Source organism: Lycium barbarum, chromosome 3, assembly GCF_019175385.1.
Source record: "Lycium barbarum isolate Lr01 chromosome 3, ASM1917538v2, whole genome shotgun sequence".
Taxonomy (NCBI): Eukaryota; Viridiplantae; Streptophyta; class Magnoliopsida; order Solanales; family Solanaceae; genus Lycium; species Lycium barbarum.
This window is the reverse complement of record NC_083339.1, coordinates 13,109,923-13,182,011: the sequence shown is the minus strand read 5'-3', so window position 1 is coordinate 13,182,011 and position 72,089 is coordinate 13,109,923. Positions and strand designations below refer to the sequence as shown.

Below are 72,089 nucleotides of genomic sequence, written 5' to 3'. Positions count from 1 at the left end.
AAACACATTCTAACATTAACAACTTCTTTCTACAAACTTCGACGACGTTCCATTTATGTTCAATTCACAATTGCTCACATATTCAAGTAATAATCCGAAACCATTCATATAATATTCAAGAACATTTCAACAACCCGCACAACATTTCAAACGGCCTAACCAACACATACACTACCCGAATTCTTTCAAATCCGACACAACAACCACAATACATTCTCTTCTTCCAAATTCATGAACTCTACCAACAATTCACACACTAACAACATTATTTTCCATAAGTGCAAGAACACTATATTCAATTCACATTAACTTCTAAAACAATTTTCCAACAATTACAACTTGAACTAGAATTATTAAACTTCCGTTTCTCATCACAGATTCCATTACAACAATGACCAAAATACTAAATAAAATTAGCTCGTCATCCCTACACACTACAACACATATACACGGCCACACACACTACACATCCATATTTTCACAAACGATTACAACTTCATTTTCAACCATTAAATCCTCATTTTACATCATAGAATCCACAACACAACAACAATCAAATTACTAAATAAAATCAATTCATTTGTTCTACACAATACATCTATATTCGGCCACAACATCAACCCACACGGCTACCACATAGCATCCACACTTTCATGAATTTCATCAATTTCTTCACTCTACCACATATACAAACCACCCACAACATATAAAAGGGGATGAAACCTTACCTTTTTCCTTAACTCCACAACTTGGCTTGGGTTGGTCCTTGTAAGAATGAGTGGTTTTCTTGCTTCAACAACTATCCCATGTTAATGAGGACCTTTGAATTAGTAGAAATGCTAGGAGAAAATATTTTTTTGAATCAAAATTGGATGCCTCTCTTTCTCTTGCTCATGGCCGAATAGGCCCCTTATGGTTTCCTCTCCAAGGTTCTTGAAAATTCTAAGGATGTAAATGAAAATATGACTACTTAGTCATCTTATATGCACATGTGTAATTAATTGGGTTGGGCCAAGCCCACCCCAAGTGCACGGCCAACATGGCCCTTTTTATTCAAGCCCACTTCTTTTCTCTCTTTTTTTTTTGTTTATAATTCATGAAAATTATTTTCTTAATTTCCAAATTTGCCCTTAGCCTTCCACAATATTTCCATGAACTCTTTTGTGAATTTTCCTTTTTACCCTTAGCCTTTCTCAATATTTCCATACCAATAGTACTCACAAATAATATTCACAACAACTTGCACACTAAAATAGTTTTGGAAAATGGTCTCGCCTTCAACGTACCACGACTACCTCGAAGTATCCAAACGTACAAAGTACGGGCTATAACATCCTCCCCCCTTTAGAACATTCGTCCTCGAATGTTCAACTGATCGTATGGGGTGTCATAATACTTCGGGAGGGTTCCTTCTTATAGTTGTCTTTTCTTTATGCTCATTCCTTATCCTTTACCCTATTTCCTTTATAATCAAACTCCTCGGTCTTTGCATGATTCCTCATTCCGTGTCATAGGTTTTTCTAATCCATTGTGTCAACTTATTATCCTTGTCCTTCCCAGGTCAATGGTTCATATAATTCCATAGCGTATACTCTCACGCTCCGTATAATTAATTGTCCATAAACTATTCTCTAGCATCCGATGAACTCTTTTATTTCCTTCACAGGCGCTGCGTTCTTTCTTTCTTTTCAAAAATTTCCAGATTACCAATCGTTGATACTTTTGTTATAATAGCCGTTGTCATCCGAAATATCCTTTGAGTCCTATCATTTTCTCCATTATTCTTTGTAAACTTAGCTTGTAACCCTTTTCCTATTCTTTTTACAATTCTTTAAAACACATCGCTGCATACGTAGGTACGGCGCAAATTTGCCCAATATGAGGGATTCAAATCATAGCATAAACATATCATAATCCAAGTTGGCATGAAGTATTCTCTTAAAGTGTCGTCCATCCTTCTCATTCATGTCGATCTCATGGTACCCTCATTGTCAATCCGTTTCTACTTTTTCCATGTATCTTTTTGTTGTGCCGACATGTTTCGAACTCTGGTCCCGAGCTAATAAATTTCCTCCTTTGAACTTGAGGCCCAATATAATGTGTTCTCCCCCCCCCCCCCTTTTTAAGGGGTTCCCTATACATCACAATCTTCGAGTACTCTCGTCTTTGATTATACTTCATTCATCGCCTTTCTTTCCAACTCTACGCATAAGATATCAAAAACTTCTTACCATAAGTTTTTCTTTCGTTTTGCGCCTATATCATCATTCTTATCAATATTTCCATATTCTTCCATCCACTATTAATCCTTTCACTAGTTTAGCTTACTTACTCGATAGTCTTCTTAACTACGCGCTTGTATTGCAGCTGTGTATCCATATTTTTCGAACGTCCCGCTACTTTTGCTCTTAGCATAGAATTCTTACAGTTTACACTCTCTCGGGGGTTTCACTTACTCAGGTTTCTTACCTTTCTCCTTTTTCTAACATTTGATCTCCTTAGCTTCCCTGTACTCACTTTCTTCCTTTTCCAAACATCGTTGTATTAGAACTTTCCAGTCTTAACCTGTAGTGAAAATAGTAGCAACTTACCTTATAACACTGGTACCATTTATTTTTGTTGTCACTTGAACTATGGTATCCTTACTTAATTAGTGCCTTCCTTTCCGTAGCGCCGGTTGCTGGAACTCGCATGTCCAGCGATACAATCACATATGAGATATCATACGCATTCATATATATGTATATATATATATATAGTTACTATCGACTAGCCCACAAAATACTTCGAAACGCTATTCAAGCCTATCCAAATTCCAGAACTGTAATGCACTTTCTTTCTCTTCACCGATCTAGTCGGTCTCGTCCTACGCGACCTCTCGTGGCTTCCAACCATCCCATATACTCTAACTTCCCTTTAGGTTACTCTAGCTTTTCAGTTGTCTCTTACGTCTAAATCTTTAGGATTTGTTGCACACTTCCCAGGGGGTCACCCATCCTAAGATTTCCCCCACCTTAGCACGCTTAACCTCGAAACTTTGGTGGGATCTGGTGCCTTAATGCTGATATAATCGCGCCCACGTTCTCGCATGACCTTTATTACATGATCTAGAGCAAATTGAAGTCTTACAAATTCCAAGACATTTTCATAACACGTTCTTCCCTTTACAATTACTATTTTACCCTTTTCAATTCCCAATATTCACCTCCCACCTGTGTGTATGACTACCTTTTGTTCTAAATTCATGAAAATTATTTTCCTAATTTCCAAATTTGCCCTTAGCCTTTAACAATATTTCCATGAACTCTTTTGTGAATTTCCCTTTTTATCCTTAGCCTTTCTCAATATTTCCATACCAATAGTACTCACAAATAATATTCACAACAACTTGCACACTAAAATAGTTTTGGAAAATGGTCTCGCCTTCAACGTACCACGACTACCTCGAAGTATCCAAACGTACAAAGTACGGGCTATAACAAAGACAAAGTCATGAAATCATAAAAGATCTGACAGCTGAAGAAGGCAATTGCAATGCCCTTCTTGACAAAGGAATTGCCAAACTTTGACTTATTGCGAATACAAGTACATGATAGAGGCCAATAATGAATGACTGGAGGGGCAAGAGTGCTTATCTCTGTTATATTCTTCCATTCTAAACTATACTATCAAGCCTGAATTATTTTGCTTGTTCAATTATGTGCTTTTTGCATACATTAATTCTGCAGGATAAAGAATCCCTGATTAACTCAAGAATTTGATAATTCTTTTATTTTACACAGGACATGAACTATAACATCAGGATACAAGGTTGATATCTTGGACATTTCTCAATAAAATATTTCAAGTTTTGAAATCTGGAAAGAAGAAAAAGGTTCAGAATATTCCATCATAAGCTACTCTAATTTACCAGAAGTACATAATCCACAAAAATTACTTATATTTACCAGGCTCTATGCATCAATATTCCTCCAACAAATTCTGTCAAACTCATCATGAATCATCGGCCACCAGAGAGAAAGGAGTTTGTTACAGATGTAGAGCCAGAATGTGCATTATCCGGCTTGACAAAATCACTAAAACCTCTGTGATTGTCAAATATTAAGCCAGCTGATGAAATTCCGAGTGCTGATAAATCTGGCAAGGCCACAACACCATCCAAGAACAACAATATTTGTCGCATGGTTGGCCTAAACGAGGGCTCTGAATGAGAGCAGAACAAGCCTAGCTTTAAGACCAACTCCACTTGCCCCGGAACAAAATCAATGAATATGTTTATATCAGCAGCCTCAAGAATATCACCCCTATTCCAGCACGAGAACACCCAATCGACCAAAATCAGATCATCACTGTCTTTCTCGTTGTATGGGCCTCCTACCACAGACAACTTCAAGCAGAAAAGCCCCAAAGGAAAATACATCACTACTTGGTGTTGCCCTTCCATTTCTAGTATGCTCTGGTGCAAGGTAACCAAGAGTACCAGCTACACAAGTAGATTGAGGATCAGTCCCATGCCGATATAGCCTCGCGAGTCCAAAGTCTCCTAACTGTTAGGATTTGAATCCCAAATCCGACCTTTGTAAGCAGGTTCCCAGGAAAGATTGGAGAGTCACAGCTGGACCACTTAAATACCAACCTCCTTAGACAGAACCTACTTACGCCGTGATGTAAGCGAAGAATAAATAGCACACACAGATTTATAGTGGTTCACCCAATGTGAGAGCTACGTCCACGTTGCTGCTGCAGATCTTATTAAAGAAGAAATATTACAAGTGTTTACAACACTCAACCTCACAACCCCAATCCCAATTACACTCAAGAATGTTTTTACTAAAAAATTCTCTCAAAGACTTCTCTTATTTAATCCTTTCACTAAGAGTATTTCTCTTAGATTTTTTCTCTCTTTGGGATGTGTTGTCTTCTTCAATTTTTGGTGTAACTAGCAAATGAGAAAGCTTCCCTATTTATAGGTATGAGATGAACCTATTGATGTCATTAGTGACTCAAGCAAGCACTTGACAATTTTCCAAAGACAAGGAAGATGTTTTCTTCCTCAAAACAAGGGAGATGTTTTCTTCCTTAAAATGAGGGAGGTGTTTTCTTCCTTAATATGAGGGAGGTGTTTTCTTCCTCAAAATAAGGGGATGGACCCAACAAATCTCCCACTTGAAGACTAATTTTAATTTGTCTTCACACTTTGATCGATGCAGCAGCTCTTTCCTAGTTTCATACTTCGTGCAGGCCAACTGAAACTGAGCATTGCTTCAGTTTGTCTATCGTCACTGCCTTTGTCAGCATGTCTGCTGGATTCTGACTCCCTGCGATCTTCTCAAGCACTAATGTTTCATCTTCCAAAGCTGATCTAATGAAATGGTACCGGAGTTGTATGTGCTTCGTTCGAGCATGGTAGACCGGGTTCTTTGCCAAATGAATGGCACTTTGGCTATCACAATATAGCACACTTCCCTCGTGGTCCTGATCCAATTCCCGCAGAAAAGATTGTAGCCACATCATTTCCTTTGTGGCCTCCGTCACAGCAACGTACTCAGCCTCACAACTAGAGAGAGCTACTATCTTTTGCAACTTGGAAACCCAAGAGATTGCAGTACCTCCGAAGGTGTAAACATACCTGGATGTGCTCTTTCTGCTATCAACATCACCACCGTTGTCAGCATCAACATACCCTTGCAATCCTGTTTCTGATTTTCAGAAATACAGAGCTGAACTCGAGCTGCCTTTCAGATATCTAAATTTCCACTTCACAGCCTCCCAGTGTTGCTTTCCCGGATTGCTCATAAATCGGCTGACAACTCCCACTGCATGTGCAATGTCTGGCCTTGTACATATCATTGCATACATAAGACTACCGATTGCATATGCATAAGGTATCTTGTCCATCTGCTTCTTCTCATCCTCGGTTTTCGACGACTGATCCTTTGACAACCGAAAGTGTCCAGCCAAGGTAGTGCTTACTGTCTTGGCATCATGCATGTTGAACCTTTTGATAACTTTCCTCACATATTCTTCTTGTGAGAGTTTGATGCCCTCCTTGCTTTGGTCGATTCTCATCCCAAGGATTTGCTTTACAGCTCCCAAATCCTTCATTGCAAACTCTTCCGATAACCCTTTTTTCAACCGATCAATCTCCTGTAGGTTTGCTCCTACGATTAGCATGTCGTCGACATAGAGTAGAAGTATCATGTACGAGTCTTCAAATTTCTTGAAGTAACAGCAGTGATCTGCCTCGCACCTTGAAAAATCAGCTTTCTTCATAAGGTTGTCAAACTTTAAATACCACTGTCTTGGAGCCTGTTTTAGTCCGTACAGACTCTTTTGAAGTTTGCACACCAGATTCTCCTTTCCTTTGACTTTGAATCCCTCCGGCTGTCGCATGTAGATTTCCTCGTCTAGATCACCGTGAAGAAATGCAGTTTTCACGTCCATCTGTTGCAGATGTAGATTTTCCTTTGCTACCAGTCCAAGAACAGTTCTGATAGTCACCATCTTGACTACGGGAGAGAAGATCTCCGTATAGTCGATGCCTTCTTTCTGTTGAAATCCCTTTGCAACCAACCTTGCTTTATAACGCTTGCTTCCATTGGGTTCTTCCTTTATTCGATAAACCCATTTGTTTTGCAATGCCCTCTTATCCTTTGGCAACTCGGCTAACTCCCATGTATGATTTGCCAATAGTGAATCTATCTCATCTTTCATTGCCAGCTCCTACTTAGTCGATTCATCGACTTGCATTGCTTCTTCATAACATTCCGGCTCCCCTCTATCAGTGAGTAGAATGTAGTTGAGGGATGGAGAGTACCTGTGAATCGGCTTCCTGATCCTGGATGATCTACGCAGTTCTGTGATTGGCGTTTGTTTATTTGTTTTAGAATCAGCACCTTCTCGGATTGTTTGTTCCTCTGCCTCGGCTGTACCTGGCTGCGGCTCAGGTGTCGGGAAGTCCCTCAAATCGACTATTTCTGATTCCTTGTAATTTTTTTGCAACTTGTCTTTGTACAGTACCTCTTCGTTGAAGACAACATTCCTGCTTCGGATGATCTTCCGATTTTGTTCATCCCAAAATCGGTAACCAAGCTCGGTGTCACCATAGCCAATAAAGTAACACTTCTTTGATTTTGGATTAAGCTTGCTTCTAGCCGTATCATTCATTATGAACATATGATAAGCAGTCGAACACTTTCAGAAATAAAAGATTTACCTTCTTGCCACTCCAGACTTCTTTTGGAATTCTGAAATCCAAGGGAACTGACGGTCCTCGGTTAATTAAGAAAGCTGCGGTATTGACTGCATCTGCCCAGAATGTCTTGGGCAGTCCAGAGTGTATTCTCATACTCCGAGCACGCTCGTTCAACGTTCGGTTCATTATTTCGGCTATTCCATTTTGTTGCGGCGTTCCAGGAATAGTCTTCATCATCTTGATCCCATTATCGTCACAGTACCATTTGAAATCACCATCGGTGTATTCTTCGCCGTTGTCGGACCTCAAACACTTCAAATTGAGGTTTGTTTCATTCTCGACCATGGCTTTCCATCTTTTGAATACACTAAACACATCGGATTTATTTTTCATAAAGTAAACCCATACTTTCCTGGTTGAATCATCAATGAAGGTCACGTAGTAGTGTGATCCTCCAAGAGAGGGGACAGTGGTAGGTCCCCACACGTCTGTGTGCACCAATTCTAGCTTCTCGACCTTCAACTCTCTGTCTGCATTTGAGAAGCTTACTCGCTTTTGTTTTCCGAGAATGCAGCTCTCACACGTATGAAGGTCCACCGTCTTCAGCTCCAGAATTAAGCCATTTGTCACCAACAGCTTCATCCCTTTCTGGCTGATATGCCCCAGCCGACAATGCCACAAATCTGTCTTCTTTGTGTTGTCAACCACAGCAACAGTATCACGACAACTAGTCGTCATGTAAAGAGTGTCAATCTTATTTCCTCGGCCAACTACCATAGCACCTTTCGCCACCTTCCAAGACCCATTACCAAAGTTGAGATCATATCCCTCATCATCAAGCTGACCTACTGAGATCAGGTTTCGCATCAGCTTTGGAACATGTCTAACTTTTGTAATCTTCCACGAGGATCCATTTGTCATCTTCAAATTAATGTCTCCCGTGCCAACAACGTCTAGCGGCTCTCCATCGGCTAAATAAACTTTGCCGAGATTCCCAACCACGTAGTTTGTCATTATATCATGGTGTGGGGTGGTATGAAAGGACGCTCCTGAGTCAAGCACCCAAGAGTCTATCGGGCTGTCAACCGATAGCAACAACGCATCGCCAATGTCTTCCGTAGCAGCGTTGATTCCAGCCCCCTTGTTGTCCTCCTTCTTTGGCGCCCTGCAGTTCTTCTTGAGGTGACCTGGTTTTCCACAGTTCCAACACTCAAGTGTTCGTCCTGGTCTGGATTGACCCCTGCCATTCCTTGACTTCGATCTGCCCCTATTTCGGTTGTAGTTTCTGTCATAATTTCTGCTTCTGTTTTCAACATTAAAAGCAGAACTCGTTAATGCCTCTCCAGAATCTTTCCTGCGCACCTCCTCAGCAAGGATACGATCCCTAACATCGTTGAACTTTAGTTTGTCACTGCCGACAGAATTACTAACTGCTGCTCTCATTGGCTCCCAGCTATTTGGTAGGGATGCCAACAAGATTAGAGCTTGCACTTCATCATCGAAATCAATTTTTACCGATGACAATTGGTTTACAATGGTATTGAATTCATTTACGTGTGCAGCAACATGAGCATTTTTTATCATCTTTAGATGAAATAGTTTCTTCATGAGAAATACCTTATTATTTGCCGAAGGTTTCTCATACATGTCAGACAATACCTTCATCATATCTGCGGTGGTCTTCTCCTTTGCCACGTTGTGAGCAACGTTCTTCGATAGCGTCAGCCGAATGACACCCAGAACTTGTCTGTCGAGGAGATCCCAATCTGCTTGCTTCATCTCCTCTGGTTTCAGACTCAGAGGTTCATGAAGCTTTCTGCCATATAAATAATCTTCAATTTGCATTCTCCAGAACCCAAAATCTGTACCATCGAATTTACCGATGCCGTGCGTCGTACCATCTTCGCCTCCCATCGTTTCTAAATCACAACACAACCTGTTGCTCTGATACCAGTTGTTAGGATTTGAATCCCAAATCCGACCTTTGTAAGCAGGTTCCCAGGAAAGATTGGAGGGTCACAGCTGGACCACTTAAATACCAACCTCCTTAGACAGAACCTACTTACGCCGTGATGTAAGTGAATAATAAATAGCACACAAAGATTTATAGTGGTTCACCCTCAATGTGAGAGCTACGTCCACGTTACTGCTGCAGATCTTATTAAAGAAGAAATATTACAAGTGTTTACAACACTCAACCTCACAACCCCAATCCCAATTACACTCAAGATTTTTTTACAAAAAAAAAAAAATCTCTTACTTAGGCCTTTTACTAAGAGTATTTCTCTTAGATTTTTTCTCTCTTTGGGATGTGTTGTCTTCTTCAATTTTTGGTGTATCTAGCAAATGAGAAAGCTTCCCTATTTATAGGTATGAGATGAACCTATTGATGTCATTAGTGACTCAAGCAAGCACTTGACAATTTTCCAAAGACAAGGAAGATGTTTTCTTCCTCAAAACAAGGGAGATGTTTTCTTCCTTAAAATGAGGGAGGTGTTTTCTTCCTCAAAATAAGGGGATGGACCCAACACTAACCTACCATTTAGTTCACCATCCAACATGGCATTGCTGGTCTTAATATCTCTATGTACCATTATGTGGTCACATTCTTCGTGTAGGAAAAATAGTCCGGAAGCTACACCTCTAATAACTCTGAATCTTTGGTTCCAATCAAGGGTGAATTTTGGTTGGTCGTATATATACTTGTCTAGACTTCCATTAGACATGTATTCATAAACCAAAAGTAACTCCCCTTTTCGCCTGCAATAACCCAAAAGTGGTACAACATTCCTGTGTTGTATACGACCTATGCTTACAATCTCCGAAACAAATTCCTTCATCCCTTGTCTTGATTCATGGGATATCTTCTTGACAGCTATCTCAAGTTGGGTGATAGGAATTACTCCTTTGTAAACTTTACCAAATCCTCCAGCTCCCAATAGCTCCTTTTCTCTGAATCCCTTAGTGGCAGTGTACAAATCTTTATACTTGAACCTTTGTAGTCTATACTCGCATTCCCAATCTTCAAGAAGTTCTTCATACTTCTTCCTTCTTACATAATAAACCACCACTGATGTTGCTACAACAAGTGAAACCAAAGAGATCAACGGCAAGCCAATCGTTACAAATCTTGATGTCCCTTTGCGCCGATGTTGAGAGAGTAGAGAGAGTTCTCGAGCTTCCCCATTTGTCCTGAAGCTCCATCCCAAGATGTAATGATGTGTTGGGACTGAACCAGTTGATGATGAAAAGCCAACATACATGGTCTGATGAAGAATTGGTGAAAGATCATATTTCAAAGTCAAAAGTGACCCAACTGGTTTTCCCACATGTAATGGAGCTAATGTTACATTAATTTGCTTAGTGTTGCCATCATAATCAACCCAAACTTGCATTGGCTGGCCACTACTTAGAGTCAAGTTCTGAAACAAGCCAGTACCATCAAAATAACTTGCTGGATGAGATGCTACAGACCTCAATCCATTTATATCAATTCCAACATGATTGTCATTGATATCACCAAAATCCTCACTATAGATTGTATCAAGCTCAACTCCCACAACATGGTTTGATTTATTCCGATTATTGGCTGAGTTAAAAAGGCAAAGATAGTGATTTGCTACAGCTCCCCGAATTCCTCTCTGTGGCGCGATAACGAAAACCAGTCCGTGACCACTCAAATATCCATAATCAGACTTTATGGCGAACACAAAGGTTGTGGAGAAAGAAAATGCAGAATCATTAGGTGAATTCTTGAAATAAATTTTATCTTGATAGAAAGCATGGCCCTGATCCTGTGTTGTAGAATTTGTTAAATCCAAAAGGCCATTAGATGTGAGCTCAGCTACGCCATCCAAGCTAAGAATCCCTGATGGGAATTGACTGTAAGTGAATCCATCAGCTGCTGCAAAACCAACTAAGAAGAGAACCACTAGTATAACAAGGTTGCAGAACATTGCCAATTTCTTGATTGGGATAATATTTTGACCAAATGCAGCTTTGTTCTGCTGTTTACTATAAGACAATGCTTTTAATGCCATCTACTGTAATAAATAAAGGAGTCCTCCTCCGCAGTGGCGGATGCAACTCCTAGGGTCCGTTTGGCCATTTTTCACTTTTTCTCGGAGTATGTTTTCACTTTTTTTGGAAATCAACGTTTGGTCATGAAAATTCCAAATACAACTTGAAGTTGTATTTGGAATTTAAAAAACACCAAAAACTTGTTTTCACTTTGTTCACTTTCAATACATTCAAACAACCAAATATTCTTTGCAAAAACTATAACCAAACACAACTTCATCCTCAACTCCAACTTCAACTCTAACTCCAAAATACCAAATAAAATGAAAAATATATGGTTTTCATGGCCAAACGCCTACTTAGTATTTGAACCCAATATTTTCGATACAGTGCATTTATATACATGTGTATGTGAAAACTCATTAAAATATACGTAATAAATATGAAATTTGTAACCATTTTAAAAGTACAATGAGCTCAGTATTAAAATCATTATAACTCGGCCCTTTGATAGGAAGTAGAAGCGTTATACTATTTGCATGGAATCCTATATAAATTACATACATTGTTTGGTTGTTTATTTCGACTGCATAACACTCAATAGTATTTGTACCATGTTTGATTGGTTTTTCCTTTTCCAAATAAATAATACATGTATAAGTTATGCAGAAATTAATGTGGAATAGAATGAGCAATAGGAATGGGGGGTTTTTCCGATTTCCCGCTCGATTCATGTACCAGCATTGAGATCGATTAATCCGGATTCATGCAGGAAAGTCACACTTTGATAGTAAAGCATGTTGGAAATAGAACCATGTGTTGGACGAGAAAGACCTTTCTTTATGATACTACGTGAAATCTTGTTAGATCATGCCTTAGAAAATTAATAATAAGATATATGTATTATCTTGTTCATGTATTAGGAATGAAGACAAAAATTGGATTAGATTAAAGTAAAATTACTAAACTAGGTACATGCCAGAACAAAAGAATCTATAAATATCTATGCAATTTATAATTTTATGAATGCAAGTTGAGTGAAGTAACGAATAATCATTTCCTCACTTATCTTCAAAGAAAATTTGAGTAATTTGAGAGTGCTTCTCCTTCCCAGATTTTTTGGTATCAGAGTTGAGTCAGGTTGTTTTGAGCAGGGGCGAATTTGTGTGTAAATTTTGGATCACGTGAACACATGGTCACCCGACTAATCTCGATATATTATGTGTATAATTCTGAAAATATATCTAATAATAATTAAGTGAACACATGGTCATAATAGGTTGAGTGGAGCACTGGTCAAAGGTTATCTTTGTGTTCTAAAGGTCACAGGTTCAATCGCCAACTCGGGCAGCTTTTTAATTTTTGTCATTATTTTCTAAAGCAATGGTGAACACATCCTCATGAAATCCTGGATTCGCTCTGGTTTTGAGAGACCTATAGAGAAGCAAAAATTCTTGTAAGATTTGAAAAAATAAAAAATTATCCTAAGGTTATAATGAAGACTAAAGACGAGTCATGTAATGAATCCAATTTGGAAGAAGAAGAGTGACAATTAAGAAGAAATTTACACAGATGAAGATGATTCTGAGAATGACTTAGATTACACACAAGATAAAGTGTTACCGAATAGAACAATGAGTTTTAATGAAGAAGTTTATGGAATGGCTCCTTGTAAAGTGAATCCTTCTAAAATTATTTGTTGTTGTAGAACTTAAAAGGTTTTCTATATTTGCAAAGTGAAAAAAAAATATTTGAGAAAATGATGAAGAAGAATTACTCTTGCCATAAAGAAATCTCCAAAAAAGAAGAATAGTACTGAAGGGGAAAGTTTTGATGAAACTGATTATGTGTCTTCTAAAGCAGAATCAATAAAAATGACTACCTGTTATGATCCAAATCTGAACTTAGGTCATGAACGACACCTAATGAGCATCTACCCTAGGACAGGCATACTGACTATATTAAAACTATTAAGTTATGCGAAAGCAAGTGTAAACAATAAATAAAAAGTGTTCTCATAATAGAAACTCTGAAAGTTATAAAATTTTCCGCATTACTAATTCTTACACTAATTTTATCTTACTAATCCCTACATTAATAATCTTTGTATTATTAATCCCTACATCACAAATCGTATATCATTTAAGGTTTGCACAGTTTGTCCTTTGAACCACAGGACCCTAAAAGTAGAACATATCGTAAATGTTCATACGTCATTTAATGTCCCTTGCCCAGTTTATATTCCATCCACCTTTGTTCATACGTCAGAGGCTCAGAGCCAATAAATGAGAAAACTAATGGATGCGTTAAATCATAAATGTGTGAGGCTGTGTCCAGCTGTCATTTCCCATGAGGACTTGGCCAAGTCGTCTCAACTCTCAAGTAATCCCAAAAGCGTTAAATCATAAATGTGTGAGGTTGTGTCCAGCTGTCATTTCCCATGAGGACTTGGCTAAGTCGTCTCAACTCTCAAGTGATCCAAAAAATCATCTTCCAAGTTGGTTCATCATTTTTGTACTAACTACTCACTATTCCCTTACTTCACTTTTACTTGTCACCTGCGTCCCTTAAAAAGTAATAAATGAAGTATACACTCTATCCGTTAACTTTTACTTATCACTTTTTGACTTTGCAAGTCTTTAAAAATTATTAAATAAAATATATATTTTATTATAATATTCATATTAATTGGTGTATACTCTCAATCTATGTTGCACGGACTCTTCAAAAATATCGCCGGGTGCGTATCGGATACTCCAAAAGTAATGTATTTTTGGAGAATCCGACACGGGTGCGGCAACGAAAGTGAAAAGTCCGCGCAACTTAGCTCTCAATAGACTTGGAAAATGATTTGAAAATGAATAATTAATGTTAAAAGTAAAATAAGTCTATTTTTATCTTGATATGCTATAGTGAACAAGTAAAAGTAAAAAATTATTTTAAGTATAGTAGACAAGTAAAAGTGAATAGGGGGAGTACATCACAAAAAAGCCTATTTTCAAATGCAAGCCCTTCAAATGTCATTATTTTCAAGTTTTTAAGAAAATATTTATTATACTAATAAAAATGGAGTACTAGACACAATCAAACTTCTCTATAATTGACGTCATTCGTTATAGCAATATTTCACTATAAAGGCCTGATTTTTTTCGGAACCGATTATTACGTTATATTTCACTTCTCTATAATAGCATTTTATCTATAACAGCTGTGACATTCATTATAGCGGTAGACTCTTTGTAAAATTACCTCTCTATAATAGTCATACTCAAATATTATATAATCATATTTTGTATGAAATATATTATGTATAAAATAAAATATTAAAATATTTATGGTAATCATCATTAATGTCATACACATAGTAAATTTCAAGTACAAATATCTAAAAGAAGAAAAAATATATTTCTCATAGTAATCTGATTTAGTGTTGTAAAATTTCAAAATCAATTCAAACCTTATATTATCACTAAGAGACTGGAATTTACAAAACAACCTACAATTGTAGAATTCTTACGTTAAACTTGAAATATTTAAATTTTTAATGCGTATGTTCCTTAGATGTTAATTCTTTATTGGTATAGTACAACTAATTATGAATTTATTAGTTTTTTCAATTTTTAATTAATGAAATATGAATATCAATTGAGATTTTAAAATTAACAAGTAATTTGTTTTGGTTTATAATATAAAAAGTACAGAAAAATAATTTTTTGTGTACTTTTGGTTGTAACAGCTAAATATATCAAATATCAGTATACATATATAATAGCACCTAACTATAGCAATTATGAAATTTTTGAATAAACGCTGCTATTATAAAGAGGTTTGATTGTACATGGAGCACCAGAATTAGGGAAGACAAATATCTTTTTGGATTTCCTCGTTTGAAATAATAATATGCTTTTGAACTTCAATAAATTTAGGATCGATGTGTTTGATCATTGATACTAATCCCTTAGGCCTCAACAGATATAGTAAAAAAATGTAGTAATAATGCAAGAAGAGAAACACGCGGTTGACCCTTTTGTAGGAACCTACAAGGTCTGAAAATAATTTCGGCAAGTGGCAAGAATTTAATACCATATAACGAAAGGACCACATGTCAAACTCCATGATCCTACTGCGAGAAATTTGCAAGTAAATTAGACTTGGTCCACCCTTTATCGGGAATCTTAAGTAAACTATCAGATCCGTCTACTTTTATCCGTCTATTATATTAAAATTAGATGTTCATTTTAACTTGTCTAATTTAAAAAAATTAAGAGATAATTACCATTTTATATATACTTTATCTTTATTTGTTTCCAATTCATTTCTCAACATTAGGTGACTTATATAATTTTGAATGACATATAGTAAAATTACCATTTATTTATTATTTTTTAAGGGGTATGTCAAACTAAACATGGACGACGGAGGGATCACATTGAAATTGTGTGAGTGCCGACGTTAGTAAGAGACTAGGTCGGTGACAAATCCCTGTACAAGTTCAGGGGTGGTTGCTTGCATATTTTGTTGCATTTTGCAAGTTAATTAATATGGTCACATGGGCTTAGTCTTGGTCTTATTTTAGAATAGATTCATGAAGTTAGTGTCTAAGCTTTATTTTAGGTTATCAGCCGGGCTTTAATGATGATGGAAAATATTCCTCGGGAAATTAAAAGGCCTAGTGAAGGAATTTTTTATTTTTTTTGTGCGGAATTCCCTTCAAAGGCACTGGTCTTTAATTTTTGTCCTTCCTAAAACCCATGAGTTCTGGATTCTAACCCCTGCTCAGTCAAATATTTAAAAAAAAATTGCAAGACAAAAGTTTGTAGCAAAGTTAGGCCTATTTGAGTAAAGTTAGGCATATTCAGGCAGAAATTTGCCTTAAGGCAAAAGTTTGCCTTCTGCCTGAATAGGCCTACCTTTTGCCCAAAATTAGGCCTATTCGGGCAAAAGTTAGGCCTTAAGGCAGATATTTGTAAAATTCCAATTAAGTAAAAAAAACAAATGCCTTAAGGTAGAGTTTGAAACTCTGCTTGCAAAACTCTGCCTTGCGAATCCAAAGTCTACCTTGCGATTTTTTTAAAAATAATTTGACTGAGCGGGAGTTCGAACTCGAGACCAAGGAATTTTTAGCGAAGGCCAAAAATTAAAGACCACCAATTTGAGGGCCAAAAAATTAAAGACTAGGGCCTTTGAAGGGCAATCGTGCAATTGACCCAAAAAATACACACATCTTGTAATACGTCGTAAGTGTTGCCTCATCAAAAATCTTATCAGGAAAACTCAATTGGGACAAAATCTTAGTTGAGAAAAAAAGAGTACAACACATGTTTTACTCTCCCTTATGCAAACATTATTTGACATCTCGAAGGTGGCGCATCCCAATCTAGTGGTTCAGCTTCTCAAAAGTTGATATTGGTAATGCCTTAAGGGTCATTTGGTAGTTAGTTAGAATTATGCAGGTATAGTAATATAGTGATTAGTTAGGACGAAGTGTATTATTATGCAGGGATTAGTTATGTGGGTTTAGCGATTTATGTATTAGTTATTCCATCTACTATCTTGCACAAAATAATATATAGTATTTCCTCACAACTTATACTTGTATTAGTTATGCGAGTTTATAAATTGCAAACCAAATACCGTATTAGGTTCGGCAAAGGGTCATATATACCCCTGTACTATCCCAAAAGAGTTGTGTGTATCCTCTGTTTGCTTTTTCGATGATATATACACTTGTCGTTAGCGTTTTGGTCATATATACCCTCGCGTCTAACGGCCCATTTAACAGGGACACGTGACACGATCTCAACGGCTCCAACCATATTCTTTTTTATTTAATCTAATTTACCATTAATTTTGTTTTAAACCAGAAAGGGACTATTTCTTAAAATTGTGACTATTTCTGAAATTCAAAATTCTTCTACTAATTTGCACCTCAAATTCATCCAAAAACCCACCGAATTCTCTGCCAAATTATCCCAAATTTCAGATATCAACTCTCCAAGACGTAACCGATCTTTTGCAATAACATTCACTCGAAACAAAGCTCGTTTGCGGAAACCAAAAACTTGAACTTGAAGCTTCAAGCTTCATTAATGGTTGTCCATGGAGTTTCTGCGTCTTTCTTCACGCTCTAGCTGCCTAAGACAAGCTTTAATCGCGATTTTTAGAACGATCTATCAGTACACAATTGATTCCAACAAAATTTTCTCCATTTTGATTTTTTTTTCAGCCACCATTTCGTATTCAAGAGATGGAGAGGCACAAGAGGCGGGAACGCCAAAGAATATAAGAAAACAAGGAAAATAGAAAGAATAAGGGCTATAAATGTGCATTTGAGGAAAATGATTTTTTTTCTTCTGATTTTATGTTTGGATTTGAATGAAATTGATATGGGTTTGTCGGTTTTTGGGTTGGGATTGGGAAGAAGGTATGGGAAAAAAGACGTTTGGTTGGTTTTGGAAGGAAAGATCCGAATTTTGGATATGGGTATGGATCAATTATTGGATATTCGATGGGGAGTTTGGATATTAAAATTAAATTAATTGGATGGGTCATCATTTTTAATTAAATAAAAAAGAAAATGGTCGGAGCCATTGAGATTGTGCCACGTGTCCCCATTAAATGGGCCGTTAGACGCGGGGGTATATATGACCAATATGCTAACTGGGAGGGGGGGGTTATATATCGTCAAAAAAGCAAACGGGGGATACGCACAACTATTTCGAGATACCCTTTGCCGTATTAGGTTTGTTGAATTTTATACATAACAAAAGAATGCTCTCACACATGATATTACTTATGCATAATTTAATACATTAGCTCTTAACTGGCTACCAAAGGACCCCTTAGTGAACAAATCCGCTAAATTATCACTTGAAGAAATTTTTTGTATGTCTATCTCACAATTTTATTAAAGATCATGCATGAAAAAAAACTTTGATGAAATGTGATTCATTTTATCTCCTCAGATGTATCCTCCTTCAATTGAGCTAGAATAAGAATATATGTACTAGAATATTTCTACTAAAGCAATTCATAGGTATATCCACATCATAGAGGTAAACAGCCTCTCTACTAAGGTAGAGGTAAGATCTGCGTACATTCTATCCTCCTAAGAACCCATTTGTGGAATTTCACTGGATATATTGTTGTTGTTGTATCCACATCTTAGAGAAACCAACAATGAAGACTAGAAGATCAACTGACTGAAACTTTGATCTCCATGAAACACACGCATCAAGTAAACAAAAATAGAAAAAAGGATCATGTGTAAGGGGGGAGAATTTAGAGCACAAGATATTGGTTCATCTGAAACCAATAGCTCTGTGTCATAACCCGTATATGTGTTTAAAAAATCCACTGAATATGCAAGCAAAATATATTTCAAACCCAATAAATCAAATCATATAATTTCAATCTCGAACCGGCGATAAAATTTAAATCTTGAATCTGCCTTTAATCATGTGTTACTAGCTCTCTTTTGAAATTAGATAAAAGGTTTAAGCCATTGAAGCTATGAATTCAGGGGCGGAGCCAGGCATAGCCAAGGGGGTTCGTCCCTTCAGCGAAAAATTACACTATTTATACATGGTTAAAATGATTTTTTTATGTATATTTAGTAGATGTTGAACCCCTTCGGCTTCTTCGTACGTTAACTTCTACATATTTTGAACCCCCTTAGTGAAAATTCTGACTCCGCCACTACAAGAAAGTATAGAAATTGCAACAAATCTTTTGGCAACAAAAATAATATAGTTGGTAAAAGTCAATATTTGACAACAACTTAGTTTTATTGTTGACATATATGATGAATCTTTTAAAAATGAACTTTTATGCATCAAAAACAAAATATTATTGTTAAAGTACTTTTTGCAACAATAACCTATCTATGACAATAAAAACAAATTTGTTGCCAAATGTCTTTATTTCTTGTAGTGCGCCACTAGCTATGATCATAAGGAATACAACACTAATAAACTTCAGGAATCACAAATTTCAAGCTACTCATATTTCAGAGTTCAGAATTCTGTCAATTTTAATCCCCACTATAAAAGTAAGATAGCTTCCAGATTAATTTTAAGCAGGACTAAATCATAAAAGTTACATAAACCAAATAAAGAGTTGGCATAAAGGCATTATACATAGAAATATCATGATCTAGCTAATTAAATTATCCAGGCTCTAGCGAATGATCTTCACCGACTTAGTTCCTTCTGCCACGATCATATTCACGAGCTCGGTCACGACGACGGTCATGGTCACGGTCACGATCACGATCACGATAGTGGGTTCTCTGATCCCCCTTTAGACCCCTGTGATCTCTCTCATACTCACCACTAAAGTGATGTTCAATTTTGCAATCTTTACTCCTGCCTATGGCGTCCATATCCATCTCTCTTTTTATTTAATTTCCGGACTTCATCATCATCCAATGCCTATACCCTAAACCTATTTTGATTTGGATTGGTTTTACATAGTTTTATTAGGACAAATTTCTTTCAGAAAAATAATAAAACGTCCTTGAGTGATTAAGGCTGAAAAACAAAAAAGTAAAGGACTCCCTCCGGATGAAAACGAGTGTCTACTTAATTAGCTTTTTTTTTTCGGGTAAAAAAGAGTATACACTTATCAATTCAAGAAAGAATTAAATTTATTTTTTCAGATTTGGCCTTATTAAGTGTTATGTGATCAAATCCCAATACCTATTTAATTAGGGACAGTTTAGTCAAATCACCTATTTCTGTCTAGAAGTTAGTATTTTCTTAAGGGGTGTGCAAATGGCTAAGTGACCACTTTTTTTTATCTGGAGGGAGTATTTGTTCTGAATAATACTATTATTAACTATGTCCATTCCTTTTATGATTAGGTCTAACAACGAAAAAACTTTCCTTGAGAAAAAATTTATACCTTAATTTGAATTTCGCCCCTAAAAGTTAGTATTCCATCTTCCGGTCCACATTAAACGGTGTTTTTATATTTTCATTTTGGTCCAAAATAAGTGGTTTCACGTAATCAAAAGAAGGTATTAATTGTTTTCTTCCAATTTACCCCTACTTGTGTTATGTTTTTTGATTTTAGATTTTAGATTTTCAAACAATAATTTCATATTACTACCATTTTGTTATAAATGACGCAAAAAATACAACATGAAACAAGAAAGTAGACAAAAAAAAAGTAGAGAGCAAGAGATGTTTTCAAGTGTGTCCAATATAATTCTCAATAACTCTATTTATAGGCATACATTGAGAAGCATTAAATGGTATCATGAATATGGAATTAACCCTCATGATCATAGGGAAGATCATTTTTTTAGGGGGGGGGGGGGGGGGGGGGGGGGGTTATGGGCTGTGAGAGTTGAAACCATAATGGTGAGAAGTAGTGGAAGGGTTACATTATGGAGAAGAGTAACACTCCTCTTTGGATGTCCATAGCTAATAGATATTCTTACTAGGAAAAACCTTGTGGAAAACCCTAGTGAAGGAAAAAGAGTACACATATCTAGTAATATGCATTGCTTATAATTTGAATTATTATGAACTATCATTTTTGCAACTCTTAGGCCGCATTTGTTTGCATTAAGATATTAAGATATCTGAATGATTAAGGTGATATCTCTAGATTTAAACACTGAATAATTAAAACTATTTCTTTTTAACATTTGAATATGCATAATTAATTTATTTTAAAATAATAAATATACAATACAATAAAAATGATTAAATATTAGAAAATATAAATTTTTTAATAAAATAAACTTTTAGTAAAATAAAATCATTATTTGATTAGAAAAAATGAAACATATATGTTCCCGACTGATGGTGGAGATGGCTTGTAGTGGTGGTGATGGTTTTGATGGTGCAGGTGGTTGGTGTTGTAGTGACTAGCGCAATGGTGGTTGTTAGTGATGGTGGTGGTTGTGATGGAGGAGTTGGTTGATATTAGTGGTTAGCGATGTTGGTGGTGCTAGCTCAAGAATGTGTGGTGGTTAACGATTGGTGTTGGTGGTAGTTGGGAGCGGTGCTAGTTATGATGGAGCTGTTCAGTAATAGGGATTGACCGCAATAGTGGTAGTGGTTGATAGTGGTAACAGAGGTGGCGGCGGCGATGACGACGATAGCGCGGTGGTAGTGGTTGATAGTGGTAATGGAGGTGGCGGCAACAATGACGACGATAGCGCGGTGGTAGTGGATTTAATTATAATGATGGAGATGGTAGGTGTGATATCGACTGACAGTAATGATTGGAAATGGTGGTGGTTGCAAGTGGTGGTTGTGATGATAGAGGTGGTTGTTGGTAGTAGCTAGTGGTTGACGACGGTGGCTTGTGGTTATGGACAGAGTGATTGCGAAAACTATCCACACGAAAATGCCTCTTAATGATATTAAGACTTTATTCAAGGTCTTAATGATTAAGACCTATTCAGACCAAATAAGTGCTTAAATCTTAATGTAAATAAACACACTTAATAATCTAAGGTCTGAACCATTCAGATTTAGACCTATATTAACTGCAAACAAATGAGGCCTTAGTATCCATGACAACCATGCTATGATTGTAATGCATATTTTCCCCCTCCACTTTTCCAAGTATGAATAGTTTTTTTTTTTTAAATGTTTCCCTTTGTGTAAAGAACCTTATTAACAGTGGAGCGCCACAATTTAATGCATGCAAGAGCTTCTCAATAATCCTCGACAGTAAAGAATAGATACCTTGGATACATGTAAATTCTCAATAGATTCTCTCGTTATGAATACAATGCCAATTCGAGCAATAATAACAAAAATAAGAACATACAATTTTAAAACTCTCGAGGGGAAGAAAATCATGATTATCACCACTTTTATTTTTTCAATGAAAGGTATATTCACAAGGATACACAATTATGAAGGAAAACCATGTATATATAGGATGTGAAATACCCTAAACCTTGTGGATAGATCCTAGCACTTACATCGGTCCCACAAACATAACATCTCCATCATCTCTCTTTTTTTTTTTTTTTTTTCTCTTGCAAACCCATATAGAAAATAAAGCTTTATCTTCTCTTATTATTGTTTGTATAGCCACACAGAACATTTAGAACATAATTAATTCTAGTGATCTCCAAAGAACACATGCATCAAGTAACAGATAGAAGTATATGAAGTATATGGCCTATCTTTCACTTAACCTTAGTTTAGCAACAAGTAAACAAAACAAAAATTGGACCAAAAGTCAGTACGTAGTTTTCTTAAAAAATAAAAAAAAGAAAGAAAAAAAAAGATGTATGCCATTAAAGCCTAAAGAATTGAACGACCCTAAGAAACATACACTAATAAACTTGAGGAATCACAAAGTTCAAGCTACTCATACTTCATAATTCTATCAATTTGTAACGATCCAATTGAGGAAAAGGGGTAATTCGTTTAGGGGTGTGTTTGATTTGGGAAAGTAGACGCTTGAAATGGGAAAGGGATTGCGTTCGGTCAACAAATAAGTCAGCACGTGAGTGGCATGTGACACTTAAATGAACGTATGGGATTAGTTACAACTTTCATGAGCTGTCATGATCTAACGGACCTAATAGATTGGGCTGTTATCAGAGGTTCTTATATCGAACCCAGCTGGAGGCAAATCAGTTAGTGAATTTCTGATATTTACTTCATCTCTCTCAAATTCTCTTCTTCTTCTTACCTAAATTCTACTTCATCTTCCTCACTTATATTTCTTCTCTATTCTCAGGTCATCCACCATTGCCGACTATCTCAAGCTTGTGGTTCTAAGCTTGTAACCTTGTAACAGTTCTATTACAGTGATAGTTTGTAATCTTTCAGTACAATCAATAAAATTCCCAATTTCCTTTGTTTACATTGTGTTTGCAATTACATACAATTAAGTATCATTATAATGTGGTATAAGAGAAAATCCTGGCCCAAAAATGACTATAATAGAGACTAGATTTAAGTCCAATGAAGAACTAGTAAAGAAAATTGATGCTCAGCTTAAAACCGTATAGCTGAGTCTAGTAAGAAGTTTGAGTCTCATGACTCGAAGCTCGATGATTTGGGAAGGAAGATGGAACTCTTGATGGAGAAACGTATTCCCAATCAAGATGGGATACTGGGTTGTGCTTCCAGAGATGCTCAACCATTGGATGGTTCGACCAGTAGGAACAGAGCAGGAGAACAAAATGACAATCAATGGGGTCGAAATCAAGGAGATAACCGCCATCCTCATCTGGATTTCCTTTCTTTGATGGTGTTGACCCTTGTTCATGATTGAGAAAAGCCAATAGATACTTCCATTATCATCACATATCAGATCCTGAGCAGAAACAAGAAATTGCAGTGCTCTATCTTCAAGGTAAAGCTGAATCTTGGTATTTTTCCTATTATACAAGTAAGGGCAGTGTTAGATGGCAAGAATTTGTTGATGAAATATACAAGAGATTTGAAGGGGCTGATAATAGCAAGCTTAACTTCTGAGCACATTGTTGCTTTCCATGGCAGATTTCAACACTTAATATGTGTACAAATTGTCTTTCTGTGCAATGCATATCTTCTATGAAAGCATATCACCTAGCAAATATGTATGTGATTTTAAGTTTCACTATCAAAAAGGCAACATTAACTTGTCCACTTTTTTTTATCTGTCGCGAGACATGGAAACTAAAGAAGCAAAAGTTTTTTTATTATTATTATTTTCAAAAATCGGTAAAGCACATAATTAAGGATAGTGTTCAAAGTTGCTTTAAGGAATGCACGTGACTTGTTTTATCTTTCTCCAGATTTTTAGATAAGACTCCTATTCAAATTAGTATTCCTATTCTATGGGAAAGTGTTAGCAGTATTCTAATTTTTAGCATAGCAAATAGGATTGTTTCTATTATGCTTATTTACCTGCATTCAGTTTGTATATTGGCTATTTAATAAGTTGGAGATCATTCAATAAAGTATGCATTTTTTTCACTGGTTCATAAACTCTTATGCTTCTATATTTTCTTAATCCTTTTCCGCTGCTTTATTTTGGTTTCCCTTTGCTGTGTTATTTTCCTTAACAATTCTAAAACCTACAATTGGTATCAGAGCTTTAAATCTTGAGGGACCTGTGTGTGTGCATCTATTAGATTCATGGACAAAGAAGCAAATTTTTCTTCAATGGCCCCACCAGCTTTCGATGGAGAAAATTATCAGATCTGGGATGTTAGAATGCAGACATATCTGGAAGCTTTGGATCTCTGGGAGGCTGTAGAAGATGAATACGAGATTACTCCCTTTCCAAACAATCCTGTTTCTATTATGATTGGGTTGCATTAGGGACCAGCTCTTAGCCCGTTTCTATTCGCCCTGGTGATGGATGAATTGACGCGACAAATACAAGGTAAGGTGCCTTGGTGTATGTTGTTCGCGGATGACATAGTCCTGATTGACGAGACTCGCAACGGAGTTAACGATAAGCTAGAGGGCTGGAGACAGACGTTGGAGTCTAAAGGATTTAAATTGAGTAGGACCAAGACAGAATACTTGGAGTGCAAGTTCCGTGGCCTACCACGTGAGGCTGACGAGGAAGTGAGGCTTGGTACCCAGGCCATTCAAAAGAAAGGAAGTTTCAAGTATCTTGGGTCTATTATACAGGGAGATGGGGATATCGACGATGATGTTTCACATCGTATTGGTGCAGGGTGGATGAAATGGAGGCTCACCTCCGGAGTGCTGTGTGATAAGAAAGTGCCACCAAAACTTAAAGGCAAGTTCTACAAAATGGTGGTTAGACCGACCTTATTGTACAGGGCGGAGTATTGGCCAGTCAAGAAATCTCACGTTCAGAAGATGAAAGTCGCGGAAATGCGAATGCTGCGGTGGATGTGTGGGCACACTAGGAGGGATAGAATTAGGAATAAAGATATTTGAGACAATGTGGGAGTGGCATCGGTGGAAGTCAAGATGCGGGAAGCGAGGCTGAGATGGTTTGGGCATGTGAAGAGGAGAGACACAGATGCCCCAGTGCGGAGGTGTGAGAGATTGGCTATGGACGGTTTCAGGAGAGGAAAAGGGAGGTCGAAGAAGTATTGGGGAGAGGTAATTAGACAGGATATGGCACAGTTTCAGCTCACCGAGGACATGACCTTAGATAGGAGGTTGTGGAGGACTCAGATTAGGATAGAAGGCTAGGTGGCTAATCCTTTCACCATAGTAGTTGTAGTTTTGCTCATTTGTTTATTGTCATTTGATTTCTGCATTTGATTGCTGCTTATATTTGTTGGGCCGTTGTACTTTGGTTATCTTAGTTATCTATAGTAGTTAATGCTCCTTTCTTTCCGGACTGTTCTACCATGACTTTCTCGCTTTTGTTATTCCTTGCTTTCATATTGTTTTCGATATGCTTGGTCCTATCTAACCTTTTGTCTTGTTTTTCCTCTCTTGTTCTCCTCTCTTGAGCCGAGGGTCTTTCGGAAACAACCGCCCTACCTTTCAAGGTGGGGGTTAGGTCTGCGTACACTCTACCCTCCCAGACCCCACATGGTGGGATTATACTGGGCTTGTTGTTGTTGTTGTTGTTGTTGTTGTTGTTGTTGTAAGCATTATGGCAAGAATGGACACGCACCTTTCAAGTGTTAGAAAAGGCCTGATGCTAAGTGCAGTAAGTGCAATTAGTTAGGGCACGAAGCAATCATTTGCAAGAATAAAACTCAGCAAGAGGAAGCAGATGCTTGAGTTGTTAATGAACAGGAGGAGGATTGATAACGTCCAAATCCACCCTATTAATTAGAATGAGCACGGTCATATGCAAATATAATTTACCCAACTATGAGTCGGGGTCGAATCCCACAGAGAACAATATATAGGCGATTAGAAAAAGTAGAAATTATCACCAATAATAGCTATGCCAAACAATAGATAATATTTTGGTTTTTTGGAGAAAAGTATAACTAATGCAAAAATGTAAACTAACCTAGAAAGCAAGTAAAATGATCAATGGCCACAAGCATGGATACAAGGGAAACTACGCTCAAGTAACGATCCAATGTACTTCATGATTTACAAATAATGGTGAGTTTATATTACTTAGCCTCGGATAATGACTCTAAATTAGCTTCTTCCGAAGACTAACTAGACTACCTAATTGAATATCCCTAAAGCAATTAGGAGCATTAAGAACACCCGAATATGGCTACAAGTGGTGTCGCCTATCCCTAGGTCGATTTCCATTAGATGAGGGTTAACGCCCCAAATTTTGTTAATTAATCTTTCCCAATCCCGAGTTTGCCTCTTCCAAGTTTAAATCGAAATAAATGGGCAAGTCTTAGGGTTACCTACTCCCTTAAGAATCATTCAAAATGAGATTAATTAAAAAAACAATAACCCACTTCATTAGGAATAAAATCATTCAACACATAAGCAAAACAAGAGATTCAATCCAAACTTAAACAATGTATACTTCCATAAACAAGGTTCAAATATTGAAATGAAATACTACACACATAAATATTCAATAAATAGCAAGAGATGAAGAAATGGGTAAAAAATTTCTCATTGGTGCCTCCAAATCTTCTCTTCCAAGGTGTTGGTGATGAACCCTAGCCTCCAAGAACTTGTGTGTTATGTCAAAGATGATAATGTTTTCCCCCAAGTCTTCCTGTTATGTTTCCCCCATTTTTCCAAGTCCAAAAAATGACAAAATATGCCCCAGATTTTCGTTTTTGCAGTTCTGCCCGTTATTTGCAAATCTGTCCCGTTTTTGCAAAACTGTCCACTTTTGACAGTTTTGCAAAACTGTGCAGTTTTTTATCCAATTTGGCCTCTTTTTGACTTTATTTTCGCTTGGTTTCTTCCGATCACTTCTAAATCACATAAACCTATAAAATGGAAGTAAACAACATTAAATGCACTATTATTTTAATCAAAACATAGCAACAATCTAAGATTAAAGAAGAAATAAGTTGGTAAAATACCAACTTATCAAACCCCCAAACTTAAACTATTGCTTGTCCTCAAGCAAATCAAATTATAATTTCCTTCAAAGGACTCCATTCAAAAGTGCACCAACATCATACCAAGTCAAAAAGGTCTACTTTAAGCACAAACACATGACTTTGATTGGTACCAACAATTAATCCAAAACATATGAATCACCAACTTCTTCTCAAAAAAACTTCATTTTCATTTCAAGTGCTCAAACACCAAGTTAATCAAAGTAGCAATCACGTCATGACACTAAAGCTTCAAAAGTTGCCTCATTATCACAAAACAACTTTCTTTTGTTCATTCCTCTCAATTGAAAAATGGAACAAATTCACAACTTAAATTCTCATGTGCCCTCACACTCAAGAGAGAATCCCACACTTAGAAAATGTAATTCAAATGAGATATCAAATAGAAAGAATTAACTCTCTCTCTCACAAAGATGTTCAAATGCACACAAGTAGTACCATAAGCTTGCCCTTCATGTATTTCTCCACTAATGTAGACACACTTGGTTCAAAATCAATTAGGACTTAAAGGGTTGTAATTTAGGCTTTTGGTTAAGGTAGGGCACAATTTGGGTAAAAGTGACTCAAACCTCCCTAAGCACTACAATTTTCAACATTCAACGCACACTTCCTTTGAAACTTTTCCACCCCTTTCTTCATTTTTTTATTTCACCACTTAGTCTTCCCATTAATCACAACTCTTTATTCTTCCTTCATTTTTCTTTTTTTTTCTTTTTCAAAATAACAAGGAAGTTTTCAATTTTTTTTTTCTTTCACCTTTTCACCTTTAAAGTAACTCTCTCATAACAACTTTTCCAACCATCACCCCCAAACTTAGGCTTTTAGCCTATGTTTGCACTTTCAACGCACTTAAGGAGGTAGAGTACCAAAAGATGGATCAATGAAAAACAAGGTAAAGCTTGTAACATGGTTTTCAAAGAAAAGGTTAAAGGCTCAAAAGGGATTAACTAGGGAAAACATGCAAGGGTAGGATATTTAGGGGGCAAAAACGGTCCAAGGAAGGCCTAACATCATTTTTTAAATCAAGTGTAGTCTAGGATTTCGCCTTGAAACACATTCCGGGCAAGTTCTAGACCACAAGTAATGCAAAAGAACTCACAAAACCTCACTACACATGGCACATGCAAACTCAAGTGAAATATGTATCCAAGAATCAATTGAAACAAATGAACTCAAAAAGTCACTCATAGCCTAAAGAGACTAATTAGTGAAAGTAAGAGCCAAAAATTGAATCTAAAAGTCACAACAAGAAACCTTACTTCAATCATTTTTCTTTTTCAAAAATCAAGAATTCACATGCCAAGGTTTAAATAAGTTGGTACCAAGCAAGCCAAAAATTAGCCAAGGGGCAAAAAATCACATCCCAACACCATTTTTACTCCTAAACTACCTAACTAAGAACGGAAATAAAATAATAAAAGTGACTAATCTACAACATGCCAAAAGAACGAAATTTTTAGAAATTTGAGCAAGTTCCATTTGTAACGTTTATCCACAGCCACACCAACAGTTATAAAACAAGCCCGGCAAGGGCACACAATCAAGCATAACCAAAATATAACATGCTACCACATGCCACCCCCAATTAAAAATATTGCAGTGTCCTCACTGCACAATGACAACAAAGGACAGTTTTGCAGAAGCAAAAACTAAACAGTTTTTCAGAAACTGGACAGTTTTACAGAAACTGGACAGTTTTACAAAAACTGGACAGTTTTGCAGAAGCAAAAACTGGACAGTTTCTGCAATTTTCAGCAGCTACTGGTTTGGGGCTGTCCGGAAATCCGACCTGCTCAAAACAACTCCAAAATTTTTGAAACTTTGCAGATTAGTCAAAAACCATAAGCAAAACCATTCCAAAAATTCAAATTTCAAAAATGATTTAAATTTTTTAAAACGATGGGTTGCCTCCCACCAAGCGCCTAAGTTAACGTCGCGGCACGACGGTTACCTTTACCACTTTTCCTTTCATTTGGAAGATATGAATTTGCGCCCCAACTTTGAATCAAGATCATGATGACGCTCATGGGGCGGTGGTAAGTAGATGAACAAGCCAAACGTTAATTTCTTCATTTTGCACTTCTTGGCTTTTAAATGCGGAATGTCATTTTTCCTTCTTACTCTTTCGAATTGCAAGATGTAAGGCACTTGTCTTTCTTCTTCACCATCCAACATGGATGTATGTGGCTCAATTCCCATATCACCATACAAATCCAATGTTGAAAAAGGCTTGGAGTGAGACTTCAACCTCCCAATTTGCAAATTTTTCCGGATTTTGACATTCTCATTTTCCCCCAAACTAGAGTCAACTTCCACCATTTTTCTCAAGACAACGGTTGACTCCAATTTCTTTTCTTCTTTGGCATCTCTAATGAAAATGGATTCGTTTGGAGGATTTTCAATTCTTGATTCCTCCTTTTCACGATTGGCCTCCAACATGGGCATTCTCTCCTCATATTGAGCATTTGAGAATTCTTCTTGATTTTGTTCAAATGCCCACGGAAGGTTTTTGTATTCATTGATCAAGCCATTTTGGAGACTAGTTTCCAAGTACTCCTCCAAGGCTTTTTGCTTTTCATTTCCTCCTTCAAGTAGGCATTCCATCATGAGCTTGAACTCTCCATTTTGTCCATTCTCAACTTCTTCCACTTCCATTTTCCTATCATTGTCACAACAAAAAGTAGAATCGTCATAGTGGGGGTTCGGGGAAGGGAAGGACACATAAGCACAATTAGCCCAATGGCCATTTTGACCACCACATCTATCACATATGCTCCACTCATGGGTTCGAGATTGTGCGCACAATCCTCCCCCGGGAGACTTTAAACAATTTTGCCAAGAGTGGGGTCCTCCGCAATAGGGACAAGGGTCATCAAAGTATGAACAACTACCATCCAACCAATTTTCATTATATGATGCCATTATTTTTTTTTTTGGACAGTTCTGCAAAAACTGGACAGTTCTGCAGAAGCAAAAACTGGACAGTTCTGCAAAAACTGAACAGTTCTTCAGAAACTGGACAGTTTTGCAGAAGCAAAAACTGGACAGTTTTGCAAAAACTGGACAGTTCTGCAGAAACTATGCAGTTTAGCACAAATTGGTCAGTTTTTTTTTTTTTTTTTTTTTTAAAGATAAAATAAAGCAAAGAAAGTTTGGACCAAAGCAAGTTAGCTTAAATCCTAAACTAACCCAAATACGCCAAATTGTTCCCCGGCAACGGCGCCATTTTTGATAACGTCCAAATCCACCCTATTAATTAGAATGAGCACGGTCATATGCAAATATAATTTACCCAACTATGAGTCGGGGTCGAATCCCACAGAGAACAATATATAGGCGATTAGAAAAAGTAGGAATTATCACCAATAATAGCTATGCCAAACAATAGATAATATTTTGGTTTTTTGGAGAAAAGTATAACTAATGCAAAAATGTAAACTAACCTAGAAAGCAAGTAAAATGATCAATGACCACAAGCATGGATACAAGGGAAACTACGCTCAAGTAACGATCCAATGTACTTCATGATTTACAAATAATGGTGAGTTTATATTACTTAGCCTCGGATAATGACTCTAAATTAGCTTCTTCCGAAGACTAACTAGACTACCTAATTGAATATCCCTAAAGCAATTAGGAGCATTAAGAACACCCAAATATGGCTACAAGTGGTGTCGCCTATCCCTAGGTCGATTTCCATTAGATGAGGGTTAACGCCCCAAATTTTGTTAATTAATCTTTCCCAATCCCGAGTTTGCCTCTTCCAAGTTTAAATCGAAATAAATGGGCAAGTCTTAGGGTTACCTACTCCCTTAAGAATCATTCAAAATGAGATTAATTAAAAAAACAATAACCCACTTCATTAGGAATAAAATCATTCAACACATAAGCAAAACAAGAGATTCAATCCAAACTTAAACAATGTATACTTCCATAAACAAGGTTCAAATATTGAAATGAAATACTACACACATAAATATTCAATAAATAGCAAGAGATGGAGAAATGGGTAAAAAATTTCTCATTGGTGCCTCCAAATCTTCTCTTCCAAGGTGTTGGTGATGAACCCTAGCCTCCAAGAACTTGTGTGTTATGTCAAAGATGATAATGTTTTCCCCCAAGTCTTCCTGTTATGTTTCCCCCATTTTTCCAAGTCCAAAAAATGACAAAATATGCCCCAGATTTTCGTTTTTGCAGTTCTGCCCGTTTTTTGCAAATCTGTCCCGTTTTTGCAAAACTGTCCACTTTTGACAGTTTTGCAAAACTGTGCAGTTTTTTATCCAATTTGGCCTCTTTTTGACTTTATTTTCGCTTGGTTTCTTCCGATCACTTCTAAATCACATAAACCTATAAAATGGAAGTAAACAACATTAAATGCACTATTATTTTAATCAAAACATAGCAACAATCTAAGATTAAAGAAGAAATAAGTTGGTAAAATACCAACTTATCAAGGATCAACTCTTTGTTGCATCATGTTTTGCAAGCAATGTTTCAAGTGAGTCGTGGCTGATCGATAGCGGATGCACAAACCACATGACTTATGATAAAGAACTCTTCAAAGAATTGAAGCCTACTCAAGTTGCAAAGGTTAGAATAGGCCATGGTGGTCACATTCCAGCAAAAACTTGGGAACTGTTGCAATTGAGACACAATCAGGTACTAAAACAATATATGATGTTCTTTATGAACCTGACTTGTACCAGAACTTGTTAAGCGTTGGTCAGTTATTAGAAAATGGTTTCAAACTCAATTTTGAAGATAAATATTGCTTGATCAAGGATCCCTCGGGACAATACTTGTTTAAAGTCAAAATGAGAGGCAGAAGTTTCTCATTAGATCCACTTGAGGAAGAGCAGATAGTGTATTCAGCAAAAGAAAATGTTGTTGAGTTATGGCATAAGAGACTCGGGCACTATCACTATCAAGGGCTTGTAAAAATGCAAAAAATGAAGCTAGTGGAGAAACCTTTCTTGGAAGAAAGTTCTACAGAATGTCATGCCTGCCAATTTGGTAAACAACACCGAAAATCATTTCTTAAATCAAACTGGAAAGCCTCACAAAATCTGTAGCTAGTTCACACTGATGTAGCAGGACCTCAAAGAACTCATTACAAGGTAGCATCTATTACGTTGTTTTCATTGACGATTTTTACAAGAATGTGCTGGATTTTTTTCTTGAAATTCAAGTCAGAGGTTGCTGGTGTGTTCTAGAAATTCAAGAAACTGGTGGAAAATCTAAGTGGTTGTAAGATTCAAGCTTTGAGATCTGATAATGGAAAGGAATACACCTCATCAGAATTTAATTCATTCTGCGAGAAAGCCGACATTGTGCATCAGCTTACAACACCATACACTCCGGAGAAAAATGGAGTAAGTGAAAGAAGAAATAGATCGATAATGGAGATGGCCAGATGTATGTTACATGAAAAGGAGTTGCCTAAAACACTTTGGGCAGAGGCAGCCAACACAACAGTTTTTCTGCAAAATCGACTTCCAACGAAAGCTTTGGAACACAAAACTCCATTTGAAGCTTGGTATGAGTATAAACCTTCACTAAGCTTTGTTAAAGTATTTGGTTGCGTATGATTTGTGCATATTCCATAGGTTAAGTGTGACAAACTCGCCAAGAAGGTGATTCCAGGCATTTTTGTGGGCTATAGTTCAGTTTCTAAAGCCTACAAGGTGTATCATTCACAAACTGAAAAAATGTCGATCAGTAGAGACATGCATTTCAATGAGGATGACCAGTGGGACTGGAATGATTCAAAGAAAGGAGAAGATCTTTTACAAAAACCAGAACACAATTCTCTCGGAGAGAAAACAACAGATCGATGGCTAGATGAGTTGGTAGATGATCCTTCAGTTAAAGTTACAAGGCTACTTTCAGAAATTTATCAAACATGTAATGTAGCAATTTGCAAACCTGCTAGCCATGAAGAAGCGCTAAAAGACCCAAAGTGGAAGAAAGCAATGGAGGAAGAGATCTCCATAATGGAGAAAAATAAAAACCTGGGTGTTAGTCGACAAGCCTGAAGGTAGAAAAGTTATTGGTGTGAAATGGGTCTTCAGAACAAAGTTAAATGCAGATTGTTCCATCAACAAATACAAGGCCAGACTTGTAGTTAAAGGGTATGCACAAATTTATGGTGTTGATTATCCTGACACATTTTCTCCTGTTGCAAGATTAGACACAATTAGATTGTTGCTCGTAGTAGCAGTACAAAAGGAATGGAAGGTGTTCCAACTTGATGTCAAATCAGTTTTCTTAAATAGCATACTGGAGGAGGAAATATATGTCGAGCAGCCATCGGGATTTGTGAAACAAGGTGATGAAGATAAAGTTTATCTGCTAAAAAGGGCTCTTTATGGCCTAAAACAAGCGCCAAGAGCTTGGTACAGCAGGATAGATGATCACCTGTTAAGCCTAGGATTTGAAAAGAGCTTATCTGAATCCACCCTTTATGTAAAACATAATGAGAATGATATTCTTATTGTGTCTCTTTATGTTAATGATCTTCTGGTGACAGGAAATAATACAAGGCTGGTTGAGGAGTTCAAAGAAGAAATGATGCAAGATTTTGAAATGACAGATCTTGGTCTTATGGCCTATTTTCTTTGAATGGAGATCAAGCAAAGCAAAAATGAAGTGTTCATTTGCCAGAAGAAATATGCAAAGGAAATTCTGAAGAAATTTCAAATGGAGGAATGTAAGTCGATGAGCATGCCGATGAATCAAAAAGAGAAACTTTGTAAAGAAGATGGAGCCGACAAGGTTGATGAAGGTTATTACAGAAGCTTGATCGGATTCTTAATTTATCTCACTGCAACAAGGCCAGATATTCTATATGTTGTAAGTCTCTTATCTTGTTTTATGCATTGTGCAAGTGAAATGCATTGAAGAGCAACAAAAAGAATATTAAGATATATCAAAGGTACTGTTGACTATGGTGTAAAGTTTGAGAAGTGTCAAAGCTTCAAGTTGTTTGGATTCTCGGATAGTGATTGGGCTGGATCTGTCGATGATATGAGAAGTACTTCCGGACATTGTTTCAGCCTAGGTTCAGGAATCTTTACATGGTCATCTAAGAAACAGGAAATTGTTTCACAATCCACTGCAGAAGCAGAATTCATAGCAGCAGCAAACCAAGTCTTATGGCTTAGAAAGATCTTGTGTGATTTACATATGGAACAGAAGGAAAGTATTGAGATTTTTGTCAACAACCAGGCAGCTATTGCAATCTCAGACAATCCGGTGTTTCATGGGAAGACCAAGCATTTCAACATCAAGCTCTATTTCTTGAGAGAAGTGCAAAAGGGAGAAGTGATTCTAGTCTACTGCAAGTCTGAAAACCAGCAAGCAGACCTGTTTACTAAGCCGCTTCTAGTCAGCAAGTTCAAGCTTCTAAGGCAGAGAACTGGAGTTTGCATTTCTTAAAGCAAGGAGGAGTGTTAAAAGCTGCTTTAAGGAATGCACGTGAATTGTTTTATCTTTCTCCGAATTTTTAGATAAGACTCCTAGTCAAATTAGTAGTCCTATTCTACGGAAACTGTTAGCAGTATTCTGATTTTTAGCATAGAAAATAGGACTGCTTCTGTTACGCTTATTTACCTGTATTCAGTTTGTATATTGGCTATTTAATATGCTGGAGATCATTCAATAAAGTATGCATTTTTTTCACTGGTTCATAAACTCTTATGCTTCAATATTTTCTTAATCCTTTTCCGCTGCTTTATTTTGGTTTCCCTTTGCTGTGTTGTTTTCCTTAACAGTTCTAAAACGTACAGATAGAATTAAAACTTCAAAGTCAGAAGCTTTAGTAGTGGCCTAAATTCACCTGGTGCAAATTGCAGTTCAAGCTGTGCAAGTTGACGTAAAATTACGCTGCTATTTGGAGCCTAAATCAAATAAAAGATGAAGAATCTACTATCAAATGAAGGATAGTTCGATAGCGGAAAACTTTACAAGTAAAGAAAGCAGCGAAATAACCACCATTCTAAGGACAAATTCAAAGCAGTTTTTAGCTTCATGGTAATCTCCTTTCTTGGCAATGCACCCGCCAAGGCAATTCCAAGCATCCAGCAGACGTGGATTCAAATTTGTCTGGAATGTAAAATTAACAATAAGAAGGAAACCAAACGCAATTTCAAACTTACACATTAAATACTCCCTCTGTCCATTTTTACTCGTTCTGTATCGACTTGACACACCTCTTAAGGAGCCATAAATAGAATGATAATTTTACTATATCACCCTTACGCCATCTAATGATTGAAATGAATCAAACATATATATTTTAAAAGTTCTGCAACCACTAGCAATTCAATGAAGTTTCCAACTCAATAATTAATACTCCCCCTGTTCTAATTTATGCGATACACTTTCTTTTTTAGTTTGTCCCAAAAAGAATGAACATTTTTATATTTAAAAATAATTTAACATAAAACTTCCCTTTTGTAGAACATAATTTACAGTCACACAAATATCTATAACTTGTTTTATATTACAAGTTTCAAAAGTCTTCATTTCTTTTTTTAAACTCCGTGTCTAGCCAAACTATATCACATAAATTGGGACGGAGGGAATAGTAAGAGTAAAACAGGTATAGAATGGTAAATTTTGTTTTGATTTTCCAAACGAGATAAGTAAAAATGAACATCTATTTTTAGTATAAAGTACGAGTAAAAATGGACGGAGGGAGTATGTAATTCTGGTTTGAGTCCTCACAGCTTTGACTAGATGACGCTCTGCTTCCTCCTTATAAACATCAGGAACTGCATTTTCTGCATGCATGCACGAATCCATTCTCGGTACTTGAGAAATTAAATTGAATGCAAGAATCCATAAAAGAAATCACTCCCTCTGTTTCAATTTGTTTCTCTTACTTTCCTTTTTAGTCCGTTTAAAAAAGAATACCTCTTTCATTTTTTTGCGACTCTTTAATTCCAACTTTCCACGTGGCATGTTTAAAACCAAAAAATTAAGGGACATTTTGGTATATTCTATATATCTTTAGTTTATGACCACAAAATTCAAAAGTCTTTCTTTTTTTCTTTCTTAAACTCCATACCAAGTCAAAACAAGATAAATAAGTTGAAACGGCGGGAGTATATATATATTAGGGCGGATCTACCTAAGGCTGAGGGGTGTCACGTGACACTGCTTCGTCGGAAAATTTTACAAAATATTTAATAAATAATTAAAAGACAAAACAAAAATGAGGATATATGATATAAGGTGACACCCCTTGACATATAGGGACGCATAACTAAACTAGTTGGGCGCCTCAATTCTTTGAGTAATGAAGATGCGAGTTCGAAACCATACAACATCACATTTTCTTTTATTTAAGGTTTTGCTCCCTCTCTACAAATGATACATGCTTGGGTTCGAACCCTTCGAACCCTTGAAAGTTAACAAAACGTTAACCAATTTGTCCAAACTCAAATTAGTGATACAAAATCACTTTGATTAAGTATTTAATATTATTTCTAATGACTTTTTTTTTTTAATTTATTTCAAAAGAGAAAGTAAATTTCCAAAACAAAAGTGTTATAGTAATGTACCGAATTGTGTTTTATTTATATATATTTTGTTCATTTTTTTTCTTCATATGGTGTTACATTATTCTATTTATTGTTTCTCATTTTCAAAGGTGACACCGCTGATGAAAAATCCTGCGTACGCCACTATATATATACCTTGAGGAATTGAATCGAGGACTTTGATGCACAAACCGACTTGATGCTGGTGGCAAAAATTGTAGAGCAATTCCACCATATTAGTCGCATTTGGAATCCAATCCATTTTAGTGGAAACTTCTGGAGTACTCATCCAGGGGCGGCTCCGTGGCCTAAAGCCAATTTTTTATAAGAGGGCTTATTTATTTAATAAAATTTTATATATTCTTATTTTAATTCTTTCTTTTTGTTTTATAAAGATGGTATATGGATCATCTTGTACCTATCTAGATTAATATTCACTTTGTTACATGCTACCTTCCATCATTAGAGATATTTAGTAACTCTATCCATTCAAATTTAATTGAATATTTGTATATGAAATATATATTGGTGGTTACGATAATATATTTATAAATTCTCATAATCTAATAATCTCAATTTTGTACCACTAAGTAGATGTCAATAATTTCATACATTTAGAATAATTCAATCTAATTGAAGTAAGAAAAGGTTTAATCCACTATTTATAAGAAAAACTCAACTCTACAAGAGACTTCATCTTTTTAAAATTATCAAAGTCGTCATTAATTTGTTCATTTTTCTATATTGCATAACGTTTATTATTCTCTAATTCATGTGAAGATGTTTGGTTGCGCACGGAATTAAAATAAAAGAAAGATTCTTGAAAATTGTGGTCTAAAACAAGTTATAGAAATTTTGTAGCAATAAATCATCTTATTAAGATCAAAACAAAAAATTTAAAATTAGATTCTTATCAAATATGAAAAATGTCATTCTTTTGGGGACTGATTAAAAAGAAAAGAATATTACATAAATGGGAACCAAAAAATTATAAAATTTGAATTATTTATTTCAATAACCTATCACATTTCAAGAAAAGAAATATAAAATCTAGTCTCTTTTATTCATAGTTTTATAATATGCTCCTATAAAATAAAATTTTGGGGCCTTCAATTTGGGGGGCCTAAAGCAATTGCTTTAGTGGCTTCCCCCTAAAGCCGGCCCTGTACTCATCATCTCCAATGGCGATTAAGTTTGAATAACTGCAAACTACAAATTAAGTTTGTTACGTTATGGCGGTTAAGGTTTACCTACAACTTTTTGTGTGCGAAAATATGTTTTTGTAGTATTAATTCACGCTTTCTTACTATTGTGCTGCCACGCCGAGTAGTTTTTGTAATTTTCTTTTTTCACCCGTAATGTTTTCAAATGTGTTATTTAGAATCTCTTACTTCCTCCGTCATAATTTATGTGATATAATTTGATTAGGCACGGAATTTAGGAAAAAAAAAAGACTTTTGAAACTTGTGATCTAAAACAAGTCATAGATATTTATGTGGTTGTATGAAAATGATCCAATTAAGGGTAAATGAAGAAGTGTTAAGTTAAATTATTTCTAAATATAGAAATGTATCATTTTGACAAATTAAAATGGAAAGTATATCACATAAATTGAGACAGAGGGAGTAGCATTTGCATTTGCAACTAGATAAATGGTCAGTTCCCACTTTAATCATTTTTCTTAACATAGTTTAACCCCTTTTTGTTTCATTAATTCTTACAAACATCATTTCTAGTCGCAAATCCACTTGACCATTGCAAAAATGACAGCTGGTAAGTTATTTAGTATTTAAATTTGTACATTAATAGCATAAATAATTGCATTTTTGTGTATAATTTAACCGATCATTATTGTAAACTATTACTATATTTTTAGTGTTACCACATTATATTTGATGTAAACAATTACATGTAGTATAAGAAAATAAACACTCTCATGCAGCAAGTGTATAATTGGTTCAAGAATTTGTTACTGGCAATATCTGGGGCTATCAAATTTACCACACTCGTTTCTTCGTGATTCAATATTGAAACTTCTTCGTTTTTTCCTTTTTCTTTTTTCGGCTAGTACTGCCGTTTTTAGTTATATTTTCCGTGTGTCAAAAGAAAACAAACAATTTTTTGTGTGAAAGTTACCTAGTCAATTCTCATTCCTTTTAAACCGAATATCTAATGCTTTTAATTTCTTTGTCCAAGCAAACACAATGTTGTGCCTTCCAAAGAAATTTTTTTTTTTTTTTTTTTACATAAATAAAATAACCCTTTGAGAAAAGGAAAAACTTTTTGCCCATTCCAATCTAATTTAAGAAAACAGATGTAAACTGCAAGGGAAGTTATGGAAGTAATGACTTACGGGTTTGTGGGGAAATTAAGATTATTTATTTAGTGGTCTAAATCAGAGAAATTCGTATATCATATAACATGAGTTGATAAGAGGGATTGCTCAGATGGTCAGCAGTCCCACCTACAATCCCAGAATCGTGGGTTCGAGTCACCAGAATAACAATAGCTCCAACAGAGGTGATCAAATGGAAATCAAAGGGGAGGGGAATAGAAAAAAAAATATATATAGCATGAGTTACGGAGAGGTGAGATGTTAAATGCTATGCAAAAATTTCAGATATTGAGTCAAAATACAATGATATCAACCAATTTTAATGTATCAAGAGATGGAGTCAGTAATTAAGCTGATTTCCACATTAGTGAAGTGCTAGTTGCGAATGCATGTTTATTCAAATTTAATTGATCTATGCAAATGTATAATATCAAATTGATCTTCTAAAATGAAATAAATCAACTTTGAATAGTTCGCTTGGGTAAGAGAATTTTAATATTCATTTGATTGACATATACAAAATTTACCTATCTAGAACTCTACTAGTGAATGGATTCTAGAATTTACCATATTCCTTCTCTTAGGAAGACGTGTATCACTGCTTCACACAGTAAGATAAATTTAGGATCCTTTATTGCAGCAGCTTCCAATTCAATTAAGGTTGTCTCATACTTCTCTAGATATTGATTCAACTGAAAAGTTAATCTTCAAATTTGTCTAAACAAACAGAGAATGGAAAACAACATTTAGACATTACTTGCATGTAGAAATAAAACTTGATCATGAATTGAAGTTAATCTTTCTAGAAATGGGTAACAAGTTATCCCTGAGAATATAGTAACCAGATTATAATGAGAAAATTAAATAATGGTTGGATTATTTAGTGGAAATTATCAGTAATGTCTGGTTCATTAGACTAAAATAGAATAGACTAGAATAAAAAACATATGTTTGATTTAAACTGGATAACTGGGATAAACTTTTATTTCTAATTTATGCAACGACCCAACCAGTCGTTTTGTGTTTTAGAATCCATTTCCCTTATTTGAGACTTTCTGTAGGTTTATTTGGTAATGTATGACTTGTGGATCTGGGTAACACGGGTTTCGAGGGGTTGTCGAGCATTTTGAAGCGCTTGAACCTAAACTAGTGTCTTAAAGTTCATTCAGTTGACCAAAGTCAATATTTTAAGCAAACAAGTTTGGATTCATGATTTGAAGATAAGACTGAATTTATCATTTGAAGTTTTCCTTAATCCCGCTTAATTTTTAAAGTGAATTTCTTAATCCATGTATACAAACTTAAACCCTCAATTATTTTGGAGTGGATGAAGTATTTATATATTGAATAGACACCACTATTCACTTAGTTGATGATCTATTGTGCATTTTAAGAAGTACCACAACTTTATCTAATAAAAAATTACGATATTTATCAAACAATAAATTAGTTTTTGGTACAAAAATCTGGAGATAAGAGTTAAGTGTTTGGTTTGAAGGGCACAAAGTAACATCATAGGGTCAATTTGGTTCTTTAATATTTTAAATTAAATTTTCCTACTTTTGTATATAGATATGGATATGCTAACAACAGAATATCATTCCTAAAGACATAAAAGGCAATAACTTCAAATTGTTATAAATATAATGTACTGTGAATGTCCATTTAAGTCCTTCTATAACTTCCTGAAGAAGCTTGCAATTAAGCAAGTAGCTTATGTAGGCAATTTTCAAGCAGCTTTCTGAAAAGCCTCACGAGGCTTGCAATCAAGCAGACAACTTGCAAGCAGTTTCTGAAGACAGCTTGCAAGTAGTTTCTGAAAAGCCTTATAACAATTTTCTGAGAAGCCTCACATCAACTTCCTTTCTTCTATAAATAGGAAGTTAAATTAATCCATTATGTATGTTAATCTCAAGAGAAATAGAATATCTCCCCCCCCCCCCCCCCCCCCCCCCCTTCCCTCCTGAGGCTTGCAATCAAGCAGATAGCTAGCAAGCAGCTCAAATAGACAGTTCTTGCAAGCAACTTCTGAAAAACCTTGCAACGGCTTTTTAAAAAGCCTCGCAACAATTTCCTTTCTTTAATAAATAGAAAGCTAAATTAATTCATTTTGTATGTCAATCTCAAACCCCCCTCCCCCTCCTGCATCTTATTTGTACTTTTTTAATTATTATTTCATAACACAAATGTAGGGCAAGTGATTTGGACAGCCATCACATAGAACAAATTTCTGAAGATAATAATTTTACTTATTTGTGACTCATTCTGCCGCTAAATTTGAAAAAGTAATAGCGAGTGCTTCCGGGCATGTCAACATTTTAATTCATTTATGCAACTTATTATGACTAAAAAAGTACTCCCCACGTCCTAATTTAAGTGTCTTATTTTCTTTTTTGTATGTCCAAAAACGAGTCTCTTTTTATATTCTATAAGTTTTGGTAAATTTTAGACCACAAGATTTAAAAAACTACATACATATTTAATTTAAGCTTACAAATTCAAAAAAAATTCTTTATTTCTTAAATTCCGTATCCAGTTAAACTAACACATTTGAATTGGGACCGAGGGAGTACTAGTTAGAATAGACTGATTTATAAACTATCAGAAGGTCATATCAACGTGAAATTCAACTTGATTATGACCCAAGAGCCATCCTTTCAATCTTCATTTTCTTGTCAAATCTATAGTTTGTTTGGTAAAACTTTCAAAATCTGTGAAAAATATTTCTAATTATAAGTGTATTTTTTGAAAAATTACTTTTAGATTTTGTGGTTGGCTAATCATTTTGAAAAATATTTTTGTAAATGCTAGATCATTAATTTATGCTTGGCCGAAGTTTTAGAAACGCTTCTGAAAAAAAGCTACTTTTTTTAGCTTGAAAAATAATAAGTTATGTCATTTTGTGTTTTGATGATTGGACAAACATTCGAGGAATCAGAGAGGGACCAGGTACTCGATCAGGTCCCCTAGGCATTGTACAATCAACGATACAGCTGTAAAGCTGCGGTATTGTTCCGACTGGCAGAACCGCAGCAGCACAACTACAGCTTGCTAGATGCCAAACTAAAAGATGAAACGTCCCTATCCATCCATGTTCACGTGACTCTCACATGCTCCCCAATACATATACAACATGTTACAATGCTTAATCTATCACTTGCAAAATCAGAAAATCACATTCTTTCAAGTGTAGCCGCCACTGCTCCTTTAGTGCTCCCAAGAACAAAGCTTCATCAAACTCAAGGACCAGATCCCAACAACTGAAGATGTCTTAAGTCCTAGGTTTGTTAAGTCTTTGTCATTTTGTTCTTCATTTGCAATCCTACTCTACTTTCGAGAAGTGTCATTGTAGGAAGGTTTCAACCTTTGTTATTATGATTCGAAGGTATAGTTAGTCAAGGTGTGTTTTTGGGTGCTTGGCTAGAGTTAGTCAAGGTTAGTTTGGTTGCTTGGCTAGAGTTAGTCAAGGTTTATAGCATACAATAGAGTTATTGTAAGGGGTGAGGAATTTATAGTTTTAATTCTTAGGTTGCAAGAGGTTGTAATCTGAAAGTTGCTTAGTTTAGTGAAGTTGAAATCCTACTCCGGTGGATCGTGATTTTTAATCCCTTGAGCAAGGAGTTTTTCACATAAATATCTTGTCTTATTTACTTTCTCTTTGTTTACTTGAGGAAACAAATAGAGAATCTAATTCTCTATACTATTTGGTGGACTCTGAGTTTCTATAAAAAAAAAAAACAATTAAACATATTATTTCGCTAAAAGCTTTGGTCAATCATCTTAATTTTCTAAAATAAGTGCTTGTGGTGTCCAAGAAACTTAGTCAAACAAGCTATTAATAGAGAAAGTACATTAACTAGACTAATCTGAATTTTTTGTGTATGAAAAAAAAAAAAAGATATGTATTCAGGAAATTTTATTAAGGGAAATGAAGCACTTACTATTAAAAAGTTTTTCATTTTAAGGTTTCAAATATCTGGTTAAAGATGAAGAAATCACACATATTTCATTGTACCTTTGAAGGTCCAATCATTCAATCGTTACAAATTCAACTATACAGCCTAAAATTTAATGTTTATGGATTCATAATGAGAATTCAAATTAGTATACAATAATAGTTGAATTCACTATAAAATAATTTTAGATATTTAATGAATTTCTTAATACATGTGTAAAATATACGTAAAAGTCACTTAGTTCGTAAACTCATAGGTTAGAAATTAGATCAGCCCCTATCTGGAGGGCTTAGAAAGTTTTCCAATAAAATGAACTACTCCCTTTGTTTACTTTTACTTGTTCACTATATTAAAAATACATTTTTCACTTTTAGCGTGTGCATATCAAGAGAAAACTATTTTTTTCCATGTTTTACCGTTGACATTAATTATTTATTCCACAAATTATTTCTCAAGAGCTACGATAAAACATCAATTACTTTGCATATTGTGGTAAAATACCCATATGAATTATCGTTTTTTAAATGATGTGTAAAGTTTAAACTGGACAAGTAAAAGTTAACTCGGGGAGTATGTAATAAATCTAATTCCACTAAACATGAAAACGGTAGCACTTGAAATTAAATTCTTGCAACTTGCCGACATTATTATTTTTAGACCTTGCAGATACCTTACAAAAAGGGTCATCAATTTGTAGTTAATTTTTTGTACCATATCTGTTGAGTGGTTAGGCATCAAAGAGACCGATCATCAATTTATAATTTATTGAAGTTCAACCCATTTCATTTATATCAAATGAGGAAATTTCAAAGATATATCTTCCCTAGTTTGAGTCCTCCGTATCTAATTGTTTAGATGTTTTACTACATTTGCTTAAACAATTGATATTAATGACATTTGAAGAAAAGGTGTCTAGTTGAAAACACAGACCTTTCCTCCCATGCAGTCCAAATTTTAGTACGATAGGGAGGGAATGGCCTATCAATCATTGGTTGACCTTCCCTTGAACCAGTCACGGAGCTCTCAACTGAGTTATTTAGGTTCTGGAATTCCATCTCTAGTTAAGTATAATGAACCAACTTGGTAGGTAGATGATTTTTTTTTTGGATTACTTGAGACGACTTGCCATATAAAATAATACTAACATTTTTGGATTACTATAGAAGAATTACAGCCTAGCTCGTACATTTTGTCCATTTATTGATTTTCTCATTTTGTGGCTCTGAACGTACAAAATCTCATTAATTAGATTGCATAGAAAAATGTTTATAATCGTGGTGTCCGGGCTTGCTTGTGGGCCTCGACTGATTTCACAGGCTCATGTATCAGGTAATTCTATCCACTAAGGCTTAGACAGATAGGAATATGAAGGCCAAAATACCAAATGAAAGTAAAACATTTTTTCATTCCTGAAAGAGGTGCATTTATCTAGTGTTTTTGTCTCCGTTCAGATTTAAACCTAAGACCTTAGCATTTCTTGCCATATAAAGTATAAACAGTAGAACAAAGCTTCTTCATTTGGTCAAAATATTTTCCCAATCAAGAATATTGCCAATGTGCTTCAATCTTGTCATACTAGTAGCTCTCTTCTTAGTTAATTTTGCACCAGCTTCTTGTGAAGTTGATGCATTCATTTACAATGGATTTCAATCAAGGAATCTTAGCTTGGATGGCATAGCAGAGGTCACATCCAATGGCCTTTTGCTATTAACAAATTCTACAGTACAAGATCAGGGCCATGCTTTCTATCCAAATCCAATTCATTTCAAGAATAAACCAGATGGTAATGCATTTTCTTTCTCTACAACCTCGTGTTCGCCATAAGGTCGGATAATCGACCTTTGGATGGTCATGGACTAGTTTTCGTTATCGTACCACAGAGAGGAATTCGGGGGGCTGTGGCAAACCACTATCTTGGCCTTTTTAACTCAACCAATAATGGGAATAGATCAAACCGTGTTGATGGAGTTGAGCTCGATACGATCTTTAGCGACGAATTTGGTGATATCGATAACAATCATGTTGGAATTTATATAAATGGATTGAAGTCTGTAGCAGCTAAAACAGCAGGTTATTTTGATGGTACTGGTTTGTTTCATAACTTGACTCTAATTAGTGGCCAGCCAATGCAAGTTTGGGTTGATTATGAAGGCAGTAATAAGCAAATTAATGTAACATTAGCTCCATTACATGTGGGAAAACCAGTTAGGCCACTTTTGACTTTGAAATATGATCTTTCACCAATTCTTGATCAGATTATGTATGTTGGTTTTTCATCATCAACTGGTTCAGTCCCAACACATCATTATATCTTAGGATGGAGCTTCAAGACAAATGGGAAAACTCAAGAACTCTCTCAACTTCCTAATCTTCCTCGTCTTGCGCGCAAAGGGGCATCAAGATTTGTAATGATAGGGTTGCCACTGATCTCTTTGGTTTCATTTGTTGTAGCAACCTCAATATTGGTTTATTATGTAAAAAGGAAGAAGTATCAAGAACTTCTTGAAGATTGGGAACGCGAGTATAGACCGCAAAGGTTCAAGTATAAAGATTTGTACAAAGCCACTAAGGGATTTAGAGAAAAGGAGCTACTGGGAGCTGGAGGATTTGGTAAAGTTTACAAAGGAGTGATGCCTATCACCAAACTTGAGATAGCTGTAAAGAAGGTATCTCATGAATCAAGACAAGGGATGAAGGAATTTGTTTCGGGGATTGTAAGCATAGGTCGTATACAACACAGGAATGTAGTACCACTTTTGGGTTATTGTAGGCGAAAAGGGGAGTTACTTTTGGTTTATGAATACATGTCTAATGGAAGTCTAGACAAGTTTTATACGACCAACCAAGATTCACCCTCGATTGGAACCAAAGATTCAGAGTTATTAAAGGTGTATCCTCAGGACTATTTTTCCTACACGAATAATGTGACCATGTAGTTGTTCATAGAGATGTTAAAGCCAGTAATGTCTTGTTGGATGGTGAAGTAAATGGAAGGCTAGGAGACTTTGGACTTGCGAGGCTATATGGTCATGGGACCGATCCTCAAACTACTCGTGTCGTTGGTACTCTTGGTTACCTTGCACCAGAGCATACCAGAACTGGCAGGGCAACACCTAGTACCGATGTATTTTCATTTGGGGCTTTTTTGCTTGAAGTTGCTTGTGGTAGGAGACCGATACAGCCAAGACAAGACGGCGATGATTTTATTTTGGTCGATTGGGTGTTCTCGTGTTGGAATAGGGGTAATATTCTTGAGGCTGTTGATCCAAACATAGGCATTGATTTTGTTCCAGGGCAAGTGGAGTTGGTCTTAAAGCTAGGTTTGTTCTGCTCTCATTCAGAGCCTTCGTTTAGGCCAACCATGCGACAAATCTTGTTGTTCTTGGATGGTGTTGTGGCCTTACCAGAATTATCAGAACTCGGTGTCTCCTCAGCTGGACTAACATTTGACCATCGCGGAGGTTATGATGATTTTGTCAAGTCGTATCCATCTTCTTCGGTTAATGCACATTCCTGCTCTCCATCCGTAACAGACTCCTTCTCTCTGATTGCCGATGATTCATGATGAGTTGGATAGAATTTCTAATGATGAGTTGGATAGAATTTCTAGTTGGAATATTGATGTATTAAGTCTGGTAAATATAACCTAGTTTTGGTGGATTATGTACTGATGAATTAGAGTAGATTATGATGGAATACTTATAGCGTTTTTCTCCTATCCAGTATTCGATACTTGAAATAATTTCTTGTCATGAAAGGCTTTATAATAATCTTCCTTTTTTTTTTTTTTTTGACTTCATGTCTTTGCCTGTTGACAATGGCATAACTGTAACCACAGAGCAGTCTAACTCCTACTTTTAATTAGACTTTAATTAGTGAACTCTTGCACTAGAATTTCTCTAATGTGTTACAATATTTTGGAGATTGACACCCTATTCAGCTACAAATATGCAGATATCACACGACAACCATGTTGGCATTAACATAAATCAGATGAAGTCAAGAAGTATTTAAACCAGTAGACTACGACATCCTTAGCAAGCTTGACATTGCAAAACATGAATCTTGTCGGCTGCTAGCCAATTCGAGCTTAGGTGGAGTACAATGATGGAAACAGCCAATGTTAAACCAAACACACATGTAGATATATGCCTTCAATATGGGAATTCACAACCAAATGTGTCTTTTGTTCCAAACGTTGAGTGAGCCCAATACAGAGGATAGGCTGCTAGTTCGCTTAAACAAATCTTTTCTATGATCAGGTCCGGATCATGTTGTACATGAGCAGGCTCTGTAAGATCCAGTTAAAAATTTAAGATTTTTGATTTTTTACCTGTGATTATAATCTGTTTCACTACTAAAAAATTACTATTTTCCCACTGCATTTCTCACTGAAAATGTTTAGTAGCTATTTCCCATTGAATGTCGGTGCACGGGAAAAACCTAATTAGTAGTATTTTCACACGGAAAAATTAGAAAGTTTGCCAGCGTTTCAATGGAACCTATTTCCCACCACGCGTTTTCCCAGTGAGATTGTTCGGTGGGAATGAGGTGAGAAAATCATGTTTTATAGCACAAATTTTTCACTGAATGTCGGTGGCAAAAATCCATGTTTTTAGTAGTGTTTGGCGAGCCAAGATAGGCGCGCTAAGAGAAAAAAGGTTGCAAGTGATTAAAAGGGCTAAACATCAGGATTATTCTAACAACATGAAGCTTGGAGCAAATAGTGTTCATAGAGACGTACAAACAAGCTAGTAATATCTTGTCACACTCTGAATTTAATGTGAAGGGATTTGTTTGTAGAACAAATTTTGGTACAATCTATAAGGAGTAAGTCGAAGACTAAAATTTTGGTGATCGACCAATGATATTTTAAGCTCTTCAGTAGGACAAGAAGAAAGTATACAATAATTCATTTCATGGAAGAATTCATAAAATTCCTGAGGTAATCAGGGATACAGGAAAGACTGATAAATATCCTGCAGAATTAATCGACGCATTTAGCACAGATATGAATAGTTTTATTTACATTGGATAGTAAAATACTTAAGGCTTGATAGTACAGTTTGGCATGGAATTATTTACTTTCTCTGTATATTTTAGGCGGCACGAACTTTTTAGTTTGTTATAGGAAAATGACACTTTTTTATATTAAACAACTTAATGTTAACCTTCTCATCTTATCATTGATGAGATCGGTTTGTCGCACAAATGTCTATATTTGTTTCGAATTACAAAGTTCCAAAAATTTTACTTTTTTTTTAAAAAAAAGGTTGTGCCCAATCAAACATTATATGAAGAATAGTACTAGATAAGTATAATTTTTCACCCTTCAAAATATACTCCTTGACCCCGGTTTATGTGAAGTGTTTGGAGTACGAGGGTCAAAATACTTAATTTTTATTATAAATTTGAATATAAATTTATTGTTTGATAATCAAATTAGAGAATTTAGTTAGTCAAATATATTAAAATGAAATATTATTATATTCTCTGGTAGCACGGAGAATATAATTAATATTAATTAATAAATTAAAAAGGAGAATTATGAGTTGAATCCAATTTAGAATTGGACTAGGTCGGCAGCATTGTATTTCCCAAAAATGGACATATTGTGGAAAGTCCACAAACTGCTGCTTTGGGCTATCACGTAACCAATTGAGAATGGGATTTTTTTTTTTTCAATAGGAAATTCCTAGTTTTATTTGGAATTAAACTTCTACCTATGTAGGAAACCTTAACCAAATAGGAAAAAGATTCGTGGTGAAGCTATATAAAGGGTTGGATGAAAAGAATTTCATAGTAAGCTATTATGATAAAAATACCTTATTGGAAGTGTGTGAGAAATACTTGTTCTCTTGTTCAGTTTATTCACAATATTCTTAATACAATTTGTTCGTGAGCTTGATCAAGAGTTGATAGTAAAGATCAAGGTAGGCCGCAAATCTTGGCAAAAGACCAAGAATTTTAGGAGGAGGATTGAGACTGATGAAGATGAAGTCTACATAGTTAGGAATGCGCAGGAAGAAAGACGAGTAAAGGGACGAAACTCCAGAGACCAAGATGGCAGTGACAATTCTGAGCCCGACCAAGAAATTCTTCGGGACCAAAGAGAGAGGGAGGAGTTGGAACGACGTATTAGAGAGCGAGATGCTGCAGGGACATGACAGTTGGCGGATAAAAAATTATTGAGGAAGGAGGACAAAGAGGCAATCAGGAGGGCTGATGCGTTGGGCCAAGATGATTTTGCAAATTTGAGGAAGGTTCGAAGCGAGAATACTTGAAGAAAAGGCAGGAAAAGAAGAAAGAGGAACTTAGAGACGAAATTGAAGACGAGCAATACTTGTTCGGGGGAGTGAAGTTAACAGAAGAGAGTTATGATATGTTGTGGTTTTGATGATTTGACGGACACACCAAGGACCAGGTCCTTGATCAGGTCTCTTGAACACTATATGAAACATGATAGCTGGTAAAGGTGTTGCACTGTTCTGGCAGAACTGAGCAGGACAACTGTATGTGTTCTAGGAACTACTAACCCTTGGAAAGTTACCATTCATGGTCACATGTTTCTCACATGATCTATACCTTGGTCTCATATATCTACAACATGTTGGGGTGAGTTTGACCTAACACTTGCAAATCTGAAAATTATATTTCTCTTAAGTGCAGCGGCCACCCCTCTCAAGGTGCTCTCAAGGACAAAACCTTAACAAGCCAAAGGACTAAGTCCCTGAATTGAAGATGGCTCAAGTCCTTAGGTTGTTGAGTGTTTGTTCCATAAATTGTAAACCTACTCTTCTCTTTTAAGAAGCTATTCATAGGTGCTTGAATTCAAAGGAGGTTGCTTGTAAGAAGTTTCTCTTTACAAGTTTTGAGTGGTACACTAGGCTAGAGTTAGTCTAGGTGTATTAGTTTGAATTCTCAGAACGTGTTTGTGGGCTGTTCACCTACTTAACCTTTGAGTGGTACACTTGTCTAGGTATAGGCAAGGTGTATTAGTTTGCTTGGCTAGTGGTAGTCGAGAGTTGCTTACAATAGGGACATTGTAAGGGAGAGGAATTAAGAGTTAAATTCCTAGGTTGCTATAGGTTGTAATCTGAACATTCCTCAGTTTAGTGAAGTTGGAAATCCTACTGGAGTAGGTCGTGATTTTTAATCCTTTGAGCAGGGAGTTTTCCACCCAAATATCTTGTCTTATTTACTTTCCATCATTATCTGTGAAAACAGCTTAGGAACCAGGTCTCTTAGACTGTTTTGGTGAACTTTCAGGTGGTGAACACGAAAAGGGTGTACTCATAGGTTTTATCAAGCAGAAAGATGCGAACTAAGACATAAGCAAAAGATATATGATCTAGTTAAGAAGAAATCAGAAGATACTGATGATATGGGCAAGTATAGGATCCTGATGTGTATGATCATGAAGGTGGTGTAAATCAGAAAAAGAGATTTTCAGTGGCTTCGCAACATGACAGGTATTCAGATGCTGCTGGAAAGATGAATCCTTTTGCAGAACAAGAAGCATGGGAAGAACATCAAATTGCGAAAGCTACTCTTAAATTTGGGTCAAAAAATAGAATACCAAGATCTGAGGAATATAAATTTGTGTTCGAAGGCCAAATAGAGGAAGCAGTAGTGGATGGTGTTAATGTTGATCAACAAAGTCTTACCAAGTCGATAGAAAAATCTATAGCTAGATCAGCTTTGGAAAAACTTTAGGAGGATAGGAAGACACTACCAATTTATCACTACAGGGATGATCTGCTCCAAGCTATTAATGACCATTTGTTATTGTTAGAGAAACGGGCTCTGGAAAGGCTACTCAGATACCACAGTATCTACACGAGGCAGGATATACTAAACGGGGGAAAATTGGATGTACTCAGCCTAGTCGAGTTGCTGCACGTGTTTCTCAAGAAATGGGATTGAAACTCAACAATGAGGTTGGCTACTCCATACGTTTTGAAGACTGCACTTCAGAGAAAATGATTCTTAAATACATGACCGACGGGATGTTGCTACGAGAGTTTCTTTGTGAGCCTGATTTAGCCAGCTATAGTGTCCTTATGCTTGACAAGGATCACGAAAGAACACTTTCGACTGACATTTTGTTTGGTTTGGTCAAGGATATTGCACGTTTTCGGCCTGGTCTGAAATTGCTTATATCAAGTGCCACTCTAGATGCAGAGAAGTTCAGTGATTATTTTGACTGTGCTCCAATTTTTAAAATTCCTGGAAGGCGATTTCCAGTTGAGATACACTATACAAAAGCGCAAGGGGCGGATTACATGGATGCAACAGTCGTAACCTCTCTTCATATCCCTATAACTCAACCACCTGGTGATATATTAATCTTTTTGTCTGGGCAGGAAAAGATTGAAACAGTGGAGGAGATCATTACGCATCAGATAAGGGGTCTGGGGGCAAAAATTGCTGAGCTGATAATTTGCCCAATATATGCAAACTTGCCAACAGAATTACAAGCTAAGATATGTGAGCCCACTCCTGAAGGGGTTCATAAGGTTGTCCTGGCTACAAATATTGCTGAAACATCATTGACGATCGATGGGATTAAATATGTTATCGATCCAGGATTTTCTAAGATGAAGTCCTACAACCCTCGGACGGGTATGGATGTTAGGATTTGAATCCCAAATCCGACCTTTGTAAGCAGGTTCCCAGGAAATATTGGAGGGTCACAGCTGGACCACTTAAATACCAACCTCCTTAGACAGAACCTACTTACGCCGTGATGTAAGCGAAAAATAAATAGCACACACAGATTTATAGTGGTTCACCCTCAATGTGAGAGCTACGTTCACGTTGCTGCTGCAGATCTTATTAAAGAAGAAATATTACAAGTGTTTACAACACTCAACCTCACAACCCCAATCCCAATTACACTCAAGAAATTTTTACAAAAAAACAAAAAAAATCTCTCAAAAAAACTTCTCTTACTTAGGCCTTTCACTAAGAGTATTTCTCTCTTTGGGATGTGTTGTCTTCTTCAATTTTTTTGGTGTTGGTGTGTCTAGCAAATGAGAAAGCTTCCCTATTTATAGGGGTGAGATGAACCTATTGATGTCATTAGTGACTCAAGCAAGCACTTGACAATTTGCCAAATACAAAGAATATGCTTTCTTCCTCAAAACAAGGGAGATGTTTTCTTCCTTAAAATGAGGGAGATGTTTTCTTCCTCAAAATAAGGGGATGGACCCAACAAATCTCCCACTTGAAGGCTAATTTTAATTTGTCTTCACACTTTGATCGATGTAGCAGCTCTTTCCTAGTTTCATACTTCGTGCAGGCCAACTGAAGCTGAACATAGCTTCAGTTTGTCTATCGTCACTGCCTTTGTCAGCATGTCTGCTGGATTCTGACTCCCTGCGATCTTCTCAAGCACTAACACTCCATCATTCAAAGCTGATCTAATGAAATAGTACCGGAGTTGTATGTGCTTCGTTCGAGCATGGTAGACCGGGTTCTTTGCCAAATGAATGGCACTTTGGCTATCACAATATAGCACACTTCCCTCGTGGTCTTGATCCAATTCCCTCAGAAAAGATTGTAGCCACATCATTTCCTTTGTGGCCTCCGTCACAACAACGTACTCAGCCTCACAACTAGAGAGAGCTACTATCTTTTGCAACTTGGAAACCCAAGAGATTGCAGTACCTCCGAAGGTGTAAACATACCCGGATGTGCTCTTTCTGCTATCAACATCACCACCGTTGTCAGCATCAACATACCCATGCAATCCTGTTTCTGATTTTCAGATATACAGAGCTGCACTCGAGCTGCCTTTCAGATATCTGAATATCCACTTCACAGCCTCCCAGTGTTACTTTCCCAGATTGCTCATAAATCAGCTGACAACTCCCACTGCATGTGCAATTTCTGACCTTGTATATATCATTGCATACATAGGACTACCGATTGCAGATGCATAAGGTATCTTGTCCATCTGCTTCTTCTCATCCTCGGTTGTCGACGACTGATCCTTTGACAACCAAAAGTGTCCAGCCAAGGGAGTGCTGACTGGCTTGGCATCATGCATGTTGAACCTTTTGATAACTTTCCTCACATATTCTTCTTGTGAGAGTTTGATGCCCTCCTTGCTTCGATCGATTCTCATCCCAAGGATTTGCTTTGCAGCTCCCAAATCCTTCATTGCAAACTTTTCCGATAACCCTTTTTTCAACCGATCAATCTCCTGTAGGTTTGCTCCTACGATTATCATGTCGTCGACATAGAGTAGCAGTATCATGTACGAGTCTTCAAATTTCTTGAAGTAACAACAGTGATCTGCCTCGCACCTTGAAAAATCAGTTTTCTTCATAAAGCTGTCAAACTTTAAATACCACTGTCTTGGAGCCTGTTTTAGTCCGTACAGACTCTTTTAAAGTTTTCACATCAGATTCTCCTTTCCTTTGACTTTGAATCCCTCCGGCTGTCGCATGTAGATTTCCTCGTCTAGATCACCGTAAAGAAATGCAGTTTTCTCGTCTATCTGTTGCAGATGTAGATTTTCCTTTGCTACCAGTCCAAGAACAGTTCTGATAGTCACCATCTTGACTACGGGAGAGAAGATCTCCGTATAGTCGATGCCTTCTTTCTGTTGAAATCCCTTTGCAACCAGCCTTACTTTATAATGCTTGCTTCCATTTGGTTCTTCTTTTATCCGATAAACCCATTTGTTTTGCAATGCCCTCTTATACTTTGGAAACTCGGCTAACTCCTATGTATGATTTGCCGATAGTGAATCCATCTCATCTTTCATTGCCAGCTCCCACTTAGTCGATTCATCGACTTGCATTGCTTCTTCATAACATTCCGGCTCCCCTCTATCAGTGAGTAGAATGTAGTTGAGGGATGGAGAGTACCTGTGAATCGGCTTCCTGATCCTGGATGATCTATGTAGTTCTGTGATTGGCATCTGTTAATTTGTTTCAGAATCAGCACTTTCATCAGCACCTTCTCGGATTGTTTGTTCCTCTGCCTCGGCTGTACCTGGCTGCGGCTCAGGTGTCGGGATGTCCCTCAAATCGACTATTTTCAATTCCTTGTCCTGACATTCTGATGTTTTTTGCAACTTGTCTTTGTACAGTACCTCTTCGTTGAAGACAACATTCCTGCTTCGGATGATCTTCCGATTTTGTTCATCCCAAAATCAGTAACCAAGCTTGGTGTCACCATAGCCAATAAAGTAACACTTCTTTGATTTTGGATCAAGCTTGCTTCTAGCCGTATCATCATTATGAACATATGATAAGCAGCCGAACACTTTCAGAAATGAAAGATTTACCTTCTTGCCACTCCAGACTTCTTCTAGAATTCTGAAATCCAAGGGAACCGACGGTCCTCGGTTAATTAAGAAGGCCGCGGTATTGACTGCATCTGCCCAGAATGTCTTGGGCAGTCCAGTGTGTATTCTCATACTCCGAGCACGCTCGTTCAACGTTCGGTTCATTCTTTCGGCTATTCCATTTTGTTGCGGCGTTCCAGGAATAGTCTTCATCATCTTGATCCCATTATCGGCACAGTACCGTTTGAAATCACCATTGGTGTATTCTTCGCCGTTGTCGGACCTCAAACACTTCAAATTGAGGTTTGTTTCATTCTCGACCATGGCTTTCCATCTTTTGAATACACTAAACACATCGGATTTATTTTTCATAAAGTAAACCCATACTTTCCTGGTTGAATCATCAATGAAGGTCACGTAGTAGTGTGATCCTCCAAGAGAGGGGACGGTGGTAGGTCCCCACACGTCTGTGTGCACTAATTCCAGCTTCTCGACCTTCAACTCCCTGCCTGCATTTGAGAAGCTTACTCGCTTTTGTTTTCCGAGAATGCAGCTCTCACACGTATGAAGGTCCACCGTCTTCAGCTCCAGAATTAAGCCATTTGTCACCAACAGCTTCATCCCCTTCTGGTTGATATGCCCCAGCCGACAATGCCACAAATCTGTCTTCTTTGTGTTGTCAACCACAACAATAGTATCACGACAACTAGTCGTCATGTAGAGAGTGCCAATCTTCTTTCCTCGGCCAACTACCATAGCACCTTTCGCCACCTTCCAAGACCCATTACCAAAGTTGAGATCATATCCCTCATCATCAAGCTGACCTACTGAGATCAGGTTTCGCATCAGCTTTGGAACATGTCTAACTTTTGTAATCTTCCACGAGGATCCATTTGTCATCTTCAAATTAATGTCTCCCGTGCCAACAACGTCTAGCGGCTCTCCATCGGCTAAATAAACTTTGCCGAGATTCCCAACCACGTAGTTTGTCATTATATCATGGTGTGGGGTGGTATGAAAGGACGCTCCTGAGTCAAGCACCCAAGAGTCTATCGGGCTGTCAACTGATAGCAACTGTCACGACCCAGCGCCGTGGGCCGCGACTGGTGCCCTACTTGGGCACCCAAACGGACATACAAACTAAATGCAGTTAAAATATCATAAATATTTTCAGAGACTCGATGAGGCATATCAATGACAAACCAATTCAATGAAGTCAGACGGGATCATAATAAGTGAGTTTCGGATGTCATAATGAATTACAGAAGCATACCTTTCTGAAGTCGTTCCGAGTGCCAAAACAATTTATAAGACCTAATGAATTATTTAAAACAATTTTTGTTTAGTAGTTAAAAGAGTAGTCATATGCATAAAGATATGGCATTTCGTAGTTACAGAATTCTTTAAAACAACTTTTTGTACAAAGTTTGGAAATCAATGCTTTCGAAGACATAATTGGTCATACTTCATCACAACATACATAAGAATGCCAAGAAATATATATAAGGATCATAACGTGCTCGGATTTCGAATTTGGAATTTCCTCGAGGCTCGTGATATAGCCTATTGAAAACTAAGGCATGCCAAAAGAAAGAAGGGTTGCGCTTTACATACCTCGTATGCACTCCAAGATAGCCAATCAAAAGTAAATTCCAATCTACGCCTCGGGCTCCCCAAGGTCTACAAATATGCCAACGAATATCCAATATTAAACATAGGCACTTAAGCCATTCATTCCAAACTAACATTAAATTCTACAGAAAATTCGGCAGCACTTCCCCTGTAAATAGGCCATCCCGAGAATTTAACTCGCTCAAAATCAACAGCAACAACCACAATAACCAACCTAGCAACTCCAATAACCAATCCGAAAGACAATATTACATTAATACTCTCTTTTTCATCATTCGACAACTTTCCAAATATTCAATTCAACGGCTTACCTTCAAGCCAACATCAACGCCTATACATTCAAATACTAACCCAAACCCATACTAACAACATTCAAGAACATTCTAAACAATTCACATAATATTTCCAACGATCCAACAATTTCTCCAAATTGGGCCGAAAACAGCCCCTAAACTATAACATAACGATGCCCGAAATTCTAACGAACACTTACAACACACCAAGCAGCCCATATACACTTCTTACGACTTATTTCATGCCATAGTTTCAGCAAATTTCAGGGAAATACAACAGCAGCCACACGACACCACATCATCTATCCATATGCAAGTAAATCACATTATTATCTCTATAATCCTTACAACAACCCACAACAATTTTAACTCCAACTCTAACCATTAAATTCCTTCATTCTCATCACATAATCTATGATTACAACAACCAAAATATTAATTCAAATCAGTCCATCAAATTTCAATTAAAAACAGCCCCTACGGCATTCAACAACATTTCAACAACATTCCAACATTCGTGCAATTCATGTTACCAAGTTACAACTATGCTTCAACATCAAGATACATAACTTCACACATACAATTTACATTTGCATATTCCCCACACGTCCAACTTCATCATCAAACACATAGAAAAATGATCAACTCTTACCTTAACAAGTTGGCTTTTTCCACTTAGCTAGAATTTGTGAAATGAACTAATACTTGTTCGTGTTGCTCCAAATGAATTCTCCACGTTATTATCACCTTCCTAAGGGCTGAAATACCTAGAAAATCTGATTTTTGGATCAACAAATTTGAGCTCCAATTTTGCTAGCCATGGCCGAATGCCATGGCTTATGCTCTCTCTCTCTCTAGCTTGTATATCAACGTTTCCTTCACGTATACACCATATTAAACCTTTAATCCAAATTGATAACATTAGTGGGAGGTTGAAATTACCTTTAGCAATCAGAATCTTCAAGAATCTTGTTCCTCTTTCCAGCTGCTTGCTTAACAACACAAAAAAAACTTAAGCTACAACTTCTCTTTAACTAATATCATGTCAAGGGTCTAGGATTTAGCTTATATGATGGCTCAATTAGAAAGGGGATTTGGGAGAGAAAATAAGGGTTTTGGATCTGTTTTAGGTCGTGTGAAATGATATAGGGTAAAGTGGTGACTTATCTATTGAGTTTAATGGGCCTCATGGGCCGAAATGTGAGTGTTTGGGTCGGGTCCAAACTTGTTGCCCTGCCAGCCCAACTTGCATCGTCCATATCTTCTTATCCCGATATCATTTTGACGAGCGGTTTGTTGCATTACAAACTAGACTCGATGAACTTCATTTTAGGCTTTTGAAACACCTTAAAACTCCTCATATTCAAGGAGATATGCCTCCTACAATATAGACTAAAATCGGGTCCGAAAGTTTACTGAAGTTGTTCCGATTCATTTCGTTTAACTTCTAATCCTCTTCCAACCTTATGTAACCTCTTATGCATACATATACACACTTATATACATCAATAAAATCCATATACACATCTCGAAGGGTCCAGAGACTCACAATAACCTTAAACATAACTAGAGAACTCACAAAACTTTGACGAAACTCCAATCGCAAAAGTATATTCATATCTTTTGTCCACCCTCTATATCATTACTAATAATCTCAAATACTTTAAAAGGTCACTCGCATTACTTCATATACATACTCATAGCGCGATTCCACACCCTTTAGGTAACCGTGTCGCCTTGGGATACTTAAGGAAACCATGTATATATATAACGATATTCTTACTAACTCGATTAACTTTCCTTGAGCCTTCTTAACTCATTCTTTCTTGTTTTAATACAAGTAGCACAAATTATTATGGAGTGTAACATTCTTCCCCCCTTAGGAACATTCGTCCTCGAATGTTACATTAGTGTCGTATAAGCATACTTAACCTTTCACCCTTCCTAGTCAATCTTATCCTTCACAACCTCACAGCCTGTCTTACCAATACATTCGCATCCGTCACAATTCATTTTCCTCTGTACTCTCATCTTAATCATACTACTACTTATTTTACTATAAACTCGTCATAATTTTTTCCTTGCTTATCAATTCAGTCGGTACCTTACTATAACACTTTATCAAGATTATCCAGCCTTTTTCTAAATCATCTCTTAGTATCATAAACCCTTTCCAAATTATTCTTTTTACCATATCGATATCGACTTCCTAATTACTATTACCATCGATTCGGCAGTCAACTTATTTCTCGAGGTCAGCCATATTGGCAAATTAGTCAAATCATATCCTTACTATTGACACAACCTTTCAAAACATATTACAAACCTATGTCTCATTCTCTTTTTCTATTTCTGGGAAAATTTGGGCAGAGTTTTCTCTGTACTTCTTACTATCCCAAAACCTCCACGCAGGAAATACCAACAATGCCTCACAGGGACAACATTTATACGTATATACACATCATATCATATCATAGCCACACAGGGCTCCCAATATTAACAACAGTATAAAAGTGATGAACATACCTCGTATGCCCAACTCAAACTGCACCTGTTATACTTTCCCTTTCAATTTTTAACTTTACATTTCAATCGCACTTCCATACCTTACTCGACTTATACCTTTCGTACCTTTGCTTACCTGCGTACTTTGAAACTTCCAATATCATCAATCACTTTCTTCTGTCGATGTCGTTCTTAAGTTTAAATCAAATGTTAGTATAAAGAATTTCATTTCCTATGACTGGGCTCTATCGCACGATCTTAGATATGAAAGAAAGGTAACACCCTAAATGTCCTGTAGCCTCCCGTTTATAGATGTGGTGCACAACACACCGATAAACAAGACTCTACTAGACACGGTCTGTAGACATTCCGAGGACGAACTGCTTTGATACCACTTCTGTCACGACCCAGCGCCGTGGGCCGCGATTGGTGCCCTACTTGGGCACCCAAACGGACATACAAACTAAATCATCATTTTTAAACAGAGTTAAGAACGAATATTATCAAACGCATTCAAGTATATAGCAGAAGCCGACAAGGCTATATTTCAATATTTAGCTAATTTCCAGAAAAATTTCGGCAGAGTTTCCTTTGTTTTACAGACTATCCAAATTAACCCTGCGCACAGATAATACCAACAATGACCACCCAGGGCCAACAAAGCAACATTTAAACATATGCGGACCGGCCGCCGCGGCGAATGGGATCGCCCAAACACAACATATACACGCATCCGTACAGAAAGACCCTAACCCACAAACATGTCTACAGACCTCTAAACAGACCGACGGAATCATATAACGGGACAGGACCCCGCCGTACCCATGAACGAGAATATATATATACAGTAGTGACAGACTGTACCAAAAGATGGGCTCTGAATAAAAGAGCGCTCCAAATGGCAGAAAAGATATCCTAGACGGACGGATCAGCAAACCTGTCGTCGGTACCTGCGCGGCATGAAAACGCAGCCCCCGAAGAAAGGGGGTCAGTACGAAATATGTACTGAATATGTAAAGCCTGAATTACAGAAACAAAATCATAACTGGTACAGAACGTACAGAAAAAGTGAGTAGAAAATCCAAAGTATCAAATACATATCTTCAAAACATGCGGAGTGTGTACAGAAACATATGTCATATCAAATCCGGCCCCTGCCAAGGGACTCGGAAAACAGAACGTGGCCACCCTCCCGACGCTGGTGCCACAACACAGAAGAATCAGAATAGGGGCATAACCCCGTAACATAGTATATCATATCAGAACATGTGTACATGGCACAACATACTCCACAAACCCATGTACACGTATACCTGCCCCCTCACATCGAGGCACGGCGAACAATGCAGAGGATTACGCTTGACAACATATCCTGGCCCGGGCTCAATGTGGGAAACATTGGGGCATCCACGAATATAGTAGTGAGAAACTAAATGCAGTTAAAATATCATAAATATTTTCAGAGACTCGATGAGGCATATCAATGACAAACCAATTCAATGAAGTCAGACGGGATCATAATAAGTGAGTTTCGGATGTTATAATGAATTACAGAAGCATACCTTTCTGAAGTCGTTCCGAGTGCCAAAACAATTTATAAGACCTAATGAATTATTTAAAACAATTTTTGTTTAGTAGTTAAAAGAGTAGTCATATGCATAAAGATATGGCATTTCGTAGTTACGGAATTCTTTAAAACAACTTTTTGTACAAAGTTTGGAAATCAATGCTTTCGAAGACATAGTTGTTCATACTTCATCACAACATACATAAGAATGCCAAGAAATATATATAAGGATCATAACGTGCTCGGATTTCGAATTTGGAATTTCCTCGAGGCTCGTGATATAGCCTATTGAAAACTAAGGCATGCCAAAAGAAAGAAGGGTTGCGCTTTACATACCTCGTATGCACTCCAAGATAGCCAATCAAAAGTAAATTCCAATCTACGCCTCGGGCTCCCCAAGGTCTACAAATATGCCAACGAATATCCAATATTAAACATAGGCACTTAAGCCATTCATTCCAAACTAACATTAAATTCTACAGAAAATTCGGCAGCACTTCCCCTGTAAATAGGCCATCCCGAGAATTTAACTCGCTCAAAATCAACAGCAACAACCACAATAACCAACCTAGCAACTCCAATAACCAATCCGAAAGACAATATTACATTAATACTCTCTTTTTCATCATTCGACAACTTTCCAAATATTCAATTCAACGGCTTACCTTCAAGCCAACATCAACGCCTATACATTCAAATACTAACCCAAACCCATACTAACAACATTCAAGAACATTCTAAACAATTCACATAATATTTCCAACGATCCAACAATTTCTCCAAATTGGGCCGAAAACAGCCCCTAAACTATAACATAACGATGCCCGAAATTCTAACGAACACTTACAACACACCAAGCAGCCCATATACACTTCTTACGACTTATTTCATGCCATCGTTTCAGCAAATTTCAGGGAAATACAACAGCAGCCACACGACACCACATCATCTATCCATATGCAAGTAAATCACATTATTATCTCTATAATCCTTACAACAACCCACAACAATTTTAACTCCAACTCTAACCATTAAATTCCTTCATTCTCATCACATAATCTATGATTACAACAACCAAAATATTAATTCAAATCAGTCCATCAAATTTCAATTAAAAACAGCCCCTACGGCATTCAACAACATTTCAACAACATTCCAACATTCGTGCAATTCATGTTACCAAGTTACAACTATGCTTCAACATCAAGATACATAACTTCACACATACAATTTACATTTGCATATTCCCCACACGTCCAACTTCATCATCAAACACATAGAAAAATGATCAACTCTTACCTTAACAAGTTGGCTTTTTCCACTTAGCTAGAATTTGTGAAATGAACTAATACTTGTTCTTGTTGCTCCAAATGAATTCTCCACGTTATTATCACCTTCCTAAGGGCTGAAATACCTAGAAAATTTGATTTTTGGATCAACAAATTTGAGCTCCAATTTTGCTAGCCATGGCCGAATGCCATGGCTTATGCTCTCTCTCTCTCTAGCTTGTATATCAACGTTTCCTTCACGTATACACCATATTAAACCTTTAATCCAAATTGATAACATGAGTGGGAGGTTGAAATTACCTTTAGCAATCAGAATCTTCAAGAATCTTGTTCCTCTTTCCAGCTGCTTGCTTAACAACACAAAAAAAAACTTAAGCTACAACTTCTCTTTAACTAATATCATGTCAAGGGTCTAGGATTTAGCTTATATGATGGCTCAATTAGAAAGGGGATTTGGGAGAGAAAATAAGGGTTTTGGATCTGTTTTAGGTCGCGTGAAATGATATAGGGTAAAGTGGTGACTTATCTATTGAGTTTAATGGGCCTCATGGGCCGAAATGTGAGTGTTTTGGTCGGGTCCAAACTTGCTGCCCTGCCAGCCCAACTTGCATCGTCCATATCTCCTTATCCCGATATCATTTTGATGAGCGGTTTGTTGCATTACAAACTAGACTCGATGAACTTCATTTTAGGCTTTTGAAACACCTTAAAACTCCTCATATTCAAGGAGATATGCCTCCTACAATATAGACTAAAATCGGGTCCGAAATTTTACTGAAGTTGTTCCGATTCATTTCGTTTAACTTCTAATCCTCTTCCAACCTTATGTAACCTCTTATGCATACATATACACACTTATATACATCAATAAAATCCATATACACATCTCGAAGGGTCCAGAGACTCACAATAACCTTAAACATAACTAGAGAACTCACAAAACTTTGACGAAACTCCAATCGCAAAAGTATATTCATATCTTTTGTCCACCCTCTATATCATTACTAATAATCTCAAATACTTTAAAAGGTCACTTGCATTACTTCATATACATACTCATAGCGCGATTCCACACCCTTTAGGTAACCGTGTCGCCTTGGGATACTTAAGGAAACCATGTATATATAACGATATTCTTACTAACTCGATTAACTTTCCTTGAGCCTTCTTAACTCATTCTTTCTTGTTTTAATACAAGTAGCACAAATTATTATGGAGTGTAACAGCAACAACGCATCACCAATGTCTTCCGTAGCAGCGTTGATTCCAGCCCCCTTGTTGTCCTCCTTCTTTGGCGCCCTGCAGTTCTTCTTGACGTGACCTGGTTTTCCACAGTTCCAACACTCAAGTGTTCGTCCTGGTCTGGATTGACCCCTGCCATTCCTTGACTTCGATCTGCCCCTATTTCGGTTGTAGTTTCTATCATAAGTTTTGCTTCTGTTTTCAACATTAAAAGCAGAACTCGTCAATGCCTCTCCAGAATCTTTCCTGTGCACCTCCTCAGCAAGGATACGATCCCTAACATCGTTGAACTTTAGTTTGTCACTGCCGACAGAATTACTAACCGCTGCTCTCATTGGCTCCCAGCTATTTGGTAGGGATGCCAACAAGATTAGAGCTTGCACTTCATCATCAAAATCAATTTTTACCGATGACAATTGGTTTACAATGGTATTGAATTCATTTACGTGTGCAGCAACATGAGCATTTTTCATCATCTTTAGATGAAATAGTTTCTTCATGAGAAATACCTTATTATTTACCGAAGGTTTCTCATACATGTCAGACAATACCTTCATCATATCTGCGGTGGTCTTCTCCTTTGCCACGTTGTGAGCAACGTTCTTCGACAGCGTCAGCTGAATGACACCCAGAACTTGTCTGTCGAGGAGATCCCAATCTACTTGCTTCATCTCCTCTGGTTTCGGACTCAGAGGTTCATGAAGCTTTCTGCCATATAAATAATCTTCAATTTGCATTCTCCAGAACGCAAAATCTGTACCATCGAATTTACCGATGCCGTGCGTCGTACCATCTTCGCCTCCCATCGTTTCTAAATCACAACACAACCTGTTGCTCTGATACCAGTTGTTAAGATTTGAATCCCAAATCCGACCTTTGTAAGCAGGTTCCCAGGAAATATTGGAGGGTCACAGCTGGACCACTTAAATACCAACCTCCTTAGACAGAACCTACTTACGTCGTGATGTAAGCGAATAATAAATATCACACAAAGATTTATAGTGGTTCACCCTCAATGTGAGAGCTACGTCCACGTTGCTGCTGCAAATCTTATTAAAGAAGAAATATTACAAGTGTTTACAACACTCAACCTCACAACCCCAATCCCAATTACACTCAAGATTTTTTTACAAAAAAAAAAAAATTCTCTCAAAAAAACTTCTCTTACTTAGGCCTTTCACTAAGAGTATTTCTCTCTTTGGGATGTGTTGTCTTCTTCAATTTTTTTGGTGTTGGTGTGTCTAGCAAATGAGAAAGCTTCCCTATTTATAGGGGTGAGATGAACCTATTGATGTCATTAGTGACTCAAGCAAGCACTTGACAATTTGCCAAATACAAAGAATATGCTTTCTTCCTCAAAACAAGGGAGATGTTTTCTTCCTTAAAATGAGGGAGATGTTTTATTCCTCAAATTAAGGGGATGGACCCAACAATGGAGTCCTTGCAGGTCACTCCTATATCTAAGGCGTCTGCCAACCAACAGGCTGGTCAATCTGGAAGAACGGGTCCTGGAAAGTGCTTTCGATTTTACACAGCAGATAATTACATGAATGAGTTGGCAGATAACACAACCCCGGAAATACAAAGGACCAACCTTGCAAATGTTGTGCTCTCGCTCAAGAGCCTTGGGATTGGGACTATGGACTTGATGAATTTCGAGTTCATGCCCCCCCCCCCCCCCCCCCCCCCCCCCCCAAATGAGGGAGATGTTTTCTTCCTCAAAATAAGGGGATGGACCCAACAATGGAGTCCTTGCAGGTCACTCCTATATCTAAGGCGTCTGCCAACCAACAGGCTGGTCAATCTGGAAGAACGGGTCCTGGAAAGTGCTTTCGATTTTACACAGCAGATAATTACATGAATGAGTTGGCAGATAACACAGCCCCGGAAATACAAAGGACCAACCTTGCAAATGTTGTGCTCTCGCTCAAGAGCCTTGGGATTGGGACTATGGACTTGATGAATTTCGAGTTCATGCCCCCCCCCCCCCCCAACCATCAGAATCGCTACTTAAAGCCTCTTTTCCCGTGGTGCCCTAAATAAGCTCGGTGAGTTAACAACAACAGGTAGAAGAATGGTTGAGTTTCCTCTAGATCCCATGCTGTCCAAGAAGATTGTTGGCTCTGACAAATACAAGTGTTCTGATGAAATAATAAGTATTGTTGCAATGCTTTCGGTAGGGAATTCAATCTTCTATCACCCAAATGACAAACAAGTACACGCGGACAACAAACGGATGAATTTTCATACAGGCAACGTGGGGGATCATATCGCTCTGCTAAAGGTTTATAATTCCTGGAAGGAGACGACATTTTCAACACAATGGTGTTATGAGAATTACATCCAAGTCCGAAGCATGAAGAAAACTAGAGATATTCGAGATCAATTGGAAGGACTTCTGGAAAGAGTGGAAATTGAGTTGACTTCAAATATTAATGACTTGGAAGCTATAAAGAAGTCTATAACATCAGGATTTTTCCCGCACTTAGCAAGATTACAAAAGGCTGGATCTTACTGAACTGTTAAACATCCCCAAACAATCAACATTCACCCGAGCTCAAGTTTACCGCAGGCACTTCCTAGATGGGTTGTCTACCATGAGCTGGTCTTGATCAGTAAGGAGTACATGCGACAGGTTACTGAGCTGAAACCGGAATGGCTTGTAGAAATAGCTCCTCATTACTATCTGTTTAAAGATGTTGAAGACTCTAGCTCAAAGAAAATGCCTCGCGGAATTGGCCGTGCTTCTTAGGATCAACTCCTATTTTTGCAAGAGAAAAGAGCATTTTCAAGAGATTTGCTTGTGCTAGGATTTGGAAATCTGTCATTATACTGCTAGGTAGGAGGATTCTGCTAACAGAGGAAAGTCCATTCACATTAACTGACATGAATCAGATAGCTGTATCATTTTGTATATTCTTTATTATTTTTTGGATTTTTATAGATTTACGGCTGTAATTCTCTGTACATTGCTTATTCTATCCATTATGTTGCACAAGGAAGCGCAACTGTGTAATTCCTTTTCTCGGCTGCTAATTCGTTTTATTTCTTCATAACTTTTCCTGTTGATATAGCTTATGCTTTCTTTCATCCTCATTATTTGGGTTATAGTGGCATATGAAGAATATAAACTTCTCATATTCTTCTTTTTGGTACATTGCTAACGAGATTAAAATGGTTTACATGAGAATTTCATAAATGACGAAAATAGATAATTTGATAGAGTAAGTATGCTTATAGCTGACTAACCATAAACTTTGAAGACTAGAAAACTAAATCCTAATCCCCAAGACCAAGTCTACAATTCTAAAATGACAAATAGATCAATACTTGGAGAATGGCATAGTAAATGGATTGTTATCTTACTTTATCAATTTGATAAGAATCATAGCATGATTCACATTCAAATTTTTATCTAGATATGTTTAACAAACTGTATAAAAAGGTTGTGAAATTTGAACGATACATTATATATTAGGATAAAAGAGCTCTGATCAAGCTTTCTGAGAGAGATGTTAAAAGTTTTCAGCTGTCAATTTCATCAACTGCAGGATTTTGTGATCATAGTGTTTTTTTTGAAGCTTTTCTTGGTTTAGAGAACATAACTACGTGGCCAAAAGCTGTTGGCTACTTTCAGATATTTGTATTATGATGTAGCTAAAATTGCAAATTTCTTGCCATGAATGATGTAACAGACAATAATCTTTAAGGTTTTGTTGCTTTCAGTAGAAAAGTCAATTCAAAACAAAATTTAATAACCTTATTTGTAGTTGTTAGATTAGATTATCAGGACTTAAGTCTAGTTGACTTTTCCTTCAGGCAGAACCACACATAAAATACACCATTTAAAGCACATATACACCTACATACACGCAACGCAAATTCCTGTTGTTCAATAAGCTTTAGAAAAAATTGCACTAGTATTTTCAATAGAAAAGTCAATTCAAAACAAAATTTAATAACCTTATTGTAGTTGTTAGATTATATTGTCAAGACTTAAGTCTAGTTGACTTTTCCTTCAGACAGAACCACACATAAAATACACCATTTAAAGCACATATACACCTACATACACGCAACGCAAATTCCTGTTGTTCAATAAGCTTTAGTAAAAATTGCACTAGTATTTTCAGCCATGTCTTTCACCTTGTTTCTACTAGTTATATTTTGTGCTCTATCTGAGCTTGCAGCCTCAGAATTTGAGTTCACTTATAACGGATTCAAATCAGCAAACATGAGTGTAGATGGCTTATCAAAGTTAACCTCTAACGGGCTGCTGAAGTTAACTAATTCAACCACACAGAAGACCGGCCATGCATTTATTCCTAATCCTATCGACTTTAAGAACAATTCAGATGGCCCAGCATATTAATTTTCTACCTGTTTTGTATTTGCCATGGTACCTGAATATCCAACTTTGGGTAGTCATGGCTTGGCTTTTGTTTTGGAACCAACTAAAGGCCTTCCAGGAGGTCTTCCATCACATTACATTGGTCTTTTCAGTGACAAAAACAATGGGAACATCACCAACCATGTTGTTGATGGGAATAAAATAACCCCGCAAAAATAATATTCACGGTATTAGTGATAAACGCGGAACACTAACTTATGGTTAAATCAGCAAGAATGAAATGCAGCAATAATGACACCAAGATTTTACGTGGAAACCCTTCTGAATAAGGGAAAAACCACGGCCAAGAGGAGCAGCTGATATCACTATAGTAAGGAATTTTACACTGTGTAGTCACGAGTATAAATACTCCAAAGACCACTACACACTCAAAAAGAAAAACACTCTTTTGATTTTTTCCACCTCACTACAATATCCCTCACACTCTATTTTTCTTCACAGACTATTTTCTTACAGAGTCTATGGTATACCTCACTTTGCTCTCACTCAGATGTATTGTCTGAGATTTTGGTGAATTTCGAATGAACCATAAGCTGCCTATTTATATGAATGAATTGCTCCTCCTTATGTCTTCAATGACATCACTTTTATGCAAAAGTCTTCACTTGCATTTAATTTGGCCGGTGCCAAATTCAACCATTTGCAACTATCTTTGAAAAGAGTTGCAATTTGGCCGGTGCCAAATTCTTCCTTTGCAGATTTTTCCTTATCAAATAATGGGGATGGACCCCACAGTTGTTGCAGTGGAGTTTGATACGATACCGAGTCGCGAATTTGAAGACATTAATGACAACCATGTTGGAATTAACATCAATCAGATGAAATCTGTGGTATCAAAGCCAGCAGGTTATTATGTTAGTAACGATCGTCCATTTCAAAATCTGACTCTCATCAGCGGCAAGCTTGCATATGATGCTGCATCTAAGCAAATTCATGTTACCTTAGCACCCGTCGCAGCAGCTAAACCAAACACTCCACTTTTGTCTTTGTCCTATGATCTTTCACCTATAGTGGAACAGACCATGTATATCGGTTTTTCAGCAGCCACCGGCTCTGTGGCATCATCTCACTATATTCTGGGGTGGAGTTTCAAGATAAATGGCATGGCTGCAGGACTTGATATTTCTAAGCTTCCAAAACTTCCTCGAATCGGACCTAAAAAGGTATCAAGGCTTCTATCCATTGGCTTGCCTGTGATTTTGGTAGTTGTTCTTTTAGTTTCTACCTTTGGAGTTGTTTATCTCACAAGAAGAAAAATGAAGTTTGCTGAATTGCTTGAAGACTGGGAACTTGAATATGGACCTCACAGGTTCAAGTACAAAGAATTGTACATCGCTACCAGAGGTTTCAAAGAGATGGAGCTATTGGGTAGTGGGGGATTTGGTAGTGTGTATAGAGGGGTATTTCCTAGTACAAAAATGGAAATTGCAGTAAAAAAGGTGTCTCATGAATCAAGACAAGGAATGAGGTCTTTTATGGCAGAAATTGTCAGCATGGGTCGTTTACGCCATAGGATTTAGTTCCCCTTCTTGGTTATTGCCGGCGAAAAGGTGAGCTGCTCTTAGTTTATGAGTACATGCCTAGTGGAATCTTAGACAAGTATCTGTATGAAAAACCAATAGGAATCCTAAGTTGGAGTCAAAGGTTTCATGTGATTAAAGGTGTGGCTTCAGGCCTGTTTTATCTACATGAAGAATGGGAGCAAGTAGTGGTTCACAGAGATATAAAGGCTAGTAATGTCTTACTTGATAGTGAATTCAATGGAAGATTAGGAGATTTTGGTCTTGCAAGATTATATGATCATGGTACTGATCCTCATACAACTCATGTAGTGGGGATCATCGGCTACCTTGCTCCTGAGCATACTAAAACAGGCAAGGCTACAACTAGCAGTGACGTCTTCTCTTTTGGCGCATTCTTGCTTGAGGTTGCTTGTGGGAAAATGCCAATAGATCCAAAAGCACCGTCGGAGGAAGTTGTTCTGCTAGAATGGGTGTTTTATTTTTGGCGCAGAAGTGAACTTATTCAGGTGGTTGATCCTAAAATGGGATGTGATTTTGTGCCAGAGGAAGTGGAGTTAGTGTTAAAACTTGGGTTGTTATGTTCTTCTTTGGAGCCATCATACAGGCCAAGTATGCGACAGATTGTTCTCTACTTAGAGGGCTCTGTGGCTCTGCCGGAGTTTGCGTCGCTCAATCTTTGTTCTGCTGGACTTATTGTTACACATACTCATAGCTACGACGAGATGGCCTTGACACACTCATCTTCTGTGGAGAAGACATGTTCTTATTGTTCCTCCATTTCAAATTCCCTTCTTTCTGGAGGTCGATAATTAAAAAAGTTTATGCGCTAAAATTATTGACTGATATAAGGAGGTTCATGATATTAGTAGTGTTCATGATTGTTATACCCCTTTTAAACGGGTCAAATCGGAGTACAACAAATTGGTGATTCCTATTTGTTTATTTTTAAGGAGTCGCCACCTAATTATTTTATTGGTGAATTAGGGCACCTAAGTATTAATTAAGACAAAGCTAAACCAAACCTCCATTAATGGTCCGCTTAACTAATGTGATTCTAGGTAAGGGTTGTTGGTTCTCCTAAAGGGAAGGGGTTAGACATCCTTTAAGATTCGCTAACTACGATTAACTGGCCAAAACTTAGGTTAGTTAATTAAGACTAAAAATATAAATATAGCAATTTTAAATATTTTAAGAAAAATAGCTTATAAATATTGCTAAGGTTATAAATGGAAATATAATAATGCTATTTAAAATAAGACTTGTAGAAAAAGATAGTAATCTGCATAAAAGACTTTAGTTATAAGTAAACCAAAGAAAGCGCGGGATTATGCAACGTTTTATAAATATTTGAAATAACTCAACGGCTAGGTATTAATTGATTTTTGCGGCTTAGCGGTGTAGATAAAATAAAGAAATAGCCAATGTAAATTTGGAAAAATAACTTTATAAACAGACTCTTTTCTACGGTTAAATTAGGCACTTGGCGAAAATGAAGACTTCGAAACATTAAAAAAAAAACTTATTTTTCCTTTCAAAAGATGCATTAAAATACTTCCATTATTATAGAAATAACTCCCATTTTTCTTTCAAAGATATACTAAAATACTTCATAAAATGAATTAAAACATTTCAGTTATTATATCAAACTACTATCCGTTTTCCCTTTCAAAGATATACTAAAATATCTCGCGAAATGAACTAAAAAAAAGAAAGATTTCCATTATTATATAAGCTAACGTCCCAATTAACCCCCACTAGGTTAAATATTCTAAGGTAGCTAAATAATCACCTATAAACATAATTAAATTAAACAAATATAAGATATGCTAAAAAAACGCAGCAGTTTTTCTCCCCTCTTTATATTGCTTCGGCCTGGTCATTTTCCGAGGGGAGAAAGAGAAGTTCGAATAGAGAGATTTAATCCCGATCGTCACTGGATTTTTTTTAGCCGAATTCGGTGGACTGGGAACACGAAATGGAGCAATGAAATCGTTTGATCTCGCGGCGAAATCGAGTCTCATTTGAGACTCCTCGCAATACCGAATGTCATGCAAAAGGAAAATAAAAGAAAAGAATTAGAGCGACGACATAATTTTATAATATAAGATTTTATGAAAAATAACCAACATAATAGAGCATTTTCGATTAGAACGTATCTACACCCATTCGATACTAAATACAAATATGTATGAATTAAGTATGCAGCATGCACCAAAGGCCTATATTTATTTATGTAATGAAAAGGATAACCTATAGGGAAGTGAAAACAAGGCCAAACAGCGGGCAGACCCAATTAAATGACAACAGCCACAGGGATGACAGCCCAAAAACGTGTCAAAGCAAAAACGAAAATAAAGTAGGCCCAATTGAAGTAACAGATGGCAAAACACACAACCCAAATAAGGTCAATTAACCACAGATGCAAAGGAAGCCCAATACAGCAAAAATAAGGAGACAGGCCCAAATCAAGAGATTTTTACAGTATAAAGGTTTGCAGTTCTGAGCCCTTACAAGTGATATTCGATGTAAACGTATGTTTATACCGAATATACAAGTTCTTATATACTCCAGGTATATGGAACTGCATATACCTGGTATATTTAGGTATATCCCTTGTATATTCGAACAAAAATAGCCTTCAGGTTCAGAAAAGAGATCCTCTAATCGTGATTAACATTCAAGAATTATATTCAAGGGTACATAAATGACATCAAAGAAAATAAGGGCAAGTACATCATGGCATACACACAAGCATAACTCAATGGCTCAGATAGACCATAAATGCAGCGTTTTGAAAGAGTGAAGCATTTCACATTATTTTAAACCTTCAAAGAATAAACCAACATGCATTACCCACAGATCCTTACCCACAACCTCCTAGGCATATCACAATATCATCTTGTTACTCTAGTATACATCATGCAGGTCCTTAACTTGATTCATACTAAGTACAGATGCTCAGACAAACAACAACTAGTTTACAGAGAAACAATGATGCAGGGTTTCATGAGTTAATCATAATTATAGACTTCAGACACAACTAACTAGACATGAACATAGCAAGGATGCAAGACAAGATTCTTGAACCTGTTTAACAAAGTATATATATACCCTAGATGATTCATTCTTAATGAAAACCTCATGTAAAGGACAGAGTGAACCTATTCTATATAAAAGACCGGTAAACACCAAACATTCTAAATGTACACTGTATTTTGATAAGAAATTTTCAAGGACAACAAACATATAGAAATGGGAAAACAGGCTTAGGTGCAGCAGAGGGCTAACATGTCAAGATGCAACTAAT

The 72,089-nt window shown here is 36.8% G+C and overlaps 1 long non-coding RNA gene and 4 pseudogenes across 1 annotated transcript; 4 read left to right on the top strand and 1 right to left on the bottom strand.

Annotated features, from left to right (window-relative positions):
- Positions 1-3,936: 3,936 nt before the first annotated feature.
- LOC132630426 (L-type lectin-domain containing receptor kinase IV.1-like) lies at positions 3,937-11,826 on the bottom strand (annotated as a pseudogene).
- A 10,953-nt stretch (positions 11,827-22,779) lies between these two features.
- LOC132630425 (uncharacterized) lies at positions 22,780-25,509 on the top strand. Its single transcript, XR_009578581.1, has 2 exons — positions 22,780-23,554; positions 24,277-25,509. It is a non-coding gene; the product is annotated as an uncharacterized LOC132630425 (long non-coding RNA).
- Positions 25,510-44,549: 19,040 nt separating this feature from the next.
- Positions 44,550-46,818, top strand: LOC132630423 (L-type lectin-domain containing receptor kinase IV.1-like; annotated as a pseudogene).
- A 307-nt stretch (positions 46,819-47,125) lies between these two features.
- Positions 47,126-65,728, top strand: LOC132630330 (pre-mRNA-splicing factor ATP-dependent RNA helicase DEAH1-like; annotated as a pseudogene).
- Positions 65,729-66,983: 1,255 nt separating this feature from the next.
- On the top strand, positions 66,984-69,730 carry LOC132630424 (L-type lectin-domain containing receptor kinase IV.1-like; annotated as a pseudogene).
- Positions 69,731-72,089: the final 2,359 nt, after the last annotated feature.